Source organism: Vombatus ursinus, unplaced genomic scaffold (assembly GCF_900497805.2).
Source record: "Vombatus ursinus unplaced genomic scaffold, bare-nosed wombat genome assembly UNPS02004704.1, whole genome shotgun sequence".
Taxonomy (NCBI): Eukaryota; Metazoa; Chordata; class Mammalia; order Diprotodontia; family Vombatidae; genus Vombatus; species Vombatus ursinus.
Window position 1 is genome coordinate 11,757 of NW_020944482.1, and position 72,089 is coordinate 83,845.

Consider the following 72,089-nt stretch of genomic DNA (forward strand, 5'->3'; position numbering starts at 1 on the left):
TATTACAATTGGAAAAGTGGATTCATTACAATTGAACCCTACTATGGCCATACGTAGAGTCGAAAGAATGGGAATTTCTCAGCAGTTGTTTACATTTCTCGGATCCTTTGCATTGTAATACATAGAGACTGTGAAGCTTTATGAATGTGATGGTAGACCTAAATGATGTGTCTCTATTAAAATTGGCAAAGTGGTTTTGTAGTAACTGAACCCTACTATGGCCAAACATAAAATTGAATGGATGGCAATTTCTCAGCAGTTGTTTATATTTCTTGGATTCTTTATATTGTAATATGTAGACCATGAAGCTTTGTGCATGTGATGGTAGACCTTAGAGATGTCCCTCTATTAGAACTGGCAAAGTGAACTGCTTTATTCAAATCTGTACTGAAATGGAAAACCTACCTTTAAAGAAGAAAATTTCCATAGAAACCTTAAAAAACCTAATATAATGCAGAAGAAGTAAAGAAAGGATGAAGATAAAGACATGTTCAGCAACATATCTAAGATTAATGCGCTGTTAGATGGAAGGAAACTAATCATGTGTGAAACTTTAACAATATTATACCCAACATATCTTACAGTGGAAGTAATAGGCCGAAATTAAAAAGTAAAACAAAGATATCAAAGGACAGTAATACATTCAGTGAAACTGGGCGAATTTTGAAGGACCTTGGCCTATACCTTTGGAAAGGGCTTTTCCTTTAATCTCTTTGCTTAGGTTTCTATGTAGTTTGTATCCCAGGAAAATCCCATTCTAAGCAGAATCACCTCAATGTCTTTGAATTAATAGTTGCATTTGAATTGCAGGGGGAGAAGTAGATGTCTTTTGCAACGCTTATGTAGAATTGCATGGAATGCAATCCTAATGATTTCTCTAATGTTATTTTAGTCTTTTAGGACATGACTCACAGCCTATCTATAATGGGCCCCATTGTAATGGAATACTCCTATGGACAGACTTAAAGTTGAAAGGACTTCCTCAGCAGTTGTTTGCACTTTTTGGATTTTTTGCATTGTAATATGTAGAGACGGTGAAGCTTTATACATGTGATGGTAGACCTAAGAGATGTCTCACTATTAGAACTGGCAAAGTGGATTTCTTTTTTGAGTCTGTTGTGAAATGGCAAACCTACCTTTAAAGAGGTATTTCCATAGAAACCTTAAGAAACAAAATATAATGCAGTAGAAGTAAAGAAAGGATGAAGATAAAGACATGTCATGCAAGATATTTAAGATTAGTGCACTGTTAGATGGAAGGAAACTAGTCATGTGTCAATCATTAACAATATTATAATCAATATCTTACTAGAGAAGTAATAGGCCTAGATTAAAGAGTAAAACAAAGATGTCAATAATCCAGTAATCCATTCACTGAAACTGGGCAAATTTTGAAAGACATTGGCCTATACCTTTGGAAAGGGCTTTTCCTTTAATCTCTTCACTTCAGTTTTTATGTAGATAGCTTTCTTTGCCAGAGAAATCCCATTCTAACCAGAATCATCTGAATGTCTTTGAATTAATCGTTGCATTTGCATTGCATTGGGAGAAGTAGATGTCTTTTGGAATGTTTATGGGGAAATGCATTGAATGCAGCCCTAATAATTTCTCCTGTGTTCTAGTCTTTCAGGGCGTGGCTCACAGCCTATCTATTGTAATGGAAAGTACTGTGGGCAAACTTAGAGTGGAAAGATGCGAAATCCTCAGCAGTTGTTTGCATTTCTTGGATTCTTTGCATTGTAATACATAGAGACTTTGCAACTTCATGCATGTGATGGTAGACCTAAGAGATGTCTCTCTTAGAATTGGCAAAATGGATTCATTGTAACTGAATCCTACTAAGGCCAAACATAGAATTGAAAGGATGGGAATTTCTGAGCAATTCTTTACATTTCTTCAATTCTTTGCATTGTAATACATAGAAACTGTGAAGCTCTATGCATGTGATGGTAGACCTAAGAGATGTCTCTCTATTACATCTGGCAAAGTGGATTCATTGTAACTGAACCCTACTAAGGCCACACATAGAATCAAAAGGATGGGAATTCCTCAGCAGTTGTTTACATTTCTTGGATTCTTTGCATTGTAATACCTAGAGATTGTGAAGCTTTATGCATGTGATAGTAGACCTGAGAGATGTCTGTCTATTAGAATTGGCAAAGTGCATTCATTTTAACTGAACATTATAGTATACTATAAACAACTTTTGTCTGCACTGTTTTCTCTGAGTATTGAGTTCCTTCTTCAAGTTTCTTAGGATTGGTTCAGTTCAGGGATTTGCACACTTCCTGCATGCCTTAAGTAATCTGATCTACGATGCTAATTGATTCCTCCTCCTGGTCCTCTTACTCCATCTGAGGCTTGCAGACTCCTGACCCCAATTTGGGTCTAGTTAGCACAACTGCAGGCTCACCTCTGATTGAAGTTTCAGTAGATAACTGATGGCCCCATTCTTCCAATAGCTGGAAGACTCTTCAGGTTCAGAGCAACAAACAAGGCTTCCCCTTGTCATTGTTTTGTATCTCCATTTTTCAGTCTAGGCCTGTCGACTGAATCTGACATTCTGCTCCTAGGTCTAAGTAACACATTTGCCTGTACCATCCTATTCATGCTCCCTTCCACATAAACAGCTTCAATAACAGCTCCTTGCTCTGGTACACAGCCAAAGGCTGAAACCTTAGCCCGCTTTGTACTCCCAACTTTGCTATCTGACCAGAGATGATTCTCTCCTGCTCCTGTTCTCTCCCCAGTATATAGATGCTGGAAGCCTCTGCAAGAGGCTTCTCTTAACCTACTCTCTACCTGGTTCATCTTTAGATTTCCCATTGATTACTCAGATTGGTCCTCTTATTGATCATTGGAATAGCTGTGGGAAAAAATTGGACTGTTATTGCTTCCTTTTATTCAGCTATTTTTGCTGGTTTCATATTTTTTTTTCAGGATTTTATTTACTGATTCAATGAAATCAAAAGATACATTCACAATTTTGTTAGCTAATAAAACTGTTAAATTCCAACTAAAATAATATATACATATCACCATTACATAACATTCTTCTTTATAAATGTAGTATCTCCCCAGGGGACACTCTCCCAAGTAGGTATTTGTACTCATAGGTGGAGGCCTGTAGAGATTCCATGGTCCTAATGTTGCTGCTCTTGAGTACACACTGATTTTCTTCAATCAACAATCAACCTGTTCACTCCATTAACTTTCAAAAAAGGTTTTAATCAGAAGGTTTAATTTAGAAAGGATTTAATCAAGAACAGTTGGTACAAAATTCACCCACCCACCCACATACCCACATAAATCTCCCCTCAAACATAAAAGGTCTTTGGGGAGAGAGGGCTCAAACTTCAAGTACAACACTGGGGAATTTTTTTATATCTTTATGGAAACTTCTGTATCTCTATTGAATTCATAGCTGACACTTTTTAAGGCATCTCTCTCTCTCTGAACTTTTCCTCTTCTTCTCCTTTGGGTGGCTTTTTTTTATGTTTTGATGCATTTTCATTTCTTTTGCTAAATATTTCCCAATTACATTTTTAAATTTTTACCATTCTTTTTTTTAAATGAGTTCCTAATTCTCTTCTTCACTGTAGTCCCTCCCCCCAACCACTAGAAGGCAAACAATAAGTCAACTGTACATGAGGAATCATGTGAAACATATTTCCATATTAGCCATGTTGCAAAAAAAAGGCAAGAAAAATATAGTGAAAAAGTATGCCTTGATCTACACACAGACTTCATCTGTTCTCTTTCTGGAGGTGGATAGCATTTTTCGTTAGAAGTTCTTTGGGATTGTCTTGAATCATTGTATTGATCAATGTCTCACAAATGGTAATTGTTATAATATTGCTATTATTGTGTACATTGTTTTCCTGGTTCTACTCACTTTACTCTGCATCAGTTTATACAAGTCTTCTCAGATTTTCCTGAAAATATCTCCCTCATCCTTTCTTATAGCATAACAGCATTCCATCACAATCCTATACCACAACTTATTCAGCCATTCCCCAATTGATTGGCACCCCCTTCATTTCTAATTCTTTGCCACCACAAAAAAAGAGCTGCTATAAATATTTTTGTACACATAAGTTTTTTTCTTTTTTCTTTAATCTCTTTGGGATGCAGACCTAGTAGTAGTATTGTTGGGTCAAAGAGTACGCACAGTTTTATAGCTCTTTCGGCATAGCTTCAAATTATTCTCCAGAAAGGTTGGATCAGTTTACAATTTCACCAAACAGTGCGTTAGCATCCCATTTTTTCAACTTCCTCTCCAGAATTTGTCATTTAACGTTTCTGTCATGTTAGTCAGTCTGATAGGTGTAAAGTGTTACCTCAAAGGTGTTTCAATTTACATTTCTCTAATCAATAGTGATTTAGAGAATTTTTTGTGTGACTATTGATAACTTTGATTTCTTCATCCGAAAACTGCCTGTTCATATCCTTTCACCATTTATTAATTAGGGAATGACCCTTATTTTTATAAATTTGATTCAATTCCTTACATGTTTGAGAAATGAAACCTTTATGAAAGAAATTTGTTGTAAAAAAAAATTTCTCTTCAGTTTCCTGCTTTCCTTATAAACCTAGCTGCATTGATTTTGTTTGTGCAAAACCTTTTTAATTTAATGTAATCAAAATTATCTGTTTTACTTTTTGTGATTTTCTCTCTTTCTTGTTTGGTTACAAATTCTTCCATTATCCATAGATCTGATTGGTAAAATATTTCATGGTCCCCTAATTTGCTTATGACATCACCCTTTATGTCTAAATTATATGCCAATTTTGACCTTATCTTGGTATATGGTGTGAGATGTTGGTCTATTCTATACCCAATTTTTGCCAAACCAACTTCCAGTCTTCCCAGCAATTTTTGTCAAATAGTGAGCTCTTGCTGGAAAAGCTTCAATCTTTGGGTTTATCAAACACTAGATTACTATGGCCATTTACTACTATGTATTGTGTACCTGTATGCAGCTAGAGGATACAGTGGATAGAGTACTGGGCTGGGAGTCAGGAAGATCTGATTTTAAATTTGGCCTCAAAAAGTTACTATGTGACCTTGGGCAAGTCACTTAACCCCTATTTGCCTCAGTTACTCATCCATAAAATGGGACACAATGGAGAAGGAAATGGCAAGCCCTTCAAGTATCTTTGCCAAGAAAACCCCATTGACCACATAGAGTCAGACATGACTGAATGACTGAACAACATTATGTACCTAATCTATTTCTTAGCCAGTACTGGATTGTTTTGATGATTTGTAATATAATTTGAAATCTGCTACTGCTTGGCCACCTTCCATTCTCCCTTGAGGGTACTAGAAAACCCTGGGGAAGAAGAAAAATGTAATACACCTGGCCTTCAGATAGAGTGTAGTCCTCCAATCCCCTATAAAGATACCCTGTGTAGAACCATGAGAAATGAGTGAAAAATCTAACTTGCTCTTCCAGGCAATAGAGGCCAAGTATTTCATCACTTCTCCTAGGGTTCCCTGGTCAGATAGGTAGAAAAAGAACCAGGAGAGAGTAGTGTCCCAAGAACCTGGAGAGAAAAGAGTATTGTTAAGAATTGATGACAGTGTCAAAAGCTGTAGAAAGGTCAAGAAGGATGAGGATTGAGAAAAAGGCCATTAGATTTGGCAATTGAGAGATTGCATGGCAATTCTGCAGAGAGCAGTTTCAGTTAAATTAGGTTTGGAAGCCAAACAGAATTTTGATTCTCCCTGGTTTGGGTATCAATATTATTTTTGTATCAAAGAAGGAATTTGGTAAGAACTTTTCTTTTGCTGTTTTGGAAATAGTTTGTGTAATATTGGGATTAAATGTTCTTCAAATATTTCATATAATTTACTTCTAAATCCATCTCATTCTAGGTATTTCCTTTGGGAGCTCATTTATGACTAGTGCAACTTCTGAGATGAGATTAATTAAATTCTCTATTTCTTGTTTTGTAAAAGAGTAATTTTTTTTGGTAAATAATCCTCCATTTCATTTAAGGTAACTATATTGGCATGTAGTTAGGCAAAATAATTTCTAATAATATCCCTTATTTCTTCATTTGTTGTGAATTCTTTTTTCCATTTTTGATATTAGTAATTTGCTTTTCTTTTTCTTTTTCAAAATTAAGTTTGTTAATGGTTATCTGTTTTAGTTGCTTTTAAACACCTAGTTTTATTTATTAATTTAGTGGGGGGGGTGTTGCTTTCAATTTTATAACTCCTTTCTTTGATTTTCAGAATTTATATTTTGGTTGTTCATTGGAGTTTTTTAGTTAGTTGGTTTTCTAGTTTTTTAGTTTCGTGTCCAATTTGTAGATCTTTAATTTCCTTCTTTTGTTGATGAAAATGTTTAGAGACATAAAAGGTCATCTGGGAACTATGACTCCATCCCCAAAGTTTTGATGTATTTCCTCATTATTGTCATTATCTTATTTCTGTGATTTGTTCTTTGATCCATCAATTTTTTATATATTCAATTTTATTTTGTTTTCAGTTCTGAATTCTCTTCCTCCTCCCCAACTATTGAGAAGGCTAAAAAAAAAATCCCAAATCCCATTGCAAATATTTTAGTCAAGCAAAACAAGTTCCTGCATTAGTCATGTCCAAAAAAGAGAGAGAAAAATTATGCTTCAGTATGAACATCTTCATAATTTATTACAGAATGGTATTCCATCACTTTCAGATACCATACATTATTCATCCATTCCCCCATTGATGAGCTCAATTCCTCAGCTTCTAATTCTCTGCCACCACAAAAAGAAATGCTATAAATAATTTTGTATGTGAGTACTTTGATCATATGAGTATAAGATCAAAACAAGGGGAAAGGGCCTACATGTGCAAAAATAATTATAGCAGCCCTTTTCATGGTGGCAAAATATTGGAAACTGAGGGGATGTCCATCAATTGGGGAATGGTTGAACAAGCTGTGGTACATAAGTGTGATGGAATACAACTGAATGCAATAAGAAATGATGAACAGGCAGATTTCAGAAAAATCTGGAAAGACTTACATGAACTGATGCAAAGTGAAATGAGCAGAATCAGGAAAACATTGTACACAGTACAAGCAACACTGTGGGATGATCAAGTATAAATGACTCAGCTCTTCTCAGAAGCACAATGATTCAAGACAAGTAAAAAGGACTCATGAAGGAAAATGCTATCCACATATTCTAGACAAATAACACTCACTAGCCCTGTGACTCTGGGCACATCACTATTGCCTCACAAAAAAAAACCAAAAAACAAAACTGATGGGCTCTGAATGCAGATTGAAGTATATTTTTTTCATTTTATTCTTTTTCATGTTTTATTTTCCTTTTGATGTTTTTTCTTTCACAACTGTTACTAATGGAAATATGTTTTTCATGATACCACATGTAAAATCTATATCAAATTGCCTATCATTTTTGGAAGAGGAGAGGGGAGAAAGAGAGAGAGACAGAAAAACTTGGTACCCAAAATCTTATAAAATTAACCCTAAAAATTGTTTTGACATACAATTGGGGAAAAAATATTATTTGAAATTCAAAAAAATTAAATTTTTTAAAATTGTCTTGACATATAATTGGGGAAAAAATAAAATACCCTTTACAAAAAGGACCCATCCATGAAAAAACATTGGTTTTCAGGATCCACTGGACCCATTGGTCTCATATTTGCCTGTGTTGGCAAAAAAAAGTTCCCCTTCTTCCAGCCCCAATTCATTCACACACTCTGACCTAAACTTTCATTTTTATTAAGAAAAAAATGAAAACTCAAAAATACATGCTCTCCCATGTGCCTTGCTACCACCAATCACACACTCACCTCCTTTAAAATAAATCTAAAAATATATGTATGGTTGCACCCAAACATCCATTGGCAGTGCTGGCATCGAAGACATCTGCCCCATACAAGTATTCTGTGCAGGGAGCACCAAATTGGGCTGGACTGCTTGCTGTTATTGACCTCTGTCAGATATAATAAAACAAAATAAATCTCTGGGAACAACAACAACAAAAACACTATATCTCTTTCTCTCTCTTCCCTCTGTGGTTTTTTTTGGGGGGGTGAGCAGGGGGTTGGGGAAAGGTAGGATCTAATATACTGCAATGATGATGGTTTGTATGGGTTTATTTTAGATTCTACAATTTTGCTTAAGTTGTTCATTGTTTCAATTAATTTTTAGTTGACTGCAGTTCTTTAAGTAAACTATCTTGTCACCTGAAAAAAGTTACAGTTTTGTTTCTTCATTGCTTCTGTTTGTTGCTGCAATTGATTTTTCTTATTTCATTCAATAGGTAGTATTTTTAGTACAATTTTGAATAGTAATGGTGATAATAGATATCCTTCCTTCACCCTGGATCCTTATTGGAAAGATTTATTTCGTTATTGGAAAGTCTTCTTATCCATCACAGATAATTCTTGTTCTTAGTTTAAATAGATACTACTTATCATTTTGAGAAAAGTGACATTTATTCATGGGTTCTAATTAAAAAAAAACAGGAATGTGTGTTGTCAAATGCTTTTCCTGCATCTTTTGAAATATTTTGTTTTGTTTTATTATTATCTTTGTTTATAGTTTTCTTAACATTGAATCAGTCTTGTACTCCTGGTATAAATTCAGTTTAGTCATAGTGTATGATCTTTATTCTCCTTGATAATATTTTATTTAAAACTTTTACATCAATATTCTTTAGGTATGAAGACCATATTTGCGTCATAGAAGGAATATGATTGGATTCCTTCTTTGTTTTTTCGAACAGTATATGTAGCTTGGGAATTTTTCTTTAAATGTTTGGTAGAATTCATCTATAAATCTATCAGATCCTAAGATTTTTTGGGGGCAATTCATTTATGATTTTTCAATTCAATAAACATTTATAAGCACTTGTTATGTGCCAGGCACTGTGCTAAGTGCTGGAATACAAAAAAAAAAAAGGGAAAAATATAGTCCTTGCCCAATTTTTTTCTAAATTAGAGTTATTTAAGGACTCTATTCCTGGTCTGTTAATCTGGGCAGTTTATATTTTGTAAATATTCATCTGGGGCAGCTAAGCAGTGAATACAGTGCCAGGTCTGAGTCAGGAAGATTCATTTTCCTGAGTTCAAATTTAGCTTAAGATGCTTACTAGCTGTGTAACCATAGACAAATCATTTAATCCTATTTGCCTCGGTTTCCCCAACTGTAAAATGAGCTGGAGAAGGAAATGGCAAACTACTCCCACATATTTGCCAAGAAAACCTCAAATGATGCTACAAAGAGTTGTTTCATGACTGAAACAACTAAATAACAATGAAAAATATTAATCCATTTCATTTAGATTGTGCTATTTAATTGGACAAAATAGCTTTTAAAATTGATTTAAATTCTTTGTTGGTTGTGAATTCACCTTTTCATTTTTTGTATTGGTATTTGGGGTTTTTAATTAGCATACGTGGCACATCATTTACTGAACTTTTTCTATAACATCACCCCCATTAAGTTACAAGTTCCCTAAGGAGCTCTGCCCACTTTATTAGTGTTATAATAAACTTTTGCCACTTGACCAGAAGACTACTTGAGTCCCCATATTCTTTCCAGATGACTCCACCTTATACTTCGATAGTTTTGAGGTCCCTGCACCCCTAAAACCACATCTTACCTACTAGGAAACTTTAGTTATATGCTAACAAAGCTAAGAACAGAAAAGAGGAATGCCTTCAAAAATATAAAATATTCAAATTAATAGAAGATGAAATAGATCTTAAACCAATTTCAGTTAGGTAACTGAGTTAGATTCAAGTTCAAATATAGCCTTAGTAACAAGTTATGTAACCCTGGGCAAATCACTTCATCTCTTTCCACCTCAGCTTCCTCATCTATAAAATGAGGATGATAAAAATAACACCTACTTGGGGCAGTTAGGTGGTACAATGGATAGAGCTCTGACCCTGGAGTCAGGAGGACCTGAGTTCAAATCTGGCCTTGGACACTTGACACTTACTAGCTGTGTGACCCTGGGCAAGTCACATAACCCCAACTGCCTCACCAAAAAAGCAAAAATAATAACAATAATAATAATAATAATAACACCTACCTCCCAGGGTTGTTGTGAGGATAAAATGAGATAATATTTGTAAAGCACTTTGCAAACCTTAAAATGCTAAACAAGTGACAGCTATTAGTGGTAGTAGATAGAGCAATGAGACTTGGAGTCAAGATGGTTTGGTTCAAATACTACCTCAGACACTTATTAGATATCTGTCCCTGAGCAAGTCATTTAACTTCTCTATGCCTCATTTTCTTCATACATAAAATGGAGATAATAATAGCACCTACAATAGTGTTGTTGTGAGTATCAAAAGAGTTAACATATCTAAAGCAGACATTAAAACACTATATAAATGCTATTTTATTTTTATTATTAGCAATGAAATAGAATATGAAATGAAATTAAATTGAACTATTTGTAAAGGAACCACCAAAGACAAAAACTCCCAGTTTTCATAGATTCACGGAATTCTATCAAACTTTTTAGGAACAATTAGTACCAAATCTACAAAAGTTATTCTCAAAAACCGAGAAAGAAATCATGCCACCAAGACTCCTTTTATGAGACAAATATAGTCCTAATACTCAAACCAGGGACAGATAAAGCAAAGGAGAAATAAAGTCAATATCATTGATGAATACTAATTCAAAAACTATAAATAAAATCTTGTTGAATGATAATAACTCATCAAAGAAAGCATTCATTATGACTAAGTTGGATTTATACAAGGGGTACATGAACAGCTTAACAGTAGGGCAAGGGAAAAAACATTTTTTTTCTACATGTAAATGGCTACAGAAAAAATCTTTGACAAAGGTCAAGACTCATTTATGCTAAAAGCCATACAAAGTATAGGCACAAAGGGACCCTTCATTATCATGGAAAAGTATCTAAAAACAAGCAGGAGTAACAGTACTTCCAGACCTCAAACTATATTATAAGAGAAATTTTGGTAATATAAAAGCAAATGATTTCACTAAGAATTTTCTTTAAAAAACCAATTTTTCATAAGCATATTTTGTCAGAAGCAGTCAGATTGTAAAATTGCTGACAGTACTTGTCTACTTTAGTAATCCTATTCTATGTAATTACTCTTCTTAGAAAGGAAAGGCAAGCATGTAATCTTCCCAAGATTTGTCAAACTTGATGACTACTAACAATTTATGTTGATTCATGAGCTACAAATGATATTGCCAAAAGGAACCTAGAAAGCATTACTAAATGTTACAAAGCTTTAGGCAAGAAAACAAACAATTGTTCTTTTTTTTTTTTAATTTTTAGGCAATTGGGATTAAGTGACTTGCCCAGGGTCACACAGCTAGTGTCAAGTGTTTGGTCTGAGGTCACATTCGAACTCAGGTTCTCCTGACTTCAAGGCCGGTGCTCTATCTACTGCACCATCTAGCTGCCTCTAAAAAATTGTTCTAAAGGGATGTATGACACAGCAGGTTTTAATGCTGAGTTTTGTACACTATAGGGTCATTGCAACATTTTTAAAAGTACACAGAAAAAACAAAGTTCAGAAGAAAGCACAGACAAAGTTTTGAAAGTAATGTATGTAATTTATTAGGTATTTTTTAAGCAAGCAGTATGAAATGGAGATTTAGCTTCATACAGAATCATTCTTGTGTTGTGCTGGGTAAATGGTGTTTTTGGTTTAAAATATTTTTAAGAGTAGCAAGAAAAGACCTTTTTGAAAATTCAAAAGATTTAACTAATGGTAAGACGTAGATAATGAGAGAATTCAAAGGTAAGATTGGGATTTGGAGTCTAGAAGTCAGAAGGTGGTTTGGGGAAAAACATTAGTTTATTTTCAATAACCTATTGTTATCTTTATCTTTTTCCCAAAATGACTATTTTGCAGTTCTTCACATCTTATTCCCCAGAAGTTCTTGACCCATTTAAAGGAAACGGGAGAGAAACAGCAAAAGTGGAAAGCCTGAATAATTCACTCTTGGATAAATATAAATTGAAAATTGCTTACAAATCTCAGACTAACTAGAGATTTCAATGAGTCACAATTGTGACCTCAGGCAAGATGACAAAATAGAACCTATGCGTTACCTATATAATCATGGCCAAAATCACAATCTCTCTGGGCCTGAGTTTCATTTGTAAAATGAGGCTAAAGTAGATGATTTCTAAAATCTCTCAACACTCTGAGATCTGAGTACTTTGTACTAGTCCCATGAGCAACCTTTTTTTACCCTTAGCCTTGTAGACTTCTATTAGCTCTTATACTAAAATGGGAATATTCCTACTTCTCATGCTAATATAAACAGATCCCCCTAAAAACATATGAATGGGTTCCCCCAGGCAAAAAGCATGAGGGGCATGGAAATATGGCACTCCACGTATAAACCAATTGTTTTTATACACAGTCCTAAGGACTTCTCCAGAGCAGAGCTTGTCCCCATGATTCAGCTGCCTTCGGACAAATTGGATTGGTGGTGGTAGTGACTAAAGTAGAAGGCAGTTACTATGGTGCATATTAGCTTCCCCCAACATAATTTATTTGGCTTTGGTTCCATCTCAAATCGACTGGCTTGGAAGGTGTGGACTGATTCCATCTGTGAAGGAAATTCTGGGCAGACTTATGCAATCTGCATCTTTAGTTTGAGGCACATTTTTCAGGAGTCTCTAAGCTAAACAGACAGTAAGTTTTGCAATGGGCCAAAGGGACCTCTTAGTAATAAACTGGGCCAAAAAACTTTCCATTCCCTTGCAGCCTCCAAAGCCTATCGCTATCAATTCTTGCAACTAAAATCAGCTCTATCATGTATTGACAAAAGAAAATCTATTTTCAGTCAATGAAAGATAGGTAAGATACATTTTTTTACCAATTCAAGGCCATGGTCTCTCCTCCTGCAATTCTTCCAGGGGCTCATTATCAAAAAATAACTTCGTTGACTTCTTGACCCTCACCTACCTAGGGGCCTTAAAAAAATGATTCACAACAAAATCATCCACATAGGGTACAAGGCTGAGGATCATTCCTAGGAGATACAGAAAATGATACAGTTTAGTCTCTATTTCCCTCCAACTTCCCTAATATAGTTTATAGAAATGAAATCATATTAAAAATTAACACCTAAATAACAAAATGATTAGTATTTTAGAGGGTTTCTATGAGCTAATTGTATAGTGTCTGAAGATCACTCATTGATGTTCACAAAGGATTTTCTTTATGGACTAGGGATGACAGAATGGGGGCCACAGAAGTTACTGCATATATTAGTTATAACAAAATGAAATGCATATAAACTGCTTTGCAAACCATAAAACACTATGTAAATGTCTGCTATTGTTATGATTATCCAGGGCTAAAAACTTGTGATCTTTATTCCTTCTTCAGCAACCTAATCCTGTCAATTTGTGTCATGGTGATGGAAGAAACTAACAGAGGGTATCACGCAATAGTAAACTGATCTTTAAAACATCCTTTGAGGTGTGCTGTTATCCCCATTTTTCAGATGAGGCAACTGAGGCTGAGAACTATTAAATGCCCTGCACTGGGATCACAAATCTATTAAGGCACGATTTGAACTCAAGTATTCCTGACTTCAAAACTAGCACTTTGTGCTACCTAGCTGTCTTCATGACCAATAATATTATTTCTCATTTCCTCTTCTTCCCTAGACTCCAAACTCCCCTAACTCCCCGACTTCACCATGATGAAAACAAATTCATTGGTGAAGGTGGGAGTGTCTGCCTCATTGAAAAGAGATGCTTCCACCCTCAAAGCAGTAGACTTCTGACTTCAATAGAGCTAAAGTCTAGGGTCTGGGTCTTTCAGCAGAAGTAGTTAAAGAAACTAGAGTCAGAACTCTACAGAACTCCCAATCAGGCAGGGCTGAGAACCTTAAGAGCATTCCTAGGATGTACAGGTTCTAGTTTGAGGCTAGCTGCACCCTGCCTCAATGTTGGGACTTCTAAATATTTAACGGACCCAAGTCAATAGGGAAATTAGGCAGAGGTTTAACTGCGGCCCAAGATAACAGTGTTCATCAGATGGTTTAAGATCCAACTCTTCAGTAATAGAGGAAAAAAGGTAAAGTCTAAAGTCCCTACCATGATTAAGGGTATCTCAGAGTTTTCTAGTACACAGAGAAATCACTTTACACTGATTTTGAAATGTTACGTTCTATTAAAATACATTTTGGTATGGCTAATAATTTCTCCTGGTAACTCCAAGACTTTTAATGAAAAGCTATTTCTACTCAATGCTTTGAGTTCGAACTGATTAAAAAGATCAATTTCATACTGTGTGTGTATATGCAACGTGCAGAGCAAATACCAAATGGAAAGGTAAAGAATTTTTTTGCTGACTAGAGAAAAGGTAGACTTACAGGATTGATTAAGCAGCATTATGCTCCTGGGCCAACATGCTTATTTTCCTATTAAAAGCAGGGACCAAGAGTGTGGAAAATCAGGAGGTCACATTAATGCCCTTTCTCTGCTAAGCTGTAAAAAAAGTCTCACATTAGGAGGAGAATATCATAGGTTGGAAGGAAACAGACCCCTAGGATTTTTGATACAAAGTTGATGAGAGATGTTAAAGCTATGGTTTAACTCCAAAAATTGTGCAATTGGTTTTACTTAGGTCTATAGGAATGAGAACAGGTGAAGATCAATGAGAAAGTTACTACCTTTTATAACATTATTATATATTTTTCAAATTGTATATCTTGTATAGTGTTCTTTAAAGTTTGGGGTCCACTGTTTCAATAGTTATATTAAAAATAGCATGGAATGGTGGATAAAAGCCAGCCTGAAAGACAAGAACACCTAGGTTCAAGTCATGCTTCTGACACATAATGGTGGTATGATTCTAGAATGTCACTTAACGTCTCAGTGTTCTAACTACTGCAACAGTTGCAGTAAGGAGACTGACCTGAATTGGTAGTATTTCTTCACCTATGAGTTCTCTATATCAATGAAAACAAAAGTGTAAAACTTAACCCTATTGTAACAATAATAATTTAACAGAAAAGCATACTATTTGGTCTTAATCATCTCAAAAAGGGACCAGGATATGATGATCTAGAATAGACCATGAAGCCATGAACAAAACACTACCATCAGCTCACTTTAATTAAAGGCCAAGTATGTAAAAGGAAATAAATCACTGCAAAAAAACCTCAATTTTGTGAAGTCCACTATGATGTCACATAGGATATGACTAATATTAGATCCTTAATAAACCAACAAATATTTATTAAGCACCTGTTCATAAAATCATAGAATCTCTGCCTTGGAAGGGACCTTAGAGGTCTTCTAATCCAACCCATATCTGAAAAAGAATCCCCTCTACAACATATCCAACAAGTGGTCATCAAGCCTTTGCTTAAAGATATTTTTTAAGGGAGCCAATTAGACTTTGGTACAGTGCTAATTATTAGTAAGTTTTCTTGAAACCAAGCCTAAATCTACCTCTTGATTTTTTTTTTTATTGCTTTTATATTACTGCCTTTTAAAAAGTCCCAATTTGGGAATTTTCTTCTATTCTATGCTCAGCACTGTTAGAGACCCTTAAGAAGCCTATAAATAATCAGTACAAAGAATTCATAAACAAACATAACTGGCACAGCAGAAATAGATCTCACTTGGCCATAGGAATGATGAGACAACAGTCAGAAGGAAAGATACAATACTTGAATAAAGGAATAAATCTGTTAGTGATTGCAGTATTGACGACAATAACATATCATAGAGAGGAAGCAATAAGAAGCCGAGACTAGGAAAAACAAGGGGTTTGTGAAAATATTGGAGAACTGATATTCTAATTGAAAGTCAGTGTAAAGCACAGCATTAGAAAGCAGACAGATAAGTATATATGAATACCTGAGATCAAGGGGGTAGGATCCAGGTAAACAAGTAAAAATTAAGGCATGCACAGGTACTAATAAAATAACATCAGAACCCCTATAGGTAGGCAGATGGGAACAAAGACACAAAGATCAGGGGCAAAGTGTACAATTAAAAGTTTGGGTGGGAGAGCAGGCAGAGAAGAAACAGGAGATGTACAGGAACCAAAGAAGCAGTAGAAGACAGGCAAAATTATATACATAGATGACACACTGATAAGGAAATCTTGTTTTTGATATACCTATCCCAGCTAGGAGGCTTTTGACATGCTTAATTTTATGGGACTGAAATCCAAGCAATAGGCCTGGTCTTCCTATAAAAGTTAGAAGTAAATGCCATTGGTGGCAAGTATGTCAATGGAAAAATAGGGCAAATTAAGAAAAACTTTTTTCCCCAAATTTTTATATTAACAGTATTATTCTATAGTATGAAGTTGCTGGTGTCGGAGGAGGACTGAGCTATTACCAAAGGCTTTTCCACATTCGTTACACTTATAAGGCTTCTCTCCAGTATGAATCCTATGATGCTGAATAAGGTGTGTGCTCTGGCTAAAGGCTTTCCCACATTCACTGCATTCATAGGGTTTCTCTCCAGTATGAACTCGCTGATGTTTTGTAAGTGATGAGCTTTCAGGAAAAGCCTTCCCACATTCACTACATTCATAGGGTTTCTCTCCAGTATGAATTCTCTGATGTTGAGTAAAGGTTGAGTGTGCAGTGAAGGCTTTCCCACATTCATTGCATTCGTAAGGTTTTTCTCCAGTATGAGTTCTTTGATGTTGAGTTAGATGTGTACTGCGGCTAAAAGCTTTACCACAATCATTACACTTATAGGGTTTCTCTCCAGTATGAATTCTTTGATGTTGAGTGAGGGATGAGAAATCACTAAAGGCTTTCCCACATTCATTACACTTATAAGGTTTTTCTCCAGTATGAATTCTCTGATGTTGAGTAAAGGATGAACAATCACTAAAAGCTTTCCCACATTCATTACATTTATAGGGTTTCTCTCCAGTATGAATTCTCTGATGCTGAGTAAGGGATGAGCTCACAGTGAATGATTTTCCACATTCATTACATTTATAGGGTTTCTCTCCAGTATGAGTTCTTTGATGTTCAATAAGAGATGAGCTCTGGCTGAAGGCTTTCCCACATTCCTTACATTTATAGGGTTTCTCTCCAGTGTGAATTCTCTGATGACGAATAAAGTTTGAGCGGTCACTAAAGATTTTTTCACAGTCATTACACTTGTAAGTTTTCTTCCCTGAACAAATTTTTCGACATTTAACTAATTCCGAATGCTGTTTGAAGGTTGTTCCACATGTGTCAAAACTACTAGATTTCTCACCTATATGAACTCTCTGATGAGTAATAAGTTTTGACTTCAATGTGAAGTTTCTCCTAATATCATTACATTTATCATCTCTTTCTTCAGTGGGCATTATATTTTTGGTGACTGTCAATTGCCTAAAACCTTTCTTCTTGGAAAAGGATTTCTTCTGAATCTTCCCTGCAGGGTTTTGCTCCTGCCTCCCTAATTTGCCCTCACTTTCACACTCTTCTCCAAAAATGGGATCCTGTGTAATGTCCCCTCTGAATTTTTCCATTATTGACCTAGTGAATCTCTTGCTTAAAAGATATTTTGTAATTGTCTTCCTTTCTTGGTCTCCAAATCTGAAAAAAATTTAAAAATGCAAATGTTATCTATTTTGTTTTGAGGGAAAAGAATACTAGGCCAGTAGGAAGAATATTGTATATGTGTACATATACGTATATTAATTTCCAGTATTGAAATTAACACATGCAAGGAAATATGGCTTTTCCAGAGAACTGGAAAATTGGTAAAAATGACATAAAAAGGAAAATGATAGTTGTTAGAAGAGTTCAGGAAGTACTGTTTGTTGGGGGAGCTATTGTCTAGCCATTCAGGAGAGTAATTTAGAACTATAAGCAAAAAGACAGTAAACTATCTATACTCTTTGACCCAGCAATAACACTCCTAGGTCTATGTTCCAAAGAGCTCAGAGAAAGAGAAAAAGGAACCATTTTATAGCAGCTCTTTTTGCTATAACAAAGAATTGGAAACAATGGAAAACATCTATCAATTAGAGAATAGTTTAATATATTATGGTATGTGAAATTAATGGAAAAATATTGCACCATTAAAAATGACAAAAGGGATCTGAGAAGACTCATATATAAAATTATACAGAATAAAGTGAAGAGAACCAGGAGAACAATTTATATGGTAACACTGGAAAAAAAATAACTTTGAAAGCCTTAAAACTCTGATTAATGCAATGACAAAACATGAGTTCAGAAGAACAATGACCACCTACCTCCTGACAGAGTGTAATAGATTGAAGGTATAAAAAAATTTTTTAAAGTACATTTTTGGGCACGGGAAATATGTGGATTTGCTTTGTATGACTGTGCTTATTTATTATAAGGATTATGTTTTTTTTTTTTCATTGGAAGCAGGGATTTTCAGGGTAGGGGAAAGTTAATGATAGTATTGCCAATAAAAAAAAAAGAGGGTCAATGAAGCATTTCTTTTTTCCCACAGAGGAGAACATTCAGAAGGCAACAGAGACAAGCAAGAGAGCTTTGAAAGTAACACACAGAATGCATTTTATACTTTTTTTATACCCCTGCTGGTGGGTCTTCCTAACTTAAGTCTCTTCACTCCAATCCATACTCCATTCAACCACCAAAGTGGTTTTCTTAAATTAAGGTCTGACCACGTCACCCTTCTATTCAATAAACTCCAGTGGCACTCTATCACCCTCAGGATATAAAATGCTCTGTTTGGCATTCAAAGCCCTTTAAATCTAGCCCCCTCCTATCTTAGAAAGGGAGAAGACTAGAAAAAAGACTAGAAGTCTTCTTACATCTTACTCTACACCATAACCTAGTAATACTGGCCTCCTTGCTATTCCTCAAACAAGATACTCCTTCTCTCAGCTCTAAGCATTTTCTCTTCTCTGGTGGTCTCCTGGGCCTGGACTGTTCTCCCTCCTCAACTCCAACTATGGCTTTCTTTTAGTCCCAACTGAAATCTCATATTTTGCTTGAAGTCTTTCCTAACCCCTTTTAATTCTAGTGCCTGTTAATTATTATTGCTTTCATTAATTATTTCCTACTTATCTTGTATATAGCTTGCCTTGTATATATTCATTTGTATGTTGTTTTCCCCATTAGAATATAAGCTCCTTATGGGCAAGGACTGGTTTTGGCTTCTTTTTGTATCCCCAGCACTTAGTACAGTACCTTATGCATAGTAGATGTTTAACAAATGTTTATTGGTATTATAATTTTTTAAAGTAAGCTGTATATAATAGAAATTCATAACTTCACACATAATCCTCTTTTTCTGTTTTTACTTTCCATTTTCATTTTTTGCATGTTAAGTTCAGAGTAGATATATAACACACACATCTGTGTGTATTTGTTTTTGTTGTTCAGTCCTGTCCAACTCTACAAGAATTTATAGACTTTTTCCATGGGGTTTTCTTGGCAAAGATACTGGAGTACTTTGCCATTTCCTTCTCCATTGTGTCCCCATTTTACAGATAAGGAACATAGATAGGTAAATAAGGGTTAAGTAATTTGCCCAGGGTCACACAGCCAGTAAGTGTCTGAGGCCAGCACTGAACTCAGATCTTCCTGACTCCAGGCCTGGAGCTCTATTCATTGCTCACCTAGTCGCTCCTATTTATGTACACATATATAATATTTTATTTATTATACATACATTATGTAATGTATGTGTATATATGTGTGTGTGTGTGTGTGTGTGTGTGTGCACGTGCGTGCCTTTTGCCACTCCTTAAATCTTCCTAGACCATGTTGTTTGGGTCTCTTGAGAGAATGCTACCTAGGACAAGGTAGCAAAAGGCACTTCGGTACTAAAGGCACTGAGCTGGCAGTATCAGAGATTCAATTCATTATTCACCTCTCCTTCACTTTCCCTTATTTTTCTTTCTCAAAATTGCCACATTGCTTTTGAAAAATCATCAGAGTTGTGCATTGCTAGTATGGATTAATTTTTTTTTAAGATTTTTAAAGGTAGTGCAAGTATCACTCTCATTTTACAAATGAAAAAAGTCAGATACGGATAGGTTAAGTGACTTGTCCATGATAATACAGATAGTAAGACAAAATTTGAATTCAGGTTTTCCGATTCCAGGTCTTACACTCTCTCTCTCTCTCTCTCTCTCTCTCTCTCCCTCTCTCTCTCTCTCTCTGTATATATGTATGTATATACACACATACATACATATATGAATGCACAATGTGTGTATATGTGTGTTATATGTATACACATATATAAACATATGTGGATATAAAATATGATAATGTATATGTACATACACAGATGGGAGCAGCTGGGTGATCCAAAGGATAGAGCACTGGGCTTGCAGTCAGCAGAACCTGAATTCAAATCTGGCCTCAGACACTTGCCAGCTGTGTGACCCTGGGCAAGGCACTTAACCCCTATTTACCTCAGTTTCCTTATTTGTAAAATGAGCTGAAGAAGGAAATGGCAAACCAATCCACTAACTTTACCAAGAAAATCCAAAAAAGGGGTAACAAAGAGTTGGACATGACTGAAAAAACTGGACAACAACAAATTTATATACCATACCTCCCCAACTCAAAGAAAAAAAAAGTACATGTGTAAGCTCATTGAGGTCAGGGGCTATTTCATTTTTCATCTTTGTATCCCCACCACCACCAACACCATAGTCTTATACATAATAGGTGCAAACAAATATTTGTTATGCTGAATTGGTGGAAATATTAGGTAAGGATTACTAATTAATTAGGATTAATAACTGGGAAAGAAAATTCATCTGGGAGAATAGGAAGATGTTAAATTGAAATAAAGTAAATGCAGATGAATTTAAGTTTTAGACAAGGGTTGGAAAAGCAATATAAGAGGGGTGGGTAATGAGGAAAGGAAAAGCACAGTGGCTTTAAAACATCAAATGTGAAGTGAAATACAGGTACCCTTATTCAGAATTAATAAGTCAAAACTAAGGAAAAAGAGAAAATACCGTTCTAGTCTCATTTAACATTAATCACCATTCCAGCAGATCTGAGGAGTACTGAGGAGAATATTTTGATCAAAATTTTAGAGATTCCACTTCTTTAATGATCACTATTAAGTCCTAACCACATGAGATTTCAAGAACACAGTGACCATTTTCTCTTCCTTTGTGCTACTCTTTTGGGGAAGTTATAGAGTCCTAAGAAAATAAAGCTAGAGAATACAAAGCAATGAAAGAGACCAATTTTACCTGTACTAGATAGATGGTTCTATTAACATCAGTAGCTAGAGCTCTCCCCTCTCCTTCCAAATGGAAGATCATATTTGTTCTGGAAATTGGTAATCTCAAATACAGGAAAACAACAACTGTAAAGGTTGAAGTCAAGTCAACAAGCATTTATTAAGTGATTATGATGTGCCAAGCACTGTGTGTGTGTCAAAGGCCTTTTAAAGAAAGGCCAAAACAAAACAAAATAATCCTGCTCTCAAGAAGGTCAAAATCTAATGGGGGAGAAAACATGCAAACAACTACATACAAACAATATATATATATACAGTATAAATTAGAGATAATTTCAGAAAGAAAGTATTGGCATTAAGGGGGAACCAATAAAGACTTCTTTCAGAAAATGATATTTCTAGCTAAAATTTGAAGGAAGCCAGGGAAATTAGGAGGCAAAGATGGGGAGAGAATTCCAGACAAGGGAGACAACTAGTGATAATGAATGGAACTGAGAGATGGAGTGTCTTGTTTGAGTAACAGCAAGGAAGACAGAATCACTGGATTATAGAGTATGTTGAGAGGAAAAGGGTTCAAGAAGACTGGAAAGTTAGAAAGGAGCCAAGTTATAAAGGACTTTAAAAATCAAACATAGGACTTTATATTTGAACCTAGGGATAATGAAGAGTCACAGGAATTTATTAAATGGGAGGGTGATGGGGACTAACATAATCAGCCTGGTGCTTTAAGAAGATCACTTTGATAGCTGAGAAGAGGATGGACTGGAGTAGGGAAAGACTTGAGGCAGGGAGACTTAACAACAGATTACTGCCATAGTTCAAGCATGAAGTGATGAGGGCCTGCATCTGAGTGGTAGCAGTATCAGAGAAGAGAAGGGTATGTATATTAGAGATGCCACAAATGGAGAACTGACCAAACTTGGCAACTACTTCTGTAGTCGTCCAGGTAAGAAAGGATAAAGAGTTGAGAATGACATCTAGGTAGTAAGGCTGAACGAGTGAATGGGAGGATGGTGGGGCCCTCAACTGTTAGTCAATAATCACTTATTAAGCACTTACTATGTGTCAAACACTGTGCTAAGTGCTGGGAATACAATAAGAGATAAAAGATGGTCCCTATTCTCAAGAGGCTCATAATCTAATGGACGAGACAACAAGTAAACAAATATAACCAAACAAGCTATATACAAGATAAACAGGAAATAATTAAAAGAGGGAATATATTAGAATTAAAAGGAATTGGAAAAAGCTTCTTATAGAAAAAGGGATTTTAGCTGAGGCTTAAAGGAAGGCAGAGAAGTCAGTAGTGAGAATTGAGGAGGGTGAGCATTCTAAGCATCTCAGACAGCCAATTAAGAGAAAATTAAGAGAAAATGCCAAGAACAGGGATGTCTAGTTCATGGAACAGCAAAGAGGCCATGTATTGAAGAATACATGGAAGGGAGTAACATATAAGGGCTTTGAATGCCAAACTTATATTTTGTATTTGATTCTAGAGGAGAAAGGGAGTCACTGGAGTTTATTGAGTATGGATAGGGGTGGGGAGTGTGTTGACATAATTAGACCTGCCTTTTAGGCAAATCACTTTGGTGGCTGAATGGAGGACAGATTGGAGTAGAAAGAAAGACATGAGGCAGGCAGACTCAGCAGCAGGCTATTGCCATAGTCCAGATATGAGGTGATGAGGGCCTGTATCAGAATGGTGGCAATATCAGAGGACAGAAGGGGGTATATTTGAGAGATGTTACAAAAGTGAAATTGATAGATCTGTAGATTGGATATAGAGAATGAGAGATAGTGAGGAGTTGAAGTTAGGTTGTAAGTTTGGAGAACTGGGAAGACAGAGTAGCCCTTGACAGTAATAGGGATGGTAGGAGGGAAGGAGGGTATGGGGGACAGATAATTAGTTCAATTTTGGAGATATTGAGTTAGATATGCACTGGACATCCATTTTGAGATGTCTGAAAGTCAGTAGGAGATGAGAGATTGGAGGTCAGTGGAGAAGTTAGGGCAGGATAGGTGGATTTGAGAATCATTAACATAATTAAATCCATGGCAGCTCATGAAATCACCAAGTAAAGGAGTATTACTTAGCAGTAATAGCAAAGTTAAGAAGAGAAGAGAACTTGGGTGGGGGGGGGTGGAGAAGATAATGTGTTCAGTTTTGAATATGTGGATTTTAAGATATCTACAAAACAACTAGTTCAAAGGAACAGCTAGTGCCACAAAACTAGAAGGAGAGAGGTTAGTGTTATATAATTAGATCTGACACTCATTTGCATGAAGATGATATAGAAGCTGAAAGGAACATAAAGCACAACAATATGGAAGAAAAGAAGGCCTAGGACAGAGCCTTGAGGGACACTCACTAAAAGCATGACTTGAATGAAGATCCAACAAAGAAGACAAAGGAGTAGTTAGGTTGGAGAACCAGGAGACAGCAGTGTCATGAAATCTAGAGAGAAGAGAGTATCAAGAAGAAGAGGATAATTGACAGTGTTAAAGGCTGAAGAGAGGTCAAGAAGGATAAAGATTGAGAAAAGACAATTAGATTTGGCAATTAAGAGATCATTGGTAACTATGGAGAGAGCAGTTTCAGTTGAATGATGAGGTTAGAAATCAGAAATCAGAAGTTAAGAAACAAGTGAGAGGAAAGGAAGTGAAGTTGCCACTTTTAGACAGTCTTCCAAGGAAGTTAGCCAAAAAGGGGAAGAGATACAATAGCTAGGTGGGATAAATGATAAGTGAGGGGTTTTTGACATGGGTGTGCTTCTAGGCAGTAGAGAAGGAGCCAACAGACAGAAAGAGATTGAAGATTAGTGAGAGTAGAGATGATAGAGGGACAATCTGCTGGAGAAGACAGATATGTTGAGGATTTTTCCTTGGCAAAACTATCTCCTTCATATGAGACAGGAGACAGTGGCAAAGGGTATCTGAGATGAGGAGGAAAAAAGAGGGAGCTCTCTACAAACAGCCTCAAGGCAACAGTCTCAGTTGTGAGAGTAGGGGGAGGAGAAACTATGCGAGATTTGAAGAAGAATGAAAAAGTCTGGAAAAGTCATTGTGGTAAGTGTGATAGCAAATCAATTAGGGAAGTGTAAAATGACTGCCTACCAGCTGTGAGGGCCCAGTTGAGATTATGTAAAATAAATTTGTAGCAGACTCAGTCAACATGGTTTTATAACTTTCTCTGATGTTGTTCAGTGGCATTTGAGTAGAAATAAAGGCAGTAGATGGTGGGAATAGTTCAAGGTTGAAGCTTGACAGAGTCACAGAATAAGAGGGCACTTCTATGCTCCCCCTCTATCATTTCTGCTTGGAGGTTCACTCAGTCCATATTTATCATACAATCAATTAAAATTCTTATAGCTGTTACCTATTAACCCTTAGGACACTGCAACTCTTCTACCAAGACCAGTGAGTTAAGGGGACGTATATATCCAAAGGGCTGGAAAGTTGTGTCATCAGGAAGGAGCCAGATCTCAATGAGTACAAAATAGATAGAAGCGGTGAGAAAGAAAAAGCTTGAAGACAAAATAGCTCTAAAGTAGGATACTGGGGGTCAGGGGTAGGAGTTCAGAGGGATGGAACAAGGGATGAAGCAGTCAGTGGAAGATGGGTTTGATGGAAATGCGGTTTGAACCATGACAGCCAAGTGTCCAAAACTACTGGGATGTGGATGGGGTGATGAGGTGGGAGTATGTTATTACTAAGGAATAAGGAGTTCAGGCAGGTTATCATCATTGCTAGGAGTTCAGCCTCAGCTCTGGAGTCATTCCAGGGTTTCAGGCCCTGTATTGGAAGGTGTTTCCACAAAGGGGATAGGATCAGGGAAGGCAACTGTTAGAGATGGAACTTCAGAAGGATGAAGAGAATGCAGGGAGGGAGCATGTAGGAATGGAGACAGGATAGGGCTAGTTTCCAAAGCGATTTCATATACATGATCTTATTTTATCCTCACAACAACCACTGACTCCAGTCCCTTAATCTATAGGGAAAATTTCAAAGAGCCATGATAAAAAGGCTCAATGGACTTCTCAACATTCAAGAACTTCTAAAGGAGAGGTTCTTAACTTGGTGTCCCTGAAGGGGTCTGTAAACTTGGATGAGAAAAAAAATTACATCTTTTTTCAATATAATTTACCAGAGGTGTCTGACATAAAAAAAGATTAAAAACTCAAATTCAAAAAAGATCTTGGTCTTATGTACTTGAGAAGGGAGGAGAATTAGGGAGCTAATCTTGCACCAAATTCCATTTATTTGATGTGGGGAGAATCACTCAGAAATGACTATATTCACCAATAATATATTAGAAAGGGCTTTTTGGAAATAGCGAAGGAAGAAAATGAGGAACATTTCCTATGGAGTTCATTTATCAATGGGAATGACAGAATCAAATGAGATAATAATTATAAAGTGCTTAACAGAGTCTAGTACATAGTTTGTGCTTAATAAATGCTTGTTGTTTCCCCCACCCACCTTTTAAATTGAAAATATTTGCAGCTTGCCTTAATTGTAAGTAATGAAATGCATTGTGAGGTACAAGTTCTTAAAATAATAGATTATTGCCTAAGCAATACATTGCATCATTTTGATGCATTGTAAAGATGTTTATATTGATAATCAGCAACCCACCATGCAAATGGAGAATGTTAGTAGGCCAACTAATGGAGTTTTATATCATCTCTCCAATGATTTCATTAGCTCACATAGGTTTAATTATCATCAGTAGAGAAATGACTCCCAAATGTATATATACATCCAGCCCTAATCTCTCTAGTCCAGAAGTTCTGTCCACTGACACCTCAAACTCAGTGTTTCCAAAAAGGACTCCTATTTCCCTCTAAATTTCCTCTTGTCTATGGCCAGGGCACCAACATCCTTCCAATAACCTCATTTTGATCTTTGATCCTTCCCTATTCCCCATCTCCACCTCCCTTCCCCATCTAATTTCCAATCAGATACTAAGTCTGGTTGATTATACCACCACAATACCTCCTACTCTTCCTCTTCTCCCCATGTGCTTTGCTACCATTGTATTCCAGGCGTTCATACTACTCTTATTTGACTAATTCATTTCCCTGCTTCTTATCTCTCCCAGTTCTAATTCACCATCCACAACTGTCACTTTTGGAAAGAACAGGTTTAAGCATACTACTCCCCTACTCAAAAACCTTCAAAAGGTCCCTATTGCCACTAGGAAAACAGCTTCAAATTTAAGGCCCTCTACAACGAATCTCCAACCTACCTTTTCAGTTTGATTTCACAATATTCACCTTAATACATTTTATGTTCCAGCTTTTTCCCTGAACTCAAAAATGCCACTTCCCACACCTGAAGATTTCACAAATCATTCTTCATGGCTGAAATATACTCCCTCCTCAGTTTTGCCTTTCAGAGTTCCTATTTTCCTTCAAGAAAAAGTTTAGGTGTCAACTCCTGTGAAGCTTTCCCTGAATCCCTCCTACCCTGCTTATTAGTGCTCTCTCAGGCTTCATATATTCCTAGGCTCATTCTTTGATCTTTCAGTTGCCCTCTATACTCCTTATCTTGCATTATCTTTCACTCTCTTGCATCTATTAAAAGATATATCCCTCAAGGAGTATAAATTCCCTGAGGAGGGGACTATTATGGTTTGTTTTTGTTTTTGCTTTTTTGTCTTTCCATCCTCAGAACCTAGTTCTTGTTAAAAGTGCTTGTTAATAAGTGGGTTTTTTTTTAATTGAATGAGATAAGTAGCATAAACATTATTATTTATTTGTTAATATCCTCATCTCACAAATCAAGAAACATTAATAGAGCTTAAATGACTTGTACATAATAATACCTCCACTTTGTGGCAGCAACAGGATTAAAACCAGTCTGACATTCTTTTACTACATACCACAATATCGAATTATAGAAGCACATAATGTTAAGCAAGGTACCCAGATTCTTTTTCCTCCTGTATTTGTCACTAACTGGCAGCCTAACCATTGAAAATTCATTTCTCCCACTTTATTACCCAGTTTCCTAATTATAAAAAATAAAAAATTATAAAATGTATATAATTATAAAATTATAAAATAATTACAAAATTATAAAAGGCTATGTTTATTTTTTGTATTGTTTTCTGCTCTCCAAAGATGGTATACTTGACCTAGGACTGTATGCTTTTTGATAAAATTTGGTTTCTGGATGACTTGGAAAATTATCTTCATGTCCAAGGTTGGCATTCCTTCAGCAAAAGCCTCATTAAAGGGGGCAGCAAGGTGGCGCAGTGGATAGAGCGCTAGCCATGTAGTCAGGAGGACTTGAGTTCAAATATGGTATCAGACCAGATACTTGACACTTACTAGCTGTGTGACCCTGGGCAAGTCACTTAAACCCAATTGCCTTGCCAAAGAAAAAGCCTCATTAAAGGTTCAAATCTGTATCCACCGCAGGGAATGTGCATTTTCACACTAACTAAACACTCAGCTAAACGTTACTGACAGCAGAGACACATCAGTAGTAGTAGGAGGGCCGTGACAGATTCAGTTACACAATCAGACCTCAGGGGGCTCAAAAACACCAAGGCACTCAGTAAGCACTGGCATGGTTTCATGGAAAGAGCACGGGTACTTGGTGTAAGGAGATCTAGCTTCCCGACCTGGTTCTGCCATTTACCAGCTGTGTGACCTATTTCCAGTCATTTTATCTCTCAGTTTCTTCATCTGTAAAATGAGGGTTGTACTGAAGAATATCAAGAGTGCCTTCCAGTGGTCACGTTCTGTGTGACAGGGAGGACTCAGTAAAGTTTGCCGGCGGAAGCTTCCCTCCAACTCTCCAGCCCCTTCCGCGTTCCGGATCCTGCCCCCGCTCAAGTGACAAATGACAAACAGTCCCAGCTCAGAGGTTCTCCCTCTCACCACCCCCTCCCCACACACTGTTACTCAAGCAAAAAACAAGCCTCCGGCTACAGATTCTCCGCCTGCGTGGTATTAAAATGTCCCACCTCCTCGACAGAAAGAAGCCCAGGTAACTAGAGTCCGAGTCAGTAAATACCTGGAGATAGGATCCCAGGACGGATGTCCTACACCGAACCAAGGCGTCCAGAAATGGTGACGGAGCTGCGCACGCATCCCTAGCCTCCCTTCAGAAGGTCTCCTGCAAAGGCGGGGCCTTGGCACTAAGCTTCCCCAAAATTTTAGGGCTCATGTTGCTTCCGTTAGGCAGCTCAACAGCGACCTTCTTCCCCTGAAGTCGCGATACCCTCTCCCACTCCGGCATTTGCACATTTCTCCTCCACCTTTCCCTGCACCCCCTACCCCCTACCCCGGCAGGCATCCTATACCTACCTCTCAGTAGGCCCAACCACAAACGGAGCCCCTTAGAAAAAGCTCCGCTCGATCGCCATCGCGCATGTCATTGGAGGAGGAGCAAGGACACTGCTGAAAGCTAGATCTGTCCAGAGCTTTTTGCGACCCTTTACCGCCTGAAAGGCTCTTCCTGCCCAGCACATAATTTGCCTGTCACCACAAACGCAGTTTACGTATTTCCTTTTAAACTTTAATATCCTTTTTTTATTATAAACTTGACAGAAAATAATAAATACGAATATTTCCATATACAGAGAAGAGAAAAAGAACTGTAATTTTTTATTTAGTACACATTTTTTTAAGAGGAATATTTTGGTGGTTTGGGATCAGCTAACCAGGAATATGAATACATCTCAATTGTGCATGTCATCTTTACAAAAACTGGTCATGTATGAGGACATAAAAATCTCAAACATTCAGAAAAACAGAAATATATTAAGCCCATCCTTTACTGACCGTAATGAAATAAAATATATTCAGTAAAGGGCCATTGAAGAAGGCATTCAAAATCAATTGGAGACAATTTAACTTAAACCTAAAAAACTAGTGCATCGAAGAACGAGTCATAGAAACAATAGACAATTTCACTTCCCTGCCCTAAAAAAAAATGACAACAGTGAGTCAACAAATCAAAATTTGTGAGTGTCAGTAAAGCAGTCCTTAGGGGAAATTTCATGTTTTTCATCAACAGAAGAGAGAAAGAATAGATCGACTAATTATTTATGGAACTAAACGTAGCAAGTATACCCGTAGTATCCAGAACCAGGCAGGTTGAAGGCCTATCTATCTCTTTTCTACTTTCGCTAACTAGATGTGTGTCTCCCCCCTCCACCCCCATACACACACACACTTTTAGATGCCATTGACTAGTAATTCTGTTCTATTTAACCATTTGATATTTGGTACTTTTTTTTTTAGAAAAGAATATTTACTTTAAAGATATAACGTGGAAAAACTACAAACATTTTCTCTCAACATGTTAAGGGCCTATTCCACCTTGTCTAGAGGAGGAGGGAGGGGCTCAAAACTTAGCTCTGTCCTTACACAGCATTGATCTTAGCAAATTTATACCCAAAGTCAGCATCTTTGCTCCAAAGTCCTTGTCTCATCTACTGCTGGGCTGGGATCCAAAAAGTTACTCTTTATTCTTCAGGCCATCAATGGTGCACTGAGTCTAGAGCCCAGACCCTGGAATACCAGGATGCTGAGGCACCCTCTGGAACTTCTGAATTCACAAAGTTGAAGAGGCCTTTCCTTTATAATATGTTCTCTTACTAGACAACATGTATGAGTCACCAAGATTCTCAAAGAGTGAACAAGGCAAAAGGAGAGGTGACTAAAAAGGACTTTTCAAATTCTTCTTTGGCCAGTCAAATAGCTTCCTCTTTAACACAGAGTTAGTTGACCATGGCCAATTATAGAATGTCCATGCATGCTCCACAATTTCTTCAAGGCACTTCCCTTATACATCATCATGCCTCTTCCAGAAGTAAGCTCCCTGTCTCAGGTGCTATATGCTTGCATTTGACCTCCATAAACATGTATAGGTGTATTTTTATATATACCTATACATATACATATATACCTACATATATAAACTACACATATGTGCATATATATGTATACCTACATATAATGCACATATATGTGTCTATGTGTATATGTATATATAATGGCAAGAGAATTTCTGGCTCAAGCCTCTTGCTGCCCCTGTGATAAGAGAAAGACTTTGGATGGCAAAGAAACTCTAACTCAGATTACATTCCAACCCTATCTTCTTATAAAAGAAGAAGACACTTTAGTCTCTATTTTGAGCTTACAAATACTGTTTCTGGAAGCTAAAAAGTCACAACACCTTCAAAATCAAGGGTAAGAAAGAAGCCACAGCTTCTGCTTTGACTAGCTAGCAGTTATCTTTATCTTCCCCTTTCTGCTACTTGTTTTCAGACATGTGTACCCTTATCTTCCCTTCCTGCTTTTTGTAAAATTTCATTGTTCTATGCTGCTTATGCATTCATATTCTATATAAGGTAGCTGAAGCTGATGCTCTAGGTTTTCCAACTTTCCATACAGATAAGCCTGCACTCTGAGCATAAATAAATATGCATATAACTATATCGGTATGTTGATTTGGTGATAGGCAGTAGTTCTTAATCAATGGACCTCTTGGATAATTTTTGTCTCAGCATACCTATGTGTGTATATATATATATATATTTGTATATATGTGTATACACACATGTACATACATACACATGTATATATGTATGCATATGTGTGTTTTCATATATACACACACACATATATTCTTTGTTGTGTGGGAATCATTTGTATAAATTAATTAAATAACCTCACTCCACCTAAAGTAAGTGATATGATAGAAGATATTAGACTATGATATATTTCTCATGTGTTGATTATTATTTATTTTATATATATATGTATTATACTTATAAAATATTTAGAGCCTGTATCAGACCAGGAGCTAATTTACCGTCAAAAAGTTTTAAGTATCTAGTGGAAGAAAGGAGAAACAGCCACCGCTAAAAAGTATTCACTTGTCATAGGGAAAGGAGAGGACTTCAGTCTCAGCCTAGATCTATTCCTCCTCCTCCCCTGCCCCTTGGCTAGAGAAGGATACTGTAAGCCTCAAAGAACCTGGAAGATTTGGGACTTCTCATTGGCACCCTAGCATCATATCTGAATTAGCAGCAGCTGGTGAGCACAATGAAGAAAGTAGATTCAAGGCTTTATAAAGAGCCCGGAAAAAAAAAAAACTACACCCTACTTAAAAGGAACACTGGGCTACTCTGTTTCTTTGCTTCTCTATGTTGTGTATCTAATCTGTTCCATTGATCAAACTATTTTAATAAGCTTTTATTGATATTTTGTTTCTTGTATAACCATAGTTATCCCATGTATTTCTTCCTTCCCCTTCCAGAGGGGCATCCCATATGACAAATAGTATTTTTAGAGAGGAAAAAAAGTCAGCACAACTGGTTGATACATTGAGAAAGTCCAAAAACATATGCAATGAGAGGTGTGGACCTCTCATTCCACAAAGTAATGGGTTGTGGACGTCTTCGCTTATTTCTTCACTTGCATCCTGCTAGATTTTATAATTTTGCTGTATTCACTTTTGATTTGTGTGTGTGAGAGTGTGTGTGTGTGTGTGTGTGTGAGAGAGTGTGTGTGTGTGTGTGTGTGTGTGTGTGTAGTTGTTCTTTCCATTTATGTTGCTGTAGTGGCACAGTAGATAGAGTGCCAGGCCTGAGGTTAGAAAGACTCATCTTCTTGAGTTCAAATCTGGCCTCAGACACTTACTAGCTGTGTGACCTTGGGCAAGTCACTTAACTCTGTTTGCCTCAGTTCTTCATCTGTAAAATGAGCTGGAGAAGGAAATGACAAACCAGTCCAGTATCTTTGCCAAAGATTCCCAAAGCTGGTCACGAAGAGCGGGACACAACTAAAATGACTGAATGACAAAATGTTATTCTGCACATTGTTTTCTTACAAACATTCTGCATCAATTCATGTATATCTTTCCATGCTTTCCTGCATTCATCACATATAATGTCTTTTTTTCCCACTTAATGTATTTTATTTTCTTCAATTACATGTAAAGATAGTTTTCAACATTTACTTCAAAATCTTATGATTTTCAATTCTAAATCTTTTTCTTCTCTCTCCCTTCTCTAGGACAGCAAGCAATCTGATATAGGCTATACCTGTACAATCATATTAAAAATGTTTATTCTCATATCATTCTTAAAGTACAATAATATTCCATTACATTCATACGCCACAATTGTTTAGCCATTCCCCAACTGAGGACCAGTTGATGCCCAACTTGGGCATCATTCCTACTTCCTTTCATTATTTCATTATTTCCCTTGATATTCTAGATCTTTGGTTTTCTAGATTAATTTTGTTAATATTTTTATCAAATTCTACAAAGGATCTCCTTGGTAATTTGATTGGTATAGCATAAACATGTAAATTAACCTAGGCAGTATTATTCCAGTTCTTTGTTATCATAAAAAGTGCTGCTATAAATATTTTGGTGTATATGGGAACTTGATTCTTATAAATGGCTTTCTTGAGGTATAAGTTTAGTAATAGAGCCTCTGGTTTAAAGCATATGGACATTTTAGTCACTATATTTGCCTAATTCCAAATTGCTTTCTAAAATAGTTGTACCATTTCACAGTTCCACTAAAAATCTATTAGTGTGCTCATCATTCCACAAACTATTCCACAATGCTATTGTCATATTTTGGGTAATTTTTGCCATTTTGCAGTGTGTAAGGTGAAACTTCAGGGTTCTTTTGATTTATATTTCTCTTATTACTAGTCATTTGGAGTATTCTTTCATGTGGTTGTTAATACTTTGCAATTCTTTAAAGAAATTTTTATTCATATCCTTTTACCACTTACATATTGGAAAATAGCTATTAGTCATATATTTATTAAATATATACATCTAGGGTCATCTCCAGTTGTCCTGACCTATGTCTTGCACTGCACTCAAATTATTCTGGAGGAGAGAGAGTTAGGCTGATGACTTTGCACAGTTCTGCCTCACTGAAATCCAATTCACTTTGAAGTCAAGACATCATCCTCCTGGTTCTCTTCAAGAATGGATGAATAACAACCACCATAAACAATGTCATATTATATCATATCATATCATATCATATCATATCATATCACACACACACACACACACACACACACACACACATACACACACACATCTTGGATATAAAACCCTTATCAGAGAAATTTGATACAAAGTTGTTGACTTGTTTCCCATTTGGCCATTTCCGTTTTTATCCTACATATATTAATTTTATCTGTCCAGGAGCTTTTCAGTTTCATGTAATTAGTTTTCTTTTTTATTTTCTCTATTGTTTGGTTAAGAATATATCTTGGAGAGATGGAGCCAAGATGGCAGAGTAAAATCAGTTAGTTGCTTGAGCTCTCTCCTAAACCCCTCCACATATCTGTTAAAATGACTCTAAATAAATTCTAGAGCACCAGAACCCACAAAAAGACAGAATGAAACAAATTTCCAGTCCAAGACAACCTGGCTGGTTGATGGGAAAGGTCTGTTGTGCTGGGTTGGGAGAGGAGCACAGTTCAGCATGGGCAACACAGGTAATGACATGGCCCCAAGAAAACTTAGAGCAGGCCTGAAGGGATTGAATCATGGGCAGCTGTGGGGGTTTCCAGACTTCTCAACCCACAAATGCCAAAGACAACTTAGAAGGTCAGTAGGAAAGGTCTGTCAGACTGTGGTGAGAGAGAAGCACAGTCCATCCCCAGCTTCAGAATGGTGGCAGGGGAAGCTGCTGCCAGAGCCCACAAATGATGAGGGGATTGAGTGGCTGATCAGAGGGGGATTACAGGGATCTCTTTGCTGGTGCTAAGACAGTATTCTTGTGTTTTGCCCATGTTTGCATCTGGGTCCCAGTCCTGGGTGGTGGTCCTGGGGCGAAGAGAAATGCTGGCGTGGTGGAGCTTCTGGTGGCAGTGGAGAGGGAATCCTCCTCACAGTTCTAAGACAGAAAAGAGTGCTTGTGGTCATTCATAGACCAGAACCTAGTCCAGGAAAGGAGTAAACACCTCACCCTTGATCATACCACCCTGGAAGAACTGAAAATTTACAGATCCCTAGAAGTATTTCTGAAAACAGCTGCACAAAACCCCCAAAGCTTGGGACAGTACATTCTCCACATTGGAAGCAGACCTCTACCTTAACAAAGAGTTTAAAACTCAAGTAATTGTCTGGGAACATGAGCAAACAGCGCAAAAAAAAAAAACTCAGAACATGGAATCTTACTTTGGGTGACAAAGAAGATCAAAACATACAACCAGAAGAAGACATCCAACACCTCCAAGAAAAATATGAATTAGTCCCAGGCCATGGAAGAGCTCAAAAAGGATTTTGAGAAGCAAGTAAGAGAAGTAGAAGAAAAATTGGGAAGAGAAATGAGAGTGATGCAATAAAATCATGAAAAACAAGTCAACAGCTTGCTAAAGGAGACCCAAAAAAATACTGAAGAAAATAACACCTTAAAAAACAGACTAACTCAAATGGCAAAAGAGGTCCAAAAAGCCAAGGAGGAGAAGAATGCCTTAAAAAGCAGAATTGGCCAAATGGAAAAGGAGGTCCAAAAGCTCATTGAAGAAAATAATTTCTTGAAAATTAGAATGGAGAAAATGGAACAACTTTATGATAAAAAAAAAGAGCCTAGACATCATCTTTCAAGAAATTACCAAGGAAAACTGCCCTGCCCTGATATTCTAGAACCAGAGGATAAAATAGAAATGGAAAGAATACACCAATCACCTGAAAGAGATCCCAAAAGGAAAACTCACAGGAATGTTATAGCCAAATTCCAGAATTCCCAGGTCAAGGAGAAAATATTGTAAGCAGCCAGAAAGAAACAATTCAAGTATTGTGGAAACACCATTAGGATAACACAAGATTTAGCAGCTTCTACATTAAGGGATCTGAGGCCCTGGATTATGATATTCCAGAGGTCAAAGGAGCTAAGATTAAAACCAAAGATCACCTACACAGAAAAACTGAGTAGAATCCTTCAGGGGGAAAAATGGATATTCAGTCAAATAGAGGACTTTCAAGCATTCTTGATGAAAAGACCAGAGCTGAATAGAAAATTTGACTTTCAAATTCAAGACTCAAGAGAAGTATGAAAAGGTAAACAGGAAAGAGAAATCAGAGAAATCATAAGAAACTTATTAAAGTTGAACTGTTTACATTCCTACATGGAAAGATGATATTTCTAATTCATGAGATCTTTCTCAGTATTAGGGTAGTTGAAAGTAATATATATACATATAGTCAGAGGGCACAGGGTGAGTTGAATATGAAGGGATGATATCTAAAAAATAAAATTAAGGGGTGAGAGAGGATTGTGCTGAGAGAAGGAGAAAAGGAGAGGTAGAATGGGGTAAATTATCTCATGTAATAGAAGCAAGAAAAAGCTTTTACAGTGGAGGGGAAGAGGAGGGAAGTGAGAGGGAATGATTGAATATTACTCTCATCAGATTTGGCTTAAGGAGGGAATAACATACACACTCAATTGAGTTTGGAAATCTAAAATAGGGGGGAAGGGGGTATAAGAGGGAGGTGTAATAGAAGGGAGGGCAGATTGGGAAAGGTGGTAACCAGAAGCAAACACTTTTGAGGAAGGACAAGGTCAAAAGAGAGAAGAGAATAAACGGGGAATGGGATAGGATAGAGGGAAATATAGTTAGTGTTTCACAACATGACTATTATGAAAGTATTTTGCCTAACTACACATGTATAACCCATATCGAATTGCTTGCCCTCTCAATGACGGTGGGTGGGGAGGGAGGAAGGGAGAGAATTTGGAACTCAAAGTTTTAAAAATGAATGTTAAAAATTGTTTTTATTTGCAATTGGGAAATAAGATATACAGATAATGGCGTATAGAAATCTATCCTACTCCACAGGAAAATAGAAGGGGAAAGGCATAACAGAAGGGAGGAGTGACAGAAGGTAGGGAAGATTGGAGGAAGGAGTATTCAGAATGCATGTCATCTTGGGGTGAGGAGCGGAGAGATGGGGAGAAAATTTGGAACTCAAAATTTTGTGGAAGTCAATGTTTAAAACTAAAAATTAATTAATTAATTTTGGAAAAGAATATATCTCTTACCCAAAGCTATGAAAGGTATACGATCAGTTTTTCTTCTAACTTTTTTATAGTATGATCTTTAATATTTTTAAACCTTAATATTAAAGGTTTCAAAACCATTTTGAATGTGTTGTGAAATATGGTAAAAAAAAAAAAGTGTTGGTCTAAGCATAATTTCTGCCAGACTACTTTCTAATTTTCCCAGCAGTTTTATGAAAGATGGAGTATTTTTCTAGAATTTATGTTTTCCACTTTATCAAATACTGAGTTCTGTTATTTCTGATTCTCCTCTGTCTAATCTGGTCCATCGATTTATCTCTATTTTTTAACCAATACTAGATGGTTTTGTTGACTGCTGTTTTATAATGTAGTTTGAGGTCTGGAAGTGCTCTTTCCCCCATCATTCCTGGTACTTCTCATGATCTCCCTTGATATTCTAGATCTTTTTACTTTTCCAAATGAATTTTGTTATTATTTTATCAAGTTCCATAAAATATTCCCTTGGTAATTTGATTGGCATAACATTAAAACTGCAAATTAACTTTGGTAGTATTGTCATTTTATTATAATGACAAGATCTAAGCATGAACACATTCATCCAGCTATTTGTTTGTTTGTTTCTTTTTTAATTTCTTTAAGGAGCACTTTGTAATTAAATCTATACAAGTCTTTTATGTAGTCTGGTTCCCAGATTTTTTTATGTGTTATGTGTTATTTAGAATTTTGGAAGTGATTTGAAATAAGATTTCCCTTTCTATTATTGTTTCTTGGGTTTTGTTATTATTATATAGAAATGCTATTGATTTTTGAGGGTTTATTTTGTAGCCTGCAACTTTGCTAAATCTATTGTCTCAATTTGTATCTTTGTTGATTTCCTAGGATTTTTCAGTTATACCATAGCAACAATCCCTCCTTCCATCTTGTTATTAGGGGAAGGTCATTGGTGGTGTCTGCCTCTACGGCTAGTTAGTGCCACAGCAGTACCAGACCAGACTTTCTTGGAGGACAACCAGTGTTTCAGAGATAACAGACCAGACTCCCTGGAATCCACCTTCACCCTTCAAGGATAACAGATTCCTTCTAATTGTACAAGGGCAGCTAGTGGTACAGAGATAACAGTGATTTTTTTGGGAAGCAACTTTTAAACTTAACTCAGAGAGGAAAACTGAATGTCTGAATTCATGAACTTCTGACCTTTACTTAGAGGCAAAGAAACACTTCTCAGGGAGCTACAGAACAGAATCAATTACAGAACCATTTACAGAACAAAAACATACACAAAATAAAAGTAGCAGGATGAAAACAAACTTATGATACATCAAGTGAATCCCAAAAAAGCAAGGGTTCCAATTTTTTTCAGGAATTCCATCTTCCCCCACTTCTAAGGTAGGATGAGTAGACTTTTCAAGTAAAATATCTCCCAAACCACACACAACTCGAGATCCCTATCTCCATTCGCATACCATCTCTCTTCACTCATAGTAACATTCATCAAGGAATTCCCTCCCACCACCAAAGCAATCATCCTTTTTTACCCTACCTTTTCAAACCTCCTCCTGCCCCCAACCACTTCCTTACATAATTTTCTCTTATTCAGGCCACAGGGGTCACCTTTCCCCCTTGTTTGACCCCAATACCTCAAATATTTTCCTCCATCCCCTTGATCTCCTCCTTCTTTCATTTACCCTCCCATTTTGTAATGTAGTCCCTCCCCCTTCAAATATTGATTCACCAGTAGATAGAGTATCATCAGGTTCTGTCCATAATGCTCTAAGTCTGTCTCTTCACTGTCATTTCCACTGAATGTGTTGTTTCCTAGTGGAGTCTTCAAAAGAAATGTCTTTCTGTCGCTGTTGCTATCTTTGGTTATTGCGGTTATTCACTCCTCCTGTATTTCTGTTGTCTAGGATGTTTGAGAAGCAACTAATTTCTTCAGGTATGGTTTTCTTTCTAAAAATATTTCAAAAACTTATTTATTATTGAACATCTTTTTTCATTTATTATTTTAACATTTATGGCTAAGCTTAGATTTGCAAGGTAGGTCACTTTGGGCTGTATCCTGAGCTCCATTGCTCTTCAGGACACAGTATTCCATTCTTTCCTATGTTTTATGATGTATACAAAAGAGTCTTGTGTTTAAATCTCCTTTCCTTTGTGCTTGAAAATCTTCCTCCTGATTGCATGCAGAACTTGTATTTTAGTTGAAATGTTCGATTTAACTACTACATATCTTGCACTTTGCAACCTTGGGGTTTTTTTCTGGAAATGATCTAGGAATTCTTTCAGCTGGCATTTCATTTTTTATGTTCAGAAGTTTTGTGCAGATCTCTTCTATTGTATCCTGCATTATTAAGTGTTGAGGGTTTTGTTTTGTTTTGTTTTTTGACCAGTCATGTCCTTCTGGGAAGCCTACTATGCTAAAGTTATCTCTACTCATCCTGTCTGTGATATCAGTATCATACTATGCTTGTATGGTGAGCATATTTTATTTTAATGTTACGGGGGGTTTTTTTGCTTCTCTTCTTCTAAATTGTCTTTCACTTCTATATTTGCATTCCCAATTTATTGCTCTCTTCTTTGTTTCTTTGGTGAGACTTGCCATTGCAGATTCCAATTTTTCTATTCTGCCCATTGTTTTCATTGTGTAGGCCATAAGTTCTGCTCTCCTATTCTCATTTCTCTTTTAAACCACTCAGGAACAGTGTGTGTAGTTCCATATTTTCCTCACATTTTACATAGTCCTTTGTCTCATCAAGTGTTACGTCATTTTATTTTGTTTTTTTGCAGTATTTAATCATAGATGCCTAAATTCATTTACTAGATCTGAAGGCCACATTTTCTTTGCTTGTTAATGTTTTCCCTGTTGATTTACCTGTTTGTATTTAAGGTCTTTGAGTTTTATTCTTCCTGAGATAGTTGGTAATTCAAGTCTTTTTCACCTTGATTTTGGCTTATTGGTCACTTTCTGATTCTGTCCTTATGATGGCAATTTCTTAGGGGACTGGATCTCAAAGCATCTCAGCTTCCTCCTAAGATGGACTAGTGAACATTCCATGGTTCACTAGCCTAGTTCTTTGCCACAAGTAACTTTTGGGGGGACATAGTTGGTCCTAGGTGGATGCTAAGCTCTTTCCCTCAGGTTTAATGCAATGCCACACAACCCCCCACCCACCCACACATTGTGTTTTGTCCCAGTAACCTCTCCCATTCCCTCTATTCTTCAGTTCTCTGGCCCAGCACCAGCACCTCTTTGCTGCTGGTATAGAGTTGTCAGCTCCAGCACAGTAGCTCAGAATTTTGTAATGCTACTGCTATGCTGTCTGGCTGTCATAACCTCAGTAGACTTTAACAACCTGGAGCAGCATCCATGACAACAGAAAGAGGGAGAGGAAATCCAGATGTGGGGTTAGGTTTTACTGGGAAGTTCTGTGGGTCAGCTAGTGCTGTCTCATTGCCATTAGCATGAGGTATGGGGGAGAGGTGGTGAGTGAGCTTAGTTTAAACATTAATTTGTGCACTTTTAAAAATTTTCATTGTAGACCACCTGAGACCATTTTTGGTATGGAAACAGCTGAAATTTCTTTATCTTTGGTGTATGATTTCTGTTTTGGACATGTTTATGAGGTTGAGAGGATCAGAGAAAATGTTTAGTTTTCCATCTGGTTTATCACATGATCCAGAAAAAAAAAGCAATCTTTGCAGAAACAAAGGGAGACATTTCAAAAAAGTGGTAAATAACTAAATTGCTCATGGTTGGACCAGGCTAATATAAAATGGCAATGATACCAAAATTAGATTATAAATTCAATATCATATTAATTAAACTTCCAATGGATTACTTTATAAAAGTATAACAAAGATCTAGAATTCTAAGAGGAGCCAAGATGGTGGACTATCAAGAAGCAAAGTAGCTGAACTCCTATCCACAAAACTCCTCTGAACAGATACGGAAAATGCACCAGACCAAATCCTTATGGGGAAATCCAGAAAACATCATTTGTCCTTGTTCTGGCCCAATCAGCATAGAAAAACAGTTAGGGAGATCTGTTGACATTGACAACTGAGTTGGGGAAGGAGCATTGCTATCACTTTGAGCACTCCAGAACCCAGGGACAGACTGTGGACCTAGAAGAGATGAGACTCCCAGAAACATGCCAGTGCTCTATCAAACTCATACAAGAATGCTGGGAAGTGAACATGTACCAACTGACAGTTTTGTCAACTACCCAGTTCTGGGTCACCACAGATCCTAGTGGAAGTGAGAAGGGAACCAACACATATATAGGGGTGGGGTTCTCAGGGAGGAAGGAAGTTCAGAAGCAAGGAGCTATAGTTTGGCTCAGACTTCAGAGTTACATAGCAGTTCTATCATCTAGACCCACCCACAGAGGAATAGCCAGGGCAAGAACCCCAGAACCTATAGTTCTCTCCCTCCAAGCTAACTGATAGGGGCTGAGTCCATCTGCATTCTATTGCTGTTCTGACTGGAACCCAGGTCAAGAACTTACAGAACTCAGAACAAGGGGGCAGCAATCAGACCATTTTGGGAGTACTGAAAGTTTGCATTACCTAAGTCTGTTCCTGAGACCCTGGAAAAACACAATACTCAATACCTCAAGAAAGAAGAAACAAGATCATCCCTGACCTTTTCCCCAAGAAGTGTGGTAGATCCCAGATTCAGCATCAAAACTGAAGTCAGAAAGTAGGCTGGAAGAATGGGCAAAGAAAAAAAAAAGCATTCTTCCATAATGAGCTATTATGGTGGTAAGAATACTCAAAACATGAATGCAAAAAAGGATGACTCCAAAACATCTACAAAGCCTCAGAGACAAAGACTGATTGGGATCAAACTCAGCTAGAATTCTTGAAAAAGCTGAAGCAAGAATTTTAAAAGAGTTTAAAAATATTTTTATTGTGAAATTCAGGGTTCATGAAGAAAAATTGGAAAAGAAATGAGAAGTGTGGAAGAAAAAAATTGGAAAGGGAATTAATAGCTTGGTATAAGAGGTACAAAATCTTGATCAAACAACAAACTACATGAAATTTAAAATGAACCCAATAGAAGCCAATGACACTATGAAGCAACAAGAAATATTGGACAAAGTCAAAAGTCTGAAAGAAAAATAGAAGAAAATATGTTATCTCAGAGCAAAAACAACTGCCATGGAAAACAGACCAAGGAGGAAAAAAAATTACAAATCATTGTACTACCTCAATGTCATTACCAAAAAAAAAAAAAAAAAAAAGAGCTTAGATATTCTGCTTCAAGAAATCTTAAAAGAAAACTTCCCTTTTAAAACCAGAGGGAAAAGTGGAAATTGGAAGGATCCACCAGTCACCTGTCCTGAGAGAAACCTCAAAATAAAAACTTTCAGGAACAGCATAGCCAAAATCCAGGGCTTCCAGATCAAAATAAAATATTGCGAGTAGTAAGAATAGATTCAGGTACCAAGGAGGTAGCCAGGATCACCTGTGATTTAGCAGCCACTACTATAAAGAAGAAGAGAAGTTGGAATATGATATTCTAGAAGGCAAAGGATAGGGGTTTATAGCCAATAATTACTTACCCAGCAAAACTGAGTGTAGTCCTACGGGGGAAAATGGATCTTTAATGAAATAAAGGAATTCTAAGCATTTCTATTTAAAAAAAAATGCCAATGCTAAATAGCAACTTTGAAGTTCAAACATGATCATGAAGAGAGATATAAAAAGGTAAACATAAATGAACAATGATAATTGACAACACGGACAAACTATTTGTATTTGAAGATGCGTCTTCTTTGAGGTCTATCATCATCAGGGTTCATAGAAAGGTTCGAAATAGACAAGGCCTAGGAATGGTTCTGTTAAATCTTAATGTGTTAAAAAACAACTGGAAGGGGCGACTAGGTGGCGCAGTGGATAGAGCACTGGCCCTGAAGTCAGGAGGACCTGAGTTCAAATCCGGCCTCAGATCAAACACTTGACACTTACGAGCTGTGTGATCCTGGGCAAGTCACTTAACCCCAATTGCCTAAAACAAAAAAAAAAAAAAGACAACTGGAAAGAGAGAGGAAGAAAAATACATTGAGGGTGAGAGGAAGGGAAAAGAAGGTTAGGGAAAATTATCTCATAATTAGGGTGCATAAGTAGACATCTATACAAATGAGGAGAAGGAAGTGAGGAGAGCAGCTGACACTTCAATCTCATTCTCATCTGAACTAGTTACAGGAAGAAAAAAACATGCTCACACAGCTGAGTACAAAAATACATTTCACTCAACAGGGAAATAGAAAAGGATGGAACAAGGTGGAATTAAGGGGAAGGTAGATTGAAGGAGGATAAGTCCTAAACAAAACAAACTAACAATTTCCAAAAACATTTATACTGCTTTTTGAAGTGCCAAAGAATGGGAACCTGAGGGGGGACACCCATAAATTGGGGAATAGATGAAAAAGGTATAGTATATAAATGTGATAGAATATTATTGTGTCATAAGAAAATGAAAGGTATGATTTCAGAAAAACTTGGGAAGATCTGTATGAATCGATGCAGAGTGAAGTGAACAGAACTGATCAGGGGTGAGAAGAGAGCAAGTATAAATTGGACCGTCTTTAAAAAAAGATTAAGCTAAAGTAACTGAAAGAACATAGTGCTCTGTTTTTGAACAAAAGAGGGGGAAAAATCATAACATAAAAAATATAAGAGACAAATGGAGGAAAATACAAATGTAACTCTCATAAGTTTAAATATGAAAGGATTAAACAGACCAATAAAATGTAAAAGAGAGACAGATTGGATAAAACAAGACCTTACAATCTCTTGCTTATAAGAAACACATTTCTATTTTTAAAAATTATTTATATTTAGTTTTCAGCACTCACTTTTATAAGATTTTGAGTTCTAATTTTCCCCCCTCTCTCCCCTCTCTCCTCCCCAAGACAGAATGCAATATGATATAGGCTATGTATGTACAATCATATTAAACATAATTCCACATTAGTCATGTTGTAAAGAAGAATCAGAATGAAAGGGAAAAACCATGAGAAAGAAAACACACACACACACAAAAAGAGAAAATAGTATGCTTCTATCTGCATTCAGACTCTATAGTTCTTTCTCTGGATGTTGATAGTTTTTTCCATCATGAGTCTTTTAGAATTAATTGTCTTAGATCATTGTAGAGAAGAGCTAAATCTAACAAAGTCAGTCTCACACAATGTTGCTGTTACTGTGTACAGTGAAGAAACACATTTCTAAAACAATAATATACACAAAATAAAATTGAAAGGATGGGGAAAATTTTTACTATGCATCAAGAGAATCCAAAAAAGCAAAAGTTGTAATTATTCTATCTGACAAAGCAAAACAAACATTCCCAAAATAAAAAGAACAAACAAGGAAACTCCATTATACTGAAGGGAACCATAAGAAACAAGACAATAACAGTAATAAGTTTGTATGTTCCACATGCCTTAGCATCCAAACTCATAAAGGAAACAATCTGACTTCTAAGAAGACATAGCAAGTAATAATGACAGAGACTGCAATATCCCTCTCTCAGTTTTTTCTAAGTACAACAGAAAGATAAACAAAGTGGAAAAATAAATGGAACTGAAGAGAAACTCGAGCTAAAAGGCGTGGCATCTTCCGAATGATATTGCAAAAGAATATACTTTTTTTTAAAACTCTATATAGAACTTTTACAAAAATTGACCAGGGTTTAGATCACAGGAAAAAAAAATCAAATAAGCTAGGATAGTTAATACAACCTTTACAGACCAAATACAATAAAAATAGTAATTGGCTCAGAAACCACAAACAAAAGAAGAAGACACAAATGGAGACCTAACCTAAAACCTAAATAAAGAGTAAGTCAAAGAATAGGAAAAATCAAAGAAAAAATAAGCAGTCCTCAGGAGGAAAATCATATCCCTACAAATATATTTTAACAAAATAGAAAATTAATGATTGATGGTTAGTTGATGAACTTAATACACATTTTAAGAAATTAGCCAACAAATAAACCTAAAATAAGCACAAAGGATGAAATATTAAAACTTACAGGGGAAATAGATAAATCAGAAACAAAAACATCCCAGAGAAACAATAAGTAAAACTAAAAGTTGGTTCATTGAAAAGACTAATAAAATAAACAAAGCCAGAAGAAATAAAAAGAATAATGAGAACACATCATGCACAGCTTTATACTAACAAAACTAAGAACACAAATAAAATAGAAAAATATCTTCAACAATGTAAGCTGTCAGAAATTATCAGAAGATCAGACAGATGTCTTAAATAAACCAGTCTAAGAAAAGGAAATAAATCTAGCTATAAAGGAAGTATCAAAGGAAAAACTTCTGATACTAATGGATGCAGAGGAGAATTCTATCAAACTTTTAAAAAGCAGTTAGTATCCATATGTCACAAATTATTATCAAAAACTAAGAAAACACTCGACCAGAATTCTTTTCTTTCTTTGTTTTTAAATTCTTTTTTTTAATTGAGTTCTGCATTCTCTCTCTCCTTCCCATTCCCCACCCATTAATATGGCAAACAATATGATATCAAATATGCATGTGGAGTCATGCAAAACATGTTTCCATATTGACCATGTTACAAAAAAGAAAAGCAAGAAAATTATATTTCAGTTTGCACTCAGTGTTCTTCAGTCCTGCCTCTGGAGATAGATAACATTTTTCACATTGAGTCTTTTGGAATTATCTTAGATCATTGCATTGATCAGGGTAGCTAAATATTTCACAGATGATCATGATAACAATATTTTGTCATTACTATGTATAATGATCTCCTGGTTCTGCTCACTTCACTCTGCATCAGTTCATATGTGTCTTGCCATATCTTTTTTTCTGACACTACTCCCACTCATCACTTCTTATAGCACAATAGTACTCTATCTCAATCATATGCTACAACTTGTTCAGACATTCCCCAATTGATGAACATCCTTTCGATTTTCAACTCTGCCACCACTAAAAGATCTGCTATAAATATTTTTGTACATATGATTCTTTTCCTTTTTCTTTCATATTTTTGGAGTAAAGACCTAGTAGTAGCATTGCTGGATTAAGGGTATGCATAGTTTTATGGCCATAAAGGTTATAGTTTCAAATTGTTCTCCAGAATGTTTTGATTAGTTCATAACTTCACCAATAGTTTATTAGTGTACCTATTTTCCCTCATCCTCTCTAGTATTTGTCATTTCTGATAGGTATGAGGTGGTACCTCAGAGTTGTTTTAATTTGCATTTCTCTAATCAATAGTGATTTAGAGCATTTTTATATAACTATTGATAATTTTAGTTTCTTCTTCTGAAAACTACCTATTCATATAATTTGTCCATTTATCAATTGGGGAATGGCTCTTACTTTTATAAATCTGACTCAGTTCACTACATATTTGAGAAATGAAATTTCTATTGGAGAAACTTGCTGCAAAATAATTTTTGTATTGCTTCATTGTTTATGGTACCTTTTAGCAAAATGTATTTTTCCTGATTATCTTTTTTAATTAGATCTCTTTTTGCTTTTGCTTTGTCTGAGATTATGATAGCTACCCGTACCCTTTTTTTACTTCAGCTAAGGTGTAATAGATTCTACTTCAGTCTTTTATTTTAACTCTATATGTGTGTTTTGTGTCAAGTGTGTGACTTGTAAACAGCATATTGTTGGATTTTGGTTTCTAATTCATTCTACTATCCATTTTTATTTTATGGGTAAACTCATCCCTTTCATAGTCAAGGTTATGATTCCTTACTGTGTATTTCCCTTCATCCTATTTTCTTCTGTTTATTCCTTTCTGTCCATCTCTGTCTCTCTCCCTTTCTTCCCCCCATCCCTTCCCAAAAGTCTCTTTTGCTTCTAATTACTGCCTCCCTTAATCCATCCTCTTTTATCTCTTTCTCTCTCTCTCTCTCTTTCTCTCTCTCTCTCTCTCTCACACACACACACACACACACACACACACACACACACATCTTATCTCCTTCCCTTCTTATTTTTTTCTATTGCATATGATAGATTTCTATACCCAATTGAAAGTATGTATAGTCTTCCCTCTTCAAACCAATTCTGATAAGAATGAGGTTTAAGAATTGCTTGTTACCCCCTCCATTATCCCCTCCACTATAAATGCTTTTCCTTGTGTGCTTCTTTTATGTGAGAAAATTTTCCCCATTCTACCTTTCTCTTTCTTCTTCTTCTAGAGTATCCTTCTTTCTCGTTCTTTCATCTATTTTTCCCTTTGGAGATCTTTCCAACATAATCAATGCACATTCATGTTTTCTGTCTATGTAGATTCCTTCTGAATGTCTGAATAATATAGGTCTTTGGAGTTACGTGCACACCTTCCCATTTGGGAATGTATCAACCATATATTTCATATTTTTTTTATTTTTCCATTCTTTTGACTTTGTTTACTGTTTCTGGATGTCTCATGGAATCATTAGCTTCCACTTGCCCAATTCTAATTTTTTAAAAAATATTTTCTTCAGTGAGCTTTTGTGTCTACTTTTCCATTTGGCCTATTCTACTGTTTAAGGCATTCTTTTCTTCAGCAAATTTTTGTGGCTAATTCTGTTTAGAAGGGGTTTTTTTCCAGTATTTTTGTGCCTCTTTTACCGAGATGTTAATTCTCTTTTTATAATTTTTTTGCTTCAGTCTCATTTCTTTTCCCATTTTTTCCTCCATCACTTATTTCTTCCAGGAATTCTTGTCAAGTTTGGGTTCAATTAACATTTTCTTTTTAGGTTTTGCAAATTGTTGTCTTCTTTTGAGTTTATATATTGATCTTCTCTGCTTTTTATGATTGAGCTCTTTTTGTTTGTTTCTTTGCTCATTTTTCCAGCCTATTTCTTGACTTTGAACTTTATATCAAAGTTAGACTCTGCTTACCTGGGGGTTTAGAGGCACTGTTCCAAGCTTCATCCTTTTTGTGCTGCTGTTTTCAAAGCTAGTTCTGGGAATCTGCACATTTTTGGTGCAAGTTTCATTGCTGTCCTGGTCTGTGCTATGGTCTTTACTTAGGCAGGGCTCCTGCTCTTTTGTAGTCACAAGTGCTAGCATTCCTCTTGGACATGGAACTGTTACCAGGGCCCTTTCTGCAACCAGGGCTCCTGCTTCCTTGGGACCAAAAAGAAGCATTCCTCTCTACCCTGGAACTGTGACTTAGAACTGCTCATGAGCAATAGAATTGCCAGCTATACCCAGTGCCAGCAAACGGTCCCTTGTAATCTCTTTCTGACAAGTTGCCTGACCCCTCTTGCCATCTCTGGACTGAGAGCTCCTGAAGCTGCTGCTGCTGCTATTACAGCTGGCTCTAATGCTCAGTGCTAGTGCTGGTATACTGTACTCTGGGCCAGTGCCCACAGACCTTTCCTGCTGTCCTCCTAAATTATCTTAAACTGGAAAAATATCTTACTCTGACCTGTTGTTGGCTATGGCATTCCAAAATTTGATTTGAGGAGTTATTTAAAGTCGTTTGGAAGGAATGTTGGAAGGGTTCAGCTAGGTTGATGCTTTTGTCATATTGGCTCCACCTGAGTCCTGATACTTAAATTGTCTCTCCTCAAACTGTTTTCCAACTCAGTTTATAAACTAGTAGATCCTTTACATTTTCTTCTATTTTAAAAAGTTATTTGACTATGTTCTAATAGGTGTGTATGTTTGTGTTTTATGGGGTTATTGAGCTCAGATTGTCCCATTCTATTTTTCACAGTTTTTGTTATTTTAAAAAAGTTTTGCACTGTCTGTTCTAAGCTATCTATTCTCTTTCCATTTTTTATTCAGAGATCTTATTTCGTTTAAACAAAATCTCTTATTTCATTTCTTCCAAGTAGCATAGTTCTTGTGGTCAAATCATTCTTTTCTCTTAGGTACTATATGAGCTTGTTATGAAATTATTTTTTCTTCTGAAAGTAATCCATACCATATAGTTATTATATTCAGCAGTTTCTTCTGTTTATTCATGTTTCCTGCCTCACTTTTTGAATTTAGGACTTTATACTTGAGTTAGACTCCATTACTTCCTATACTTTTGAATGGGGTGGTCATTCCCCTGATTCATCCTTAATCTATAGTCTGGATACTCTGCCATCCTGCCCTTTTCAAGATTCAAAGATACTGAGCCAAAGTATCTTTGTGGCCTGATTTAGATTTTGGCCTTGGCCCCTTTTCTGTATCCTTTTTGCATAGTATTGAATTGGGAGTTGATTCAGTCTTTTGATATGGTTTTTACAAGCCTCAAACAGACATTGTTGATTGTAACAGTAATAGGCCACCTGCCACATTCCAGGTGCTGTACTGTCCCTGTCTTATGCCACAATTCCAATGCAGTGTGCATGGGTGATGCATTGTTGGGCAACTGATCTAGCTCTCTCTTGTTATAGGTCTACAATACTTGAACATCAGAGCTCACTGAGCACCATACTTAGTAAGTGCTACAATGACAGGGTACTGAACTGGTCCTGTCTCCTTACAATCTCTCTGGCAAAGGCTGTTTGGATGCCACAGCTTTCACTTTCTCTAGTTTGTTTTTGCTTAGAATGTTGAATGTCTTCTAACAGTGTTCTTGTCCAGCTCTGGACTAAATGGAGGTGCTTATAGTTTCTTTTTTTGTTTTCCTTATCACTCTTCCTTCTGGTTCCCTTTTAGAACTATTCTGTAGCATTTGTGTGAGATCTGGGCTCTTCTGGATCCTATTTCATAGCTATCTTAACTGGAAGTCCTGGATGACCTTTATGGTCCATTCCAGCTCTGTCTATGGTCCTATGATCCCATATGAGCTCATATTTAAATAGCATTTTCACTTTTACAGGTGTTTTCCTCAAAAGGACTCTAAAAAGCAGGTGGGCACTGCTTAAGGAAAAAAAATTACTTTCCATTTTCTCAAAATAAGCCTTTTAAATGATCAATTTTTTGTTCATTTTTTAAATATACTGGTTTATGGGGCACCCTAGCCAGGTCCTGATTTATCAAATTGCTCCACAGGATGGCGACATCTTGGGAAAAGAGACTGGAAAACCCTGAGGAACCAGAGTAGGCCCTCATGGCCAGCAGTTCTCCTTTCTCCAGCCACTGGAATGGAAGAAGGGATTCCTTCCAGCCTTGTGAAATTGGCGGGGGAGGGGGTACGTGGGAAACAAGATTAACTTCTACTAATTTAAAATGTTCTTCTTTCAGTTTCTGGGCAGTTGGGGGACTAGCCTCGCAAGGGCCTTGGAATCCGCAGTGCCTGCTCCATAAAACAGATTAAGGGTGCCCCAACACTGCCACTACCGCCTCTACCACCAACCAGAACTAACATCCCCACGATTCAGATGACTCCCTCTCAATTACTTTTATTTTATTTCATTATCCTTCCTTTCCCTTCTCCCTGTTCTCCTGCTTTCCACCATGTGGCGATGTCTCAGGCTACCTCAAGATGGTAGGTGGTGGTGCAGGGGACAGAGCACCGGGCCTGGAGTCAGGTATATCTGAGTTTGACTTTAGATGCTTACTAGCCATGTGACCTTGGGCAAATCATTTAACCCCTTATTGCCTCAGTTCCTCATTTATAAAATCCCTACACACTTGAGAAGGAAATGGCAAAACACTCCAGAATCTTTGCAAAGAAAATCCCATGAACAAAAAGTCCATGAGGTCATGTAGAGTTGGACACGACTGAACAACAAGCTTGCAATTTGAGAAAGAGAGAACCGACCCTCTGCTAGTGAGTTGTTCACCAAGTGGCACCCCAAATTACTTGAAGTCCACTGCCTCCTCCCCATCCCCCAGGATAAGTTCTGAATGCCAGGGCCTAAAGACAAAGTCTGGAATCCTTTATTCTGATTGAGTTGATAGCTGTGATGTGGAAGAGATGTTAAGAGGTCTGGGGACATAGAAAAATGAATGTCCTTCCCCTCCTAAAGGGAGCTCCACCCCATGCCAAACCCATTCAGGTCCTCACAAATAAAGGTTAATTCATTTTTAAAAGAAGTCAACTGGAATTTTTTTTGGCTGTTTCATTTTTTTCCCACCACTGTCCTAGCCCAAGAATTTTCTCTTCCCCTCCCCTAGCACACACCAGCCATGGCAACTCATGAGGGATCTAAAAGGGGGAGATGGAGATGATGAGAATGATGAAGTGAAAAATCTTTAAAAGAGAGCAAGAGGAGAGGAAATGGAGGTATCTACCTGTAGATGGCTTTTTTAAGGAGTTTAGCTGAAAAAGGGAGGAGAGATATAGGTTGATAGTTAGTGAGCATTTTTTAAAAATGAGGGAAACATGGACATATTTTTGGAGGAACAAGGAAGTAACCAATGATAAGGGTAAGAAAAGTGAGGTAGTAGAGACAAACTGCTGGAGAAAATAGAGGGGGTGACATCAAGGACTCATATGAAGGGATTGGCCTTAGCAATGAGATCTGCCTTTTCATGAGAGAAAAAGTAGAGTGGCAGATGATGTCAAATTGACTTGAGATAGGCAGAAGTAGGAGTTCTTTGTTTATCCTCTTTTTTGGGGAGGGAGGTAAAAAATGAGATGAGGTTGTCAGCTGAAAAAAGTGGGTAGGGAGTGATATGGGAGGCTTCAGGACAGAAGAGAAGGTATGGAATACTTGGGGGATGGACAATTTATTAGAGAGGAGGGTTATCTTCTGCAATGAGTGGACCCAGTCAATATAATTTTGTGACTTCCTCCAGCTCCATTTAGTAGCACATAAATAGAACCAAAAGTAGATGATGAGAGTAATACAGGGTTGGGGTTTAGCAAGGAGTGAAATGACAAGGGAGAAAGGTATTGGAGAATAGAGGAAAGTATGGAGTTAAATTTATTCACCATTAGGAAGGAAAAAGAGTGTAGCCAGTATAAATGGCCTGGGAAAATACTGCAGAATGGAGGGCCTGGAGATCACAACGAACACAAAAAGCAAGGTTTGCAAGGAATAGGAAAAGGTGAAATAATAAAAGATTAGATTGAACAGGGAATTAAGAAGTTCATGAACTTGGAAGTGGAAGGCTTAAGGGTTAAGAGCAAGATGAAGAACCGTCGACCCTGTGCCGAGCTAAAGTAGATTGGAGTTCATAGGAGTTGAAGAGATTAAAGTGGAAAGTTGGGTTATTTGAGGAAACATCAATATCTCTATTGAAGTCTCCTAGTATGAAGGTAGGAGTTGGACAAGAAGAGGATATGAGCTAAGCACTAAAGCACTTAGTTCAAGTACAATGGAGAGAAAAATTTTGGAATACCTATTTCAAAATGAAAAAAAAAAGACAACCAAGAACAAGTTACCCTTCAGAATTCACTATAATCCTACTGTGGGGGTGGGGGCAGGGGGAAAAAGGACTTTAGTAGAATATCATTCTTAAGGAAAAGACCAGAATTAAGTAAAATCTTTGAAATAAAAATACAATAAAGAATCAAAGATGAATACAATTGAGTAATAAATAACAAGGAAATAAATGATGATGAAACACATACATTTTAACAAAGGAGACAAGTGTCCCTTCAGAATCACACTGCATTCCATTGCCACAGAGAAAATAAAGACAAACACAGGGCTTGGGAGGTTGTTTTGTTTCATATTATAATTTTTAAGAGTAGGGGAAAAGGTAAGAAAAAAGAACTACATTATGGAAGAAATGAGGAAAAAGCAGGAAGAACTTAATATTTTTTTTTGCATAATTGAAGGTTTCAAGAAAAGTATATGGAGAAGAAGGAGAAGGGGAGAGGGTACCTTATGTACCTCTCTTCTGAACTGGACAAAGAAAGGTAGAACACACAAATAGTGTGTAAATACATTAAATCTGACAGGGGGAATGAAAGGACAGAGAGGAAGAAGAGGCTTTAAGAGAGAGGATAGAGTCAACAAGAGAATAGTCAATGAGTCAAAATAAACTTTTACTTCAGAGGATGAATCATAAAGGAAGGATTAAAAGGATAGAAAGAAAATGCAAGAGCCAGTGATCAGAATTTAGAGTAGGTGAAGAGAAGAGGGAAAGAGGAGTTAGATCAGATCATTTGTATTATATATTTTTCATGTTTTAAGTCAAGTCAAGCCACTTAAAATGGCAAAGGATATCTATCTAAAACCAAGAGTTATAGTAGTATTATTTATTTTTGTTTTTTGGTAAATTTTTTGCTCTTAAAAGTTAATATGTGGAGTTTGGGCTAAAAAGAAATGAAATTTCTGAAAGTCACTCAATTAATGCAGAAAAATAGGAGCAGAACTAAGTTTGCCATAACTTTGGTTTTGCTAGATTTTAGGCAGTTTGTTGACTTTAAAAGTGGGGAGTAGTTTGTGTCCCAAGTTTGTGAGGGCATAGACCAGACATATATGTGAAGGAAGAGGGAGAGCAGAGCCAAGATGGCAGAGTAAAAGCAGTGACTTGCTTGAGCTCTTCCCCAAACTCCTCCAAATACCTGTAAAAAATGACTCTAAACAAATTCTAGAGCAGTAGAACCCACAAAAGATAGAGTGAAACAAATTTCCAGCCCAAGACAACCTGGACAGTTGATGGGAAAGTTCTACTGCACCGGGCTGGGAGAGGAGCACAGTTCAGCATGGGCCACACAGGCAAAGACCAGGCCTCAGCAAACTTGGAGCAGGCCTCAGGGGACTGAATCATGGGCAGCTGTAGTAGTTTCCAGACTTCTAAACCCACAAAAGTTAAAGACAACTTAGAAAGTCAGTAGGAAAGGACTGTCAGACCTGAGTGAGAGAGGAGTGCTTTCTAGCCCTAGTCCTGGTATAGCCCCATGGCAGCAGGTGCTTCTGAAGCTTTTGGCCCACAGACAAAGTGGGGATCAAGCAGCTGATAAAAGGAGAATTGCAGGGATCTTTTTGCTGGTGCTGGGCAGGATTCTCTTGCTTTGCCCATGCTTGGATCTAAGTCATAGTACTGGGTGGTGACCTTGGGGGTGGAGGAGCATTGACGTGGTGGAGCTTGTGGCAGTGGAAGAAAAGGAATGCCCTTCACAGTTCCAAGGCAGAAAAAAGTGCTTGTGGTCACTGATAGACCAGAGCACAGGCCAGGAAAGGAAAGGCCTTTGATCATACCACCTTGGAAGAACTCAAAATTTACAGGTTCCTAGAAATATTTCTGAAAACAGTTGCACAAAACCCTTGAAGCTTGGGACAGTGCATCCACACTGGAAATAGACTCCTATTTAACAAAGAGTTTAAAACTCAAGTAATTGACTGGGAACATGAGCAAACAGAGCAAAAAAAAAATCAGACCACAGAAACTTACTTTGGTGACAAAGAAGATCAAAACATACAACCAGAAGAAGACAAAAAAGTCAAAGTTCCTACATCCAAAGCCTCCAAGAAAAATATGAATCTGTCCCAGGCCATGGAACAGCTCAAAAAGGATTTTGAGAAGCAAGAAAGAGAAGTAGAGGAAAATCGGGGAAGAGAAATTAGAGTGATGCAAGAAAATCATGAAAAACAGGTCAACAGCTTGCTAAAGGAAACTCAAAGAAAAAAAATACGGAAGAAAATAATACCTTAAAAAATAACCTAACCCAAATGGCAAAAGAGATCCAAAAAACCAATGAGGAGAAGAATGCCTTAAAAAGCAGAATTGGCCAAATGGAAAAGGAAGTCCAAAAGCTCACTGAAAAAAATAATTCTTTAAAAATTAGAATGGAGGGGGGGGCAGCTAGGTGGCACAGTGGAGAGAGCACTGGCCCTGGAGTTAAGAGGACTTGAGTTCAAAGCCAGTCTCAGACCAAACACTTGATATTTACTAGCTGTGTATGACCCTGGGCAAGTCACTTAACCCCAATTGCCTTGCCAAAAAAAAGAAACCTAGACCTCATCTTTCAAGAAATTATCAAGGAAAACTGCCCTAATGTTTTAGAACCAAAGAGCAAAATAGAAATTGAAAGAATCCACTGACCACATCCTGAAAGAGATTCCCCAAAGGAAAACTCCTAGGAATATTACAGCCAAATTCCAGAGTTCCCAGGTCAAGGAGAAAATATTGCAAGCAGCCAGAAAGAAACATTTCAAGTATTATGGAAACACGATCAGGATAACACAAGATTTAGCAGCTTCTACATTAAGGGATCTGAGGCCTTGGATTATGATATTCCAGAGGTCAAAGGAGCTAGGATTAAAAGCAAGGATTACCTACACAGAAAAATTGAGTATAATCCTTCAGGGGAAAAAATGGACATTCAGTGAAATAGAGGAAGTGAATGTTGAAAACTAAAAATTAATCAATTAATTAATTTTTTTAAAAAAAGAGGTGAAGGAAGAGACAATTTTGAAACTATGTGGATCCATATGGAGACTTGATAATGAAAATTTAAATAATGAGTGAGTCATAGAATAAATCATAGAAACAATTATATGAAAGAAAATAATGATGAAACAACAATACCAAAAATTCTGGGATACAGTTAAGGCAGTCTTAGGGCGGCGGGGGTGGGGGAAGAGAAGAATCATATTCCTACCAATACATATTAGCAAAATAGAAAAAGAGAGGATTAATGAACTGAATATGCATTTTTTAAAAATTAGAAAGCCAATAAATAAACCTAAAATAAGCACAAAAGAGATGTTAAAAAATTAGAAAAGATAAATTGAAAATATAAAACCATTGAAATGATAAGTGAACCTAAAAGTTGGTCCTTTGAAAAGACTAATAAAATTGATAAACCTTCAGGTAATGTGATTAAAAGAGGGCAAAAATATCAAATCAATAAAATAGCAAATGAGCAAACTGAAATCACAACAAAACCAGAAAAAAGAAAAAAAATAATCAACATACATTATGTACAGTTACATGCTAACAAAACCAAGAACACAAAATAGATTAATTTTTTTTTTAAATACTCAATCAGAAGACCAACTGAATGGCAGACTTAATAGAGCACCAGGCCTGGAGTCAAGAAGACTTAAGTCCAAAACATATTTCCTAATCATGTGACCCTGGACAAGTTACTTAACCTCTGTCTGACTCAGTTTCCTGAGTACAATGGGTATACTAATAACACCTACTTCACAGGGTTGTTGTGAAGATCACATAAAATAATATTTATTTTTAAAATGCTTAGCACAGTGCTTGGTACATAGTAGGTGCTATGTAAATTTTAGCTATGATGATACTGATGATGTTGGTAACTAAAAGATCTTCAATAACCCAATCTCAGAAAAGGAAAAAGATCTAGGTGTAAGAATTACCAAAGGAAAAAAAATCCTGGTCCTGATGGGTACACAGAAAAATTCTATCAAATTTTAAAAGAATTGCTCACCTTCTTAATGAGTTAGGGAGGGGAGGGAAAGAGGGAGAGAATGTGGAAATCAAAATTTTAAGAAAATGGATGTCAAAGATCATTTTTGCACATAATTGGGGGAAAATAAAATATAAAATCATTCTTAAAAAAATAAAGAAGGGGCTATTTATCCTCATCAAACAAAAAAATTTCTTAAAGAACAATTAGTATCCATACTTCACAAATTACTCTCAAAAATTGAGAAAGAAGAAATACTTTTATGAGACAAGTGTAGTCCTCATATGTAACTATACTAACTTCCTTTTATGATACAAATATGGTTTTAATAAGTAAACCATGAAGAGCAAAATCAGATTTTTAAAAACCCACAAAAAACAAATTTTCATAATGAATTTTGATACAAAAATTTTAAATAAAATACTAGCAAGGAAATGACAGCAATATATCATAAAGATCATGATCAGATGGGATTTATAACAGGAATTCAGGGCTGGTTCAAAGTTAGGAAAAATATAAGAATAATTGACCATATCAATAAGAAAAACAACAAAAATCATATTATTATATTAATAGATGGAGAAAAAGGTTTTGACAAAATATAAGACCCATTCCTATAAAGCAAAGGAACCTTTCTTAAAATGATAAGTAATATCTATCTGAAACCAAGAGCAAGCATTAACTGTAATGGTGATGACTTCCAAATAAGATCAGGGATGATTATTACCATTTTTACCACTATTATTAAGTATTGGATTATAAATTCTAGATACAGCAATAAGGCAAAAAAAATGATTGAAGGAATATAAAAAGGAAACAAAGAAACAAAATCTGTCACTGTTTACAGATGATATGATGGTATACTTAGAGAATCCTAGAAAATCAATTTAAAAACTAGTTAAAATAATGAACATTAGCAATGTTGTAGGATATAAAATAAGCCCCATATAAATCACCAGCATTTTTATGTTATCAACAAAACCCAGCAGAAAGAGATAGAAAGAGAAATTCCATTTAAAATAACTGCAAACAATATAAAAGACTTAAGAATCTATCTGCCAAGATACAACAAGGAACTACATGAACACAATTACAAAACACTCTTCACATAAATCAAAACACATGGAGAGTGAACCAACATAATTAAAAAAAAAATAATTCTACCTAAGTTATACTTACTCAGTGACATACCAATCAAGCTACCAAAGAATTATTTTATAGAGCTAGAAAAAATAACAACAAAATTCATCTAGAAGAAGAAAAGGTCAAAAATATCAAGTGAATCTGTGGGGGAAAAAAAAGTGAAGGAAGGAGGCCTAGTAGTACTAGATTTCAAACTATACATCAGGTACTGGCTAAGAAATATGTTGGTGGATCAATTGAACACACAATGTACACAGTAGTAAATGACCATAGTAATCTATGTTTGATAAACTCAAAGATCCAATCTTTGGGGTTTATGAACTCATCAATTAACAAAAATTGTTAGGAAAACTGAAAAACAGTTTGGCAGAAACTAGGCATAGACCAATATATCATACCATAAGGTCAAAATGTACAACTTATTTAGACATAAAGGGTAATATCAAAGTAAATTAAGCAAACATGAAAAAATTTACCTCTGAGATATGGTTATATCTAGATATGGAATGAATAAGGGAAGAGTTTATGACCAAACAAGAGTTATTGAGGATCACAGGAAGTAAAATGGATAATTTTGATTACATGAAATTAAATAGGTTTTGCAAAAACAAAACTAATGGAGTCAAAGTTAGAAGGAAAGCTAGAAACTGGGAGAAAATGTTTACAGCAAATTTCTCTAATAAAGGCCTCTTTTCTTTTTTTGCTTCATATACTTTTTTAAGTTTTTAAAAATTTTATTTTTTAAATATATTTCCACATTCCTCATGTTGTGCAAGAATCAGTACAAAAGGGAAAAACCACAAGAAAGAAAAAAAATAGTATGATTTGATCCCTGTTCAGACTCCATATTTCTTTCTCTGGATGTGGATAGCATTTTCCATCATGAGTCTTTTGGAGTTGTCTTAGATCCTTGCATTGCTGAGAAGAGTGAAGTCTAACAAAATCGGTCATCATACAATGTTGCTGTTACTGTGTATGATGTTTTCCTGGTTCTGCTCACTTGACTCAGCATTAGTTCCTTCCAGGATTTTCTGAAATCCGCCAGCTCACTATTTCTTTTGGTACAATAGTATTCCATTACATTCATATACCACAACTTATTTGGCCATTCCCCAATTGATGGGCATCCCTTCAATTTCCAATTCTTGGCTACCACAAAAAGAGCTGCTATAAATACATGTACATGTATAGGTACATGTGGGCCCTTTTCCCTTTTTTATGATCTCTTTGGGGTACAGACCTAGTAATGATATTGCTGGATCAAAGGGTATGCACAGTTTGATTTGGACATAGTTCCAAATTGCTCTCCAGAATGGTTGGATCAGGGTACAACTCCACCAATAATGCATTAGTGTTCCAATTTTCCCATATCTTCTCCAACATTTATCATTTTCCTGTTTTGTCATGTTAGCCAATCTGATAAGTGTGATGTGGTACCTCAGAGATGTTTTAATATACATTTCTCTAATCAAAAGTGATTTAGAGCATTTTTTCATATGACTATAGACAGCTTTAATTTCTTACTGTGCAAACTGCCCGTTCATATCCTTTGGCCATTTATCAATTTGGGAATGACTTATATTCTTATAAATGGGACTTAGTTCTCTATGTATTTTAGAAATGAGGCCTTTATTAAAGACACTGGTTGTAAAAATTGTTTCCCATCTTTTTGCTTCTCTTCTAATCTTGGTTGCATTGGCTTTGTTTATGCAAAAGCTTTTCAATTTAATGTAATCAAAATTATCCATTTTGTATTTCATAATGTTCTCTATCTCTTGTTTGGTCATAAATTCTTCCATTTTCCATAGATCTGACAGGTAAACTATTCCTTGCTGTCTTAATTTACTTATGGTATTATGCTTTATATCGAAATCATATACCCATTTTGACCTTATCTTGGTATATGGTGTAAGATGTTGGTCTATGCCTAGTTTCTGCCATACTGTTTTCCAGTTTCCCAGCAGTTTTTGTTAAATCATGAGTTCTCATCCTAGAAGCTGGGGTCTTTGGGCTTATCAAACAGTACATTAGTATAGTCATTGACTACTGTATCTTGTGTACCTAGTGCCAGGGATGGGGAACCTATAGCCTCAAGGCTCTCTAAGTGGCCCTCTAAGTCCTTAAGTGTGGCCCTTTGACTGAATCCAAACTTCATAGAAGTTTGTGGCTTCAAGGCAGCAGGTTCTCCACTCCTGAACTTACTCCACTGATCACCACTCTATTTCTAAACCAGTACCAAGTAGTTCTGATGATTGTTGTTTTATAATACAGTTTTGGATCTGATATAGCTAGGGTGCCTTCCCTTGCATTTCTTTTTATTTCCTTCATTCCCTTGATATTCTGGACCTTTTCTTCTTCCAGATGAATTTTGTTATTTTTTTTTCTAGATCTATAAAATAATTTTGGTAGTTTGATTGGTGTAGCACTGAATAAGTAAATTAATTTAGGTAAAATTGTCATTTTTATCATATTAGTTTGGCCCACCCATGAACAACTGATATTTTTTCCAATTATTGAGATCTGACTTTATTTGTGTGAAAAGTGTTTTGTAATTGTGTTCATATAGTTCCTGGGTTTGTCTTGGCAGGTAGGCTCGCAAATATTTTACAATGTCTACAGTAACTTTAAATGGAATTTCTCTTCTTATCTCTTGCTATTGAACTTTGTTAGTAATATATAGAAATACTGATGATTTATGTGGTTTTATTTTATATCTTGCAACTTTGCTAAACTTGTTAATTATTTCAAGAAGTTTTTTAGTTGACTCTCTAGAATTCTGTAAGTATACCAACATATCATCAGCAAAGAGTGATAGTTTTGTTTCTTCATTGCCTATTCTAATTCCTTCAATTTCTTTTTCTTCTCTTAGAGCTAAAGCTAACATTTCTAGTACAATATTGAATAACAGTGATGATAATGGACATCCTTGTTTCACCCCTGATCTTATTGGAAAAGCTTCTAGCTTATTCCCATTACATATAATGCTTGCTGATGGTGTGAGATAGATGCTACTTATCATTTTAAAGAAAAATCCATTGATTCCTATGCTATCTAGTGTTTTTAATAGGAACGGATGCTGTATTTTGTCAAAAGCTTTTTCTGTATCTATTGAGATAATCATATCATTTCTCTTAATTTTGTCACTAATATGGTTAATTATGCTAATAGTTTTCCTAATATTGAACCAACCCTGAATTTCTGGTATAAATCCCACCTGGTCATAGTGTATTATCCCCGTGATAAGTTGTAATCTCTTTGCTAATATTTTATTTTAAATTTTTGCAGCTATGTTCATTAGGGAAATTGGTCTGTAATTTTCTTTCTCTGTTTTGGCTCTTCCCAGTTTAGGTATCAGCATCATATTTATATCATAAAAAGAATTGGGTAGGACTCCTTCTTTGCCTATTTTTCCAAATAATTTATATAGCATTGGAATTAATTGTTCTTTAAATGTTTGGTAGAATTCACTTGTAAATCTATCTGGCCCTGGAGATTCTTTTCTTAGGGAGTTCATTGATGGCTCATTCAATTTCTTTTTCTGAAATGGGGGTTATTTAAAGATTTCATTTCCTCTTTTGTTAATCTGGGCAATTTATATTTTTTTAAATATTCATCCATTTCACTTAGATCATCAGATTTATTGGCATACAGTTGGGCAAAATAGCTCCTAATTATTGTTTTGATTTCCTCTTCATTGGCGGTGAATTCACCCTTTTCATTTTTGATACTGGTAATTTGGTTTTCTTCTTTCTTTTTTTAAATCAAATTAACCAAAGGTTTATCTATTTTATTGGTTTTTTCATAAAACTAGCTTTTAGTTCTATTTATTACTTCAATAGTTTTCTTAATTTCAATTTTATTACTGTCTCCTTTGATTTTCAGAATTTCTGATTTGGTATTTAATTGGGGATTTTTAATTTGTTCTTTTTCTAACTTTTTTAGTTGCAAGCCCAATTTATTGATCTTCTTTTTCTTTATTTTATTCATGTGAACATTTAGAAATATAAAATTTCCCCTGAAAACTGCTTTGGCTGCATCCCATAAGTTTTGGCATGTTCTCTCATTATTGTCATTCTCTTGGATGAAGTTATTAATTGTTTCTATGATTTGTTGTTTCACCCACTCATTCTTTAAGATGAGATTATTTAGTTTCCAATTGATTTTTAGTCTATCTTTCCATGGCCTGTGAGGGACTGTCTGATGTTGGCTACTGCCAGGTGAACGTTGTGGCAAGATTGGGGTAAGATCTGGGTATTTGGAAGTCGAGGCAGGGGCTGTGGTAGGCGGAGTTGTGGTGTACTGGGATGGGTTGGATTCAGAGAAGCCCTGAGGCAGTGGGCAGTGCTATGTGAGATAAGCTGGGGAAGGTACAGTATACAAGGAAGTAGCCGGAGCATGTGCTCCTGAGTCAAGGGGCGGTGCCACGTGGGAGTGGGACGGCAGAGGACAAGTTCCCTTTGCTTAGTCCCCTCCCTATATGCAACGTCAACCCCAGACGCCTCCTTCCTGTGTCCTTCCTGACTTCCTAGGTCACGTACTCTTTGTCTATGCACTAATCCCAGACGCCTCCTTCCTGTATCCGGTCCTGGCCTCCTGCGTCACTCCCTCTCCCTTGGTGCACTAAACTCAGACAGCCCCTTCCGGTATCTGACCCTACAATCATTGACTAGTAGGCGGGCTGAGGAGGAGGGGCTAAGTAGGTACTGAGGAACGGTCGTGGTCGAGAGCTCTCTCTCTTTGCTCCTGCTCTGTTGCTCTGGCCTTCCTGCTTGGCCTTGCTGTGATGCCTTGCTGTGATGGCCTCTGAATAAAGCTCGGGTGTTGGCAGCCTCCTGATGGGTCGTCTCTGTGTGTGTATCCGGGTAGACTCCGAAGACTGGTAAGTATGACTCTGGCAGCCTGCTCCTTACAGGAGGAGAGTGTTCAGCGCGGCTGGCACAAGGTCAGCGCGGCCGGTACAATGGCCCTTTATTACATGTAATTTTTATTTCATCGTGATCTGAAAAGGATTCATTTAATATTTCTGCATTTCTGCATTGGATTGTGAGGTTTTTATGTTCCAGCACATGGTCAATTGTTGTGTAGGTGCAATGTACTGCTTAGAAAAAGGTATATTCCTTTCTATCCTCATTCAATTTTCTCCAGAGGTCTCCCATATCTAAGTTTTCTCCAATTCTCTTCACCTCCTTAACATGTTTCTTGTTTATTTTGTGGTTAGATTTATCTAATTCTGAAAGGAGGAGGTTGAGGTCCCCCACTAGTATTGTTTTACTGTCTATTTCTTCCTGTAACTCATTTAACTTCTCTTCTAAGAATCTGGCTGCTATACCACTTGGTGCACATGTGTTTAGTATTGATATTACTTCATTTTCTATGGTTCCTTTTATTAGAATGTAGTTTCCTTCATTATCTCTTTAAGTTACATCTATCTTTGCTTTTGCTTTGTCTGAGATCAGGATTCCTACCTCTGGTTTTGTTTTTTTTTTAACTTCAGTTGAAGCATAATATATTCAGCTCTGGCCTTTTTACATTTACTCTGTGTGTATCTACTTCAAATGTGTTTCTTGTAGATAGCATATTGTAGGATTATGGTTTTTGACCTACTCTGTTATCCACTCTCATTTTATGGAAGAGTTCATCCCATTCACATTCACAGTTATGATTTCTAACTGTGTCTTTCTCTCCATCCTATTTTCCCTCCTATTTAAGCTTTTCTCTCTCCTTTCTCCCTTTCCCTCCTCACCAATATTTTGCTTCTGACCACCATCTCCCTCAATCTGCCCTCCCTTCTCTCAACCTCCCTCCATTTTCTTTCACCTTTCCCCTACCACTTCTTCCCTCTCCTCTGTCCTGCCTTCTATCCAACACTTCCCTTTTATTTCTCCTTTCCCCTCCTATTTCCTATAGGTTAAGATATTTGAGTGCATATGTTATTCCCTCTTTGAGTCAAATCCATTGAGAGTAAGGTTCAAACAATGCTCGCCTCACTCTACTGTAATAGGTCTTTGCACCTCTTCCTGTGATGCAACTTACCCTTTTCTACTTCCTCCTTTCCTCTTCTCCCAGTACAATCTTTTTTTTACCCCTGAATTAATTAATTTTTTATAATCACATCAAAGTCAACTTATGCCCACACCCTCTGTCTATGTACACTGTAATAAAGATAAAGTTCTCAAGATTTACAATATAATCTTCCCATGTAAACAGTTTAAACTTATTGAATAACATCTTTTTTTCTTTTCTGTTTATATTTTTATGCTTCTCTTGGGTCTTGTATTTGAAGATCCAATTTTCTGTTCAGTTCTGCTTTTTTTTATCAGAAATGATTGATAAATGATTGCCCTATTTCATTGAATGTCCATCTTTTCCCCTGAAAGATTATACTCAATTTGCTGGATTGTTGATTCCTGGTTGTAATCCAAGGTCCTTTACCTTCCAGAATATCATATTCCAAGCCCTCTGATCCTTTAATGCAGAAGCTACTAAGTCCTGTGTAATCCTGAATATGGTTTCACTATATTTAAATAGTTTCTGTCTGCTTGCAGTATTTTCTCCTTGATCTGATAATTCTGGAATTTGGCTACAATAATTCCTTGGAGTTTTCATTTGGGGATCTCTTTCAAAAGGTGATCAGTGGATTTTTTTTAATTACTATTTTGCCCTCTGGTTCTAGGATCTCAGAGCAGTTTTCCTTGATAATTTCTTGAAAGATGCTGTCCAGGCTCTTTTTTTGTCATAGCTTTTAGGTAGACCAATAATTACTAAATTATCTCTCTTGGATCTATTTTCTAGGTTAATTGTTTTTCCAATGAGGCATTTTACATTTTCTTCTAATTTTTCATTCTTTTGATTTTGCTTGACTGATTCTTGATGTCTTATAGAGTCATTAGCTTCCACTGGCCCAATTCTAAATTTTAAGAAATATTTTCTTCAGTTACCTTTTATACCTCCTTTTCCATTTGGCCAATTTTACTTTTTAAGGAGTTGTTTTCCTGAGTCAATTTTTGTCCTTTTTCCAAGCTATTGGCTCTTTCTTGTATACCTTTCATTTCTTTTCCCAAATTTTCTTCTACCATGTTTTATTTGACTTTTAAAATCTTTCTTGAGTTCTTCTAAGAAGGCTTGTTGTGCTTGAGAACAATTCATATTCCCCATTGGGGTTTCAGATGTAGGTATATTGACAGTGTTGTCCTCTTCTGAGTTTGTATTTTAATTTTCCCTGTCACCAGAAAAGCTCTCAATGGTCAACGTTTGTTTTTGTTTCTTGTGCATATTGCTTGCCTACTTTCTGGCTTTTAAAGCTGAGCTCTACTGCTGGAGCACAGAGGGCATTGTCCCAAGCTTCTTGTGCTGGGGCCAGGGGCCTGGTAGCTTTGTGACCTCAGGTGCTGGCTGCTGAAGGCTATATGCTGTCAAGCAGCTTATCTGGTGCTGAGATGGGGTCCTAGTGGTAGTGTCTGGCGTGTGCTGAGGCCAGGTGGGGTTTTTCTGTGTGTCCCCAGGCTACACTGAAGCAAGAAGAGGTCCTCTACTGCCAGGGGCTGTGCTGGTGCCAGTGATGGTTCTCAGAGCTGGAGTCTGCCAGTTCTCCTGGCTGTGCTAAGGCATGTGGGGAGTCCTACTGCTGGCCTTTGCCTGCACCACTGCTCTGAGGCTCAGGATCTCCTGATGCTTTGCTGAGGTGGACCCTGGTGCCAGCTTGCTGAGAAGCCTCCTATGCTGGACTGTGCTCCCCTTTTACCTGTGTGATATGGACCTCTTTTGCCAGTCTTCTAAGTCTCCCTGACCAAAAGATTGCTTCACCTTGTTTTTCCACTGGTTCCACTGTTCTAGCACCTGTTCTGGGTCACTATTTTATGGAGGTTTGAGTATGAGACTGGGAGATGTACAAGCAATCTGCTGCTTACTCCACCTCCTTGGCTCTTGGAAGTTGAATCTAAAAGCCTCATTTCTCAAATATATTGGAAACTGAGCCAAATTTATAAAAATAAGAGCCATTTCACAGTTGACAAATAATCAAAGGATATGAATGGGCAATTTTCTGAAGAAGAAAAAATCAAAGCTATTAATAGTCATATGAAAAAATGCTCAAAATCACTATTTTTAGAGAAATGCAAATTAAACCAGCTCTGAGATACCACCTCACACCTATCAGATGGGCTAACATGACAGAAAAGGAAAATGGCAAATGCTAGAGGGGATGTGGAAAAGCAGAGAGAGTTTGGAGAGTTACAAATTGGCCCAACCATTCTGGAGAAAAATTTGGAACTATGCCCAAAGGGCTATAAAACTGTGTATACCCTTTGACCAAGCAATACCACTACTAGGTCAGTATCCCAAAGAGATTAAAGAAAAAGGACAAGGACTTTTTACACAAATATGTGCAAAAATATCTATAGCAGCTCTTTTTTTTTTTTTGTAGTGCCAAAGAATTGGAAGTTGAGGGGATGTTCGTCAATTGGGGAATAACTGAACAAGTTGTAGTATATGATTGTGATGGAATGTTATTGTGCTATAAAAAATGAGAAGCAGGATGGTTTCAGAAAAACCTAGAAATGCTTGTAAGAACTGATGTAAAGTGAAGTAAGAACCAGCAAAACATTTTATATGGTAACACCAATGTTATAACAATGATCAACTGTGAAAGACTTAGCTACACTGATCAAGACAGTGATCCAAGACATTTCAAAATGCAATCCACCTCCAGAGAGATTGATTAACTCTGAGAGCAGATCAAAGCACACTTTTTTCACTTTATTTTTCTTGTTGTATGTGTTTTCCTTTGCAAATTGGCTAATACGGAATTATGTTTTGCATGACTTCACATATCATTTGCCTTCTCAGGGGGTGAAGAAAGGGTGGGAGAGAGAGAATTTGGAACTCAAAAATTTTTTTAAATAAATGTTAAAAAAATGTTAAATGTAATTGGGAAATATTTAATGAAATAAGTAAAATACATTTTTTTCAAAAGAAAATTTGTGGTATATTTTGGCTATATAGTTGATGTTACTCCCCCACCATCAGTAAGACTACTATAATAAATACTGAGTTAATTACTCAGTAGTAGGGATAGGCTTCTTTGTCCATCCACATTGGATCTAATGAGTTCCTTTCATTATGCACAGTAGCTGGCTGGGTCTGTTGTTGTGGAATGTTGTTTTCTATGTTGGCTACCTGACCCATAAAAAGCTCAAATTTTAACCTTGGTAATAATATGCTTATCTAACCAGCCAGAGCTAAAAGAAATGAGGCTAAAAGGAAGTCTATATATTAAAAGGGAAAGAAAATGTGACCTAGGTAACATGCTACATATACTGCTACTTTGATTTTTTTTCAACAGCTGGAATCAAATGAGCCCCTTTGCCTAAATCACACCCGAATTATACAAAGCCACGTGATCTAGACAATCTTGTTCAATATGATGCCTCACAGAGAACAAGGATATTCAAGTGAAGTGTTTATTTGTAGATAGGATTTGAGTTATCAAGTTCTCAAACTGATAATTTTCTATGTGTGATACTGAGATTGGAAATTCTTATCCAACAGCAATTTTGCCAGCAAGCTAAATCTTACCCTCTGATCTGTTCTGGACGCTTACTGTATAATTACACTTTTAACTAAGTTCACAGAAGAAGATCCTCCTGGTCATAGATTTTTGTAATGGGTTTATAGTGGAGTGTTTGGACATTCTCTGGCTAGTGTTTGAAACTAGAGAGGGGAAAAAGCAGTTCACTAAATAAAAGAAAGTCAAAGCTAGATCTCAGAGATCATCTTACATAATCATTTCATTCTACCAGAGGGATGACATGATTTATCTGAAGTTCCATAGCTAATAAATGGCATAGTTAGGATTCTTTTGAGTCTTAGTTTTGTTTCCACTTTGACCTTGGCCTCCTCGTTTCTTTTCTTTTTAAAAATTTATTTTTATAAGTATTTATTACCTATAACTACCCCACCCTACCCCCAAACAATTTTTTAAAAACTTTATAACAAATAATGAATAATCCAGCAAAACAACTCCTCACATGATTATAGTCCAAAAAAGTGTGTTTCATTCTATATCTTAAGTCCATCACCTCTTTGGCAGAGATTGAACTTTAGTCTTCCAGACTTATGATTTATGATTGCATTAATCAGAATCTTTCGGCATTGTTTTTCTCTATAATGCTGTTTTTAAAATTGTTCTCCTAGTCCTGATCAATCTGAAACTATCAATTTTATCATTCATTATGGCTTAATGATTTCATGTATGTGAAGTGGTTTGCAAACTTTAAAGTGATATATAAATACTTACTATTATTTATTGTTGTTGCTCTTATATGCCATAATTTGTTTAGCCTTTTTCCAATAAATGTGCACCTCTTAGTTTCTAGTTTGAGGTTATTAAGAAAAAGTTGCTATAGATATTTTTGTGCACATAGATACTTTTACTTTTTCTTTGATTTCTTTAGGGTATAGGCCCAGTAGTGGTATAACTAGGTCAAAAGGTATACACAGTGTAGGAACTTTGGGGGACTAGTTCTTGATTATTTTCCAGAATGATTGGACCAATTCATACATCCACCAATAGTGGACTAGTGTTTCCATTGTGACCTTTCAACTTTTGTAATCTTTGCCAAATTTTTTTAATCTTTGTCAACCTCAAACTTGCTTTAATTTGCATTCTCTAGCAAATTAGAGCAATTTTATATGATTGTTAATAGTTTAGATTTATTTCTTTGAAAACTGACTATTCACATCCTTTTACCATATTGGGGAATAACTTTTATTTCTATATATTTGAATCAGTTCCTTACATAGCTTGGAAATGAGCACTTTATTAGAGAAATTTGTGCAAAGATTTTCCCCCAGTTACCTGTTACCATTAAAATTTTAACTGCAATCAATTTTTTTGGTGAATACTTTTCAATTTCCATCTAATGAAAATTGTACTATTTTTCTTATGAGTTCTTTCTATTGCTTGTTTAGTCATGAACTCTTCCCCTCTCAATAAATCTGAAAGATAATTTCTTCCTTGCTCCTCTAATTTGCTTATGGGTCCCACTTTTTATATCTAAATCATATATCAATATGGAGTTTATCTTAATGTATAGTATGATGTTTGTCTATACCTGATTTCTGCCAAACTGCTTTCCAAATTTTCTAGAAGTTTTTGTCAAATCCTTACCCCAGTCAAGTCCTTACCCCAGTAACTGAGGTCTTTGACTTACTCAAACACTATGCTATTATGTAATCTTGGTTTTTTATGTTGTGTAACCAATCTATTTCACTGATCTCTTTTTAAACCAATATCAAGTCATTTGAATGATTGCTGTTTTGTAATATAATATAGTTTGAGTCCTGGCACTGAGAGAGTACTTTCCTTTTTTCATTACTATTCTTGAGATTCTTAATCTTTTATTTCCCTATATAAATTTAGCTTTTTTTCTAGTTCTATAAAATAATCTTGTAGTAGTTTTATTGATACATCACTAAATAAGAAAATTAATTTTAGGTACTATTGCCATTTTTATTTTATTTGTTCAACCTACCTATAAACAATTAATATTTCTCCAATTATTTTGGTCTACCTTTATTTCAATAAAATGTTCTATCTTTGGATTTATATAGTTCCTGAGAGTATCTTAGTAGTTACAATGTCAAATATATTATACCTTTTGTAGTTATTTTAAATGGAATTTCTAGCTCCTCCTGGTGGATATTGCTGAGAACATACAAGATTATTGATTATTCTATGGAATTTTTATGTTTTGCAACTTTGATGAATTTATTGTTTCAAATTTTTTGGTTGACTCTTTAAGGATCTTAAGTAAGTTATCATACAATCTTCAAAGAACAATAATATTATTTCCTCTTTGCTAATGACTGTTCTCCTTATTTCTCTTTTCTGTTTAGCTAACATTTTCAGAATTATATTAAGTAACAGTAGGCAAATGAACATCTTTTCCTTATCCTTGATCCTTTTGGAAAAACTTTGTAATTCCTTAGAATTATGTTACTTAATGACCAATTACATTTTAACTCTTTGCTTTATAGCTCTTTATCTACTATAATTGTAATCAGTAAATGATGCATTTAGTAGTTCTGCTTTTTTTACATTTTATGAGACATTTATGCCTCAATACCTAGCCAATTGCATAAAAGTGCCATGTATAGCTGACCAATATGCAAATTCATTTCTATCCCCATTCAGTAATTGCCAGAAATCTATCATCTCCAGCTTTTCTAAAGTTCTATCCAGGTCCCTAGCTTCTTTCTTATTTATCTTTTGGTTGGACTTGTATTATCTATTTATCAAATATATTATATATTATTATCTATTCTTGTTATATCTTATATATTATTATCTATTTATCAAATATGTTATATATTATATTCTTATTATATCTTATATATTATATAATAATTCTAAAATTATATTATAATTTATATATTATATAATATATTATATATAAATATAAAATAAAATTTTCTATATGATATTATGTATAATATAATTATGTGTGGTATATTATATATTGTTATATAATGTTATTATGTATTATATTTTTATATCAACTATATAAAAAATATATTTTAATAAATATTATCAAATATTTAGATAAATAAATTGATCATTGATTTTGAGAAGCAAGTAAGAAAAGTAGAGGAAAAAATGGGAAGAGAAATGAGAGTGATGAAAGAAAATCTTGAAAAACAAGTCAACAGCTTGCTAAAGGAGACCTAAAAAAATACTGAAGAAAATAACACCTTAAAAAATAGCCTAACCCAAATGGCAAAAGAGGTCCAAAAAGCCAATGAGGAGAAGAATGCCTTAAAAAGCAGAATTGGCTAAATGGAAAAGGAGGTCCAAAAGTTTACTGAAGAAAACAATGGAAGTTAATGACTTTATGAGAAATCAAGAAATTATAAAACTTCAGTGGCTGAATGGAGGATAAATAAGAGTGGAGAGAGACTTGAGGCAGCCAGACCTACTAGCAGGTTATTAATATTGTCCAAGTGTGAGGTGATGACGGCTTGAACTACAGTGGTGGCAGTATCAGAGGAGAGAACAAAGTATATTTGAGGGATGTTGCAAAGGTGAAATCAACGAGTCTTGACAATGATTGGATAGGGGAATGAGAGATAGTGAAGAGATGAGAAAGCCTCAGTTGTGAGCCTGAGGGACTGGGAAGGTGGTGTCGCCCTCTAAAGTAATAAGGAAAGTAGGCAATAGGGAAGTGTTAGGGGAAAGATAATGAGTTCTGTTTTGAATATGTTGAGTTTAAGACAATCAATATTCATTTTGAGATATCACTTGCAAGACTGGATGTCAGCAGAGTGTTTGGGGCAGAATAGTTTTCAGAATCATCAACAGAGAGATGGTAATAAAATCCAGTTGAGCTGGTGAGATCAATAAGTGGTATATGGAGAGAAAATAAGAGGGCCCAGATCAGAACCCTGAGAGACACAGTTAGAGGGCTTGTTCTGGAAAAGGATCCAGCAAAGGAGCTAGAGGAGTAGTCAGATATGTAGAGGTAGAACCAGAAGGGAATGGTGTCCTGAAAATCTAGAGTGAAGAGAGTATCAAGGAGGAGAGAATAATCAACAGTGTCCAAGGCTGCAGAGAAGTCAAGGAGAATGAGGATTGAGAAAAGTAACTTTGTAGAGAACAGTTTCTGTGAAATGATAAGGTTAGAAACTAGACCACAAGTGTAAGGGGAAAAAAGTGAAAGGAGAAAAAATGGAGTACCTATTACAGATAGGGTTTTTTTTTTTTGAGGAATTTAGCTACAAAGTTCAAACGAGACATAGGATGACAATTAGCAGAGATGAAAGGATCAAATGAGGATTTCAAAATGAACGAGACATAGGCATATAAGGAATGAGCCAAAAGATAGTAGGAGATTGAAAATAAGTAAAAGAAGGAGCCAAGATGGCAGATTAGAGACAGCTTCCCAGTTGAACTCTCCCAACATTCTCCTCCTAACAACTTTAAAATAATGCCTCAGATCAAATTTTGAAGCAGTAGAACAAACAAAAGATTAGAATGAGACATTTTTCTGGACTAAGAAAACTTAAGAGGTCAGCAGGAGAAGTCTCCGGCACTGTAGAACACCCTTTGTTGGCATTGGGTACAACTGGTATTGACTAGAAATTCTATTGCTTATATGCAGTTCTGCGTAGTAATTCCAGTGTGGACAGCAGTGCTGGTGGTTGGTCCCAAGGAAGCAGGATTCTTGTGCTTGTGGCTACAGGGGAGCAAGGGCCCTTCCAGGGTAAAGACCAGAGTACAGATCAGGAGAGCAGTGACTATAGTTCTCTCAGGATCACACCACCTTAGAAGCATCAAAAATTTTGCAGACCCCTAAAACTAGCTCTGAAAAGAGCTCTGAAAATAAAATCCCAAAGTTTGGACCGGTGCCTCTCCATTCCCAGCTAAGCAGAACCCAACTTGAACATAAAGTTCAAAATTTTTTTTAAAAAAGAGGCTCATTTAAAAATGAGCAAACAAAAAAAGAATATGACCGTGCTGCTATGTCAGCAGACAAGATATAAACTTAGAAGAAGACAACAATGTGAAAACTACTACCTTAAAAGCCTCAAAGCTAATTGCACCCAACCCAACAAGAATTCCTGTAAGAGTTAAAGAAAGTTAAAAGCTCAGTAGAAGAACAATTGGAAAAAGAAGTGAGAATGATGCAAGAAAATTATGAAAAGAAAACAGCTTAGTAAAAAGAGACCCAAAAAATAATGAAGAAAATAATACCCTAAAAAAAAAAAACCACAGAATTGGCCAAATGGAAAAAGAGGCACAAAAATCCACTGAAGAGAAGAAGAATTCCTTAAAAAGCAGAATTCGCTAAATGGAAAAGGAAATACAAAAATTCACTGAATAAAATAACTCCATAAAAAGCAGAATTGGCCAAATTTTAAAAAGAGGTTCAAAATCTCACTGAAGAAAATAATTCCTTAGAAATTAGAATTGAGCAAATGACATGAAGAAATAATAAAAATGAAGAGAAAAGAATGAAAAAATAGAAGAAAATGCCAAATATCTTATTGGGAAAGTAACTGACCTAGAAAATACATCAAGGAGAAATAATTTAAGAATTATTAGATTACCTGAAAGATATGATCAAAGAAAAAGCATAGACATTATATTTCAAGAAATGATCAAAGAAAACTGCCTTGATATCCCTAAAACCAGAGGGTAAAATAGAAATTGAAAGAATCTACCAATTCCCACCTTGAAAGAGACCCCAAAATGAAAACTTCCATCAAAATAGCTATGGCAGCACTTTTTGTGGTAACAAACAACTGGAAATAAAGTAGATGTGCATGAAATGGAGAATGGCTAAACAAAATATCATACATGAACATAATGAGTTATGACAAGAATAAAATACAAAAAAAGATTTACATGAATTGATGCAAAATGAAAAATAGGAAAGCAATCTATACAATGATTACAAAAATGCAATCATAAAACATTAAAAAATAAACAGAATTACAAAGAAAATGTTTGGCT

At 36.1% G+C, this 72,089-nt stretch overlaps 1 protein-coding gene across 2 annotated transcripts; it reads right to left on the reverse strand.

Annotated features, from left to right (window-relative positions):
- Positions 1-15,318: 15,318 nt before the first annotated feature.
- Positions 15,319-28,592, reverse strand: LOC114027125 (zinc finger protein 501-like). Of its 2 annotated transcripts, none has more exons than XM_027841001.1 (2): positions 28,506-28,592; positions 15,319-17,567 (listed from the first exon to the last, which is right to left on the reverse strand). In XM_027841001.1, the coding sequence occupies exon 2, from the start codon at positions 17,498-17,500 to the stop codon at positions 16,310-16,312; it is 1,191 nt and encodes a 396-aa protein (XP_027696802.1). In that variant the 5' UTR covers positions 17,501-17,567; positions 28,506-28,592; the 3' UTR covers positions 15,319-16,309. The 2 variants fall into 2 exon arrangements, with proteins under 2 accessions (XP_027696802.1, XP_027696794.1); XM_027840993.1 differs by lacking the exon at positions 28,506-28,592 and adding an exon at positions 28,213-28,420.
- Positions 28,593-72,089: the final 43,497 nt, after the last annotated feature.

Excerpts from the sequence above, each read along its gene's own strand:
- LOC114027125 (XM_027840993.1), bottom strand. The coding sequence starts at position 28,289 with ATGCGTGCGCAGCTCCGTCACCATTTCTGGACGCCTTGGTTCGGTGTA. Across the intron at positions 17,568-28,212 it reads TCCTGGGATCCTATCTCCAG|ATTTGGAGACCAAGAAAGGA; the intron begins GTATTTACTGAC and ends AATTTTTTTCAG.